Source organism: Momordica charantia, assembly GCF_013281855.1.
Source record: "Momordica charantia cultivar OHB3-1 chromosome 5 unlocalized genomic scaffold, Mcharantia_2.0 BLBB01000005.1, whole genome shotgun sequence".
NCBI classification, from domain to species: Eukaryota; Viridiplantae; Streptophyta; class Magnoliopsida; order Cucurbitales; family Cucurbitaceae; genus Momordica; species Momordica charantia.
Window position 1 is genome coordinate 9143456 of NW_028275163.1, and position 72089 is coordinate 9215544.

Consider the following 72089-nt stretch of genomic DNA (forward strand, 5'->3'; position numbering starts at 1 on the left):
GGGCCCGTCCCCAACCCTAATTACAATAATTGGGGGTGTTTCAATTCTTTTTAATAAGTGTAAAAAATTTGTCTTATTAAAAATTTAAGAGAAATTGCATTAGGTAGCTATATATTTAACAATATTTACAAAGATGTTAACCTGTTTTGTATTTTGCAAATATCACAAAATATTTGAATTTTTATTTTTGGAATGTTTATTATTCAAATTTAACCATTATAACATCTGATACACATATGATGTATGTACATTTAATATACATCTGATGTACCTCTTATTTCTGATAGATTATGATATACTTCTGATGTATGTATAAGATGTTAAAAGTTAGTGCATCTCTTGAGATTTTTTCTGATAATCTCTTCAACCTCTTTTGTATTTTACAAATATAGCAAAAATTTTAAATTTTTATTTTCGAAAATTTTATTATTCCAAATTTTCTAATTTCCTTCCCACTGCCGCTACAACCACCACGACGTCACCCTCTCAGGGCCGACTTAAGCTATAAGCGAGTAAGGCGATCACCTAAGGTCCCCAATTTTAGAAGAGTCTCATATTTTTCATATAAATATAATATATACTATATATACTATATTATTGTTATATAAGTATTATAGATTTTTAATTATAAATAAAATATATAATATATAATAATATACTTTTCATAAATTTTTTCTTATAATATTTTCAAACTAATAATAGTATATATAATAAGAAATCCATAATCAATTAGTTCATAAATTTTTCTCAAATTTAATTGGATACCATTGCAAATTTGTTAACTTTTAACGTTTTTTTTTTCCTTCACAATTCCTTTAAAATTTTCTTTAAAATCTCAATTATTAATATAATTTTCTTAAAACTTAAGTTTAGGAGACCTTCCATATTCCTGATTATTTTTATTTTTTTTAACAACTAAAATCTTTCAACTTTTCTAAAAAAACTTCATAAATATATTAGGTATTTTAGACTAATTTTAACTTTAACTCACTCACTCAGTCATTCTCAAGTCTCAACTTTTCATGTTTGACATTCTGTGTGGTCTCACAACTCCAAATATGATTATCAATTGTTAGAGTAGAGATCCTTATTTGCACAAATCAATTTAGTGGCGTCAAAATTCTAGGTTTTTTTTGTTCAAATTCTTTTACTTTTTTTTTTAATTATTTTATATTGTTGATTATTCAATACCTTAATATGTGAGATTTGTTTAGATTTACTTACTCATAATATCAATATTTCTACAAGAAAATATGAATCTGGATATGAAAATCTTAAGAATAAAATAAGAATAGAAAAATTGATTGTAATATATACGAAAGTTTTACTTAGAATATATGTATGATGCATTACGATTATAATATATATGATCCAGGAAGTTGGGAAAATATTGATTCTTAATTGATTTATTGGTAAAAAAATGTTCCATTGGAGAAAGTTATTTAATTTTTTCCAAAAGATGACACTCTAGACAATTTTATAATATTCATTATACTAAAAAATTATGTAAGAGTGAAAAACATGATAGAAAAATTGGCTAGTTTACTCAAGGATTTTGATAAAGTTTATTGTTTTGATGTAAGTTATTTGGTACTAAATTTAATACAGTTAAATTAACAAAAAAAAAACATTGGAATAAAACAATAATAAGAATTATTGCTTGTTAAAAATCTTGATATATTTCATATTTAAGGCCTTCCCATCAAAGTTTTGCCTAAGGTCTAGTATCATCCCGAGCCGCCCCAGCTCTATAGTGCCCTCCTACTCGTCCAATTTGACGCCCTCAATTCCAAGTTCCACGTCACCTTCAAAGTCCACCGACTTACTAAAACCTCTCAACACTGCCACCGACATATCCGAAATAATTTCATTCTCCTCATTACGAGACCTCTCTGTCTAAACGATATACACTGCCAGAGAATAAGATTTGCGAGACATTGCTATAGAGCTAAGAAGCAAATTTAGAGAATTAAGAACAACAAAATGAAATACAAGGAAGTGAGGAGAATTCCCTGTTAGAAGTTGAATAAAATAGGAACAAATGTTATACCTGAAATCGAAGAAGATTAATGCATGGGGGAAATGAAGCTTCCTCTTCTCGTCAATGGCTTCTCACGATCCTATAGTACTGATACGCGACAACTTAAGCATATGGACTACTCGAGCCTCTAACTACTTGAGATCTAATCGTATAGTTGGTTCAACCCGAAAGAAAAATGTTAGATGGATTACCTTGTGTAGACAAAATATTCACTATCCTCGAAGCCGAAAACACTCCACGAATTTAGTGACCAACCAAACAAGAATGCTCTGAGGGTGAAAATTTTAAGAAATATAAAAATAAGACTAAAATCTAAAAGAAAATAAAAGCAAAAGATCTTCCCTAATTCAAAAATTCAAAAAAATATGACTTGTCTAAAATGCTAAAGAATTAATTAAAATATACAATTAAATATAAAGCAAATAAAATAATGCCAAAATGTGTTTTAAAACAAGTAAAGGAAAAAATTCTATTCCTTATTTGCTTTAGAGTGGGCGGCAAGCAAGCTCTTGGCATTAAAGGGTGGAAGCGTGCATGGGCTCGCAGCATGGGCATGGCACGCGCAAGACGACTGCAGCGGGCATGGGCGTGGCACGCACAAGGCAACAAGTAGGGGCACTTGTATGGGCGTGCGCGTGAAGGTGGCAGACAACGTTGGGGGCGCTGTCGAAGGTAGGCACTGGGGTTGCCTTTTAAGGTTAGCAGCTGGGGGCGCACACGGTAGGGCACGCGCGACAGGGGCATGCACACATTAGGGCGCATGCGGGCGTAAGCGAGGCGAGGTGTGCGCGGGTGCTTCGTGGGAGGTTGGCACACATGGGCAGGGCGTGCGGTTGGAGAGGCGTGCAGTGCTGTAGGGCGTGCATGGGCACGATGACGCATCCGGTGTGAGGCACGCACGCGCGACGTGATGCGCGTGGGGTGTGTCGAAGAACTTGCAGTAGGCAAGTACTTGAGGTTGGGCTATTCACTTGGCATCTCTTCAATCTACCTTTTATTCCTGGCCCTTGAGGCTTATTCATAGACCTTCAAAATGGACAAAATTTGTTGATGGGTCCAATGAAGCCTTCTCCTTTTTGGGGTCTTTCCTCTAGTCTTCTTCTTTGTTTGTAGGTGGGTTCTTGGAGCTCTTAGTCTATTATGATCACATCAAGTACAACAACAGCTAGATTTTCTAGAATTTTCAGACATATATCAGTGGTATATCAGTACACAGATATCATAGTTATATCAATATTGTGATCAAAATATAAATCAATAAGGTAAATCACCACATACATATTGCATGTATATTAGAGGTATATCATAATTAAAGAATCATATCAAAAGTAAATATTAGACATATATTATTGATATATCAGGAAAATATTAGAACACAGATATCGTAGTTACATTAATATGGTAGATCAAATGTAAATCAATAAAGAGGTATATCCGAAGTATATCATAGGTACATTAGAATCATAAAATCATATCATAAGTATATCAATAACATATATCGTATATATTATTGGTATATCAGCAGAATAATAGCAACATGTCAAGCACGAAGAGGGAATTCCGAATTTTAAAATTATTGAATCACTTATATCCTAATCAACAAGGGGGAAACATATGATAGTATCAACAAATTGACAAATGTAAGATTAAATATTCAAGTGACGAAGTTGCAATGAGTGGAGTTGAGTAAGAAACTCCACTCCTCCTTCAGGTGAAGGATTTAAAAACTCTAGATTTGAATAGTAAATCTACTATTCAACTCTCGAAAATTACTATTGAACTCCATATTTTATTTTATTTTATCTCTCTTATCTTTCTTCAAGTGGGTCCTCATCAAATCATATATCTTTGCTCATATCTCTTTCCTTCCAATTTGTCCACACCTTCTCAAATTTGGTGAGTCCCATCATTTTTTTCATTTTTTTTTATAATTTTGGTGGTTTTTCCCATTTCTCACTCTTATATTTTTTTAACTACACTTCCTTACTCTCATCTCTATTATTCTAACTTCCAATTATTCAACTTTTTCTTACAATTTAATTATTTCAGTTTCATCTCTGCCCATACTCACAATTGAACAGATTGAAATTTTCTAAATTATAATGCAAATATATTGTTTTAATTCATAGATATATATCATTTTCAATTATAATAGATTATATGAATTATACTTCCACGTAATTTTTTTTAAGATATGTCTATGTAATAATCTCTTGATATAAAATAAATTTTAAAATGTCAAGCTTAAATAACTAAATTTAAACATTTGATGAAATTAAATTAATTAATCTTAATTCTTTAGTTAAAAACTATTATTATTCTCTCTTGTACATATTTAAACAACTTATAGTTTGTAAAAATATATAATTTTAAACGTGCGACCTTAAAATAAGAACAATAGTTTATTTTGAATTTATAAAGATAAAGATACTTAATTTCAAGAGAACAAATATTAAATTAAAAATATTTATTTATTTTTCAAATTAGTAATAATATTCAAAATAACAAAATAAATGGTATGTATTTTGAACTTACTAAAATAATATCTATATCAAAAAACCTATTTGATTTTTAAATTAGACACAGCCAACATAACAAATATAGATGTATGATATTCATTTTGTGTTTAGTCAATTAAAATAATCTAAATACTTATTACTTTATTTTTAATATAGTGAAAGAGCTAGAGAACATTTTCAATGTAATCAGATTAAAATAAAAAAAAGCATAAAAAAGTTAAAGTAATTTTATAATTATTGAAATAATCTATAATATATATAAAAGCTAGGATCCGGAGAAACTTTTTTTTTTACCATTTTTGCCTTTCATTTTTTACCCTTTTAAATATGAAGTTGGAGGCAAATTGGTCATTTTACATATAGCTTATTAAATTCATTATAATTATTTATCAAAAAATTTGATTGATCTAAATGCAGCTATTATTATTTCGTGATTAATTAAGGTGAGATTAAATGATAAAGGAATAAATAGTGGGTGGAAATGCGTAGATTAAGACTTGCTTCATATTCCAACATTCTTAAAAAAAATTGTGGACGTTTTAGATATTGAAGGGTTTAATAGAAGTTAACACAATTTTATGATTAAAACCGTTTAAAGAAATTCCAGATTTTGAAAATTAGATTGACTATGGAAAAATTAATAATAGTTGATTCAACTTACTACGGAAGTTTATAAAATCTCCATATTTAAAGAAGAATGAGAAGGAAAATTTAGCAACATCATCTCAAATTCGGAAATCTACGAAATTCCAAAAATGTTTGTATCATTATCATCATCATACTGTTTTATCAGAGAGTTGAAAGCATTCAACAAAACATAGAAAATAAAAGTGAATGTCCTTTGTCAATGAAACGTTCAATCTTGTGAAGATAAAAATCTCAAGTTTATTTTTGTCGATGAAGAGGTATTTTTTTTTTCAAAGTCATTTTACGACACTTTCATATGTTGTTTTAAATTTCAAAGTCATTTATTATTTCTTAATCATAATTTTCTACATTTTCTATAGTTGTAGGGAACAAAAATACAAGCAGTCATGTTTAATAATGTCATTGAAAAAATAGGAAAGAGTATGAAAAAAATAAATCATAGAGTATGAAAAAGAAATAATACTTCATTCAAAATGGAAATGTAAATAGTGTATAACAAATACACGGATGTTAATTATGAGATAGAATATAACTAATTCTATCTCCACCATCAGAGCTCGAAGAAATTGAAGAGTTTATTGGTTTACATATGTTGAAGTTCAATTTTATTGAATTTTCAACTATTCCATCACTTGTAGGAAATTTAACAGGTAGGTAATTTTTTTTTTGAAATAAACAGATGGGTAAATTATGATTTGTTTATTTTTCTTCAACTTTATAATTTGTTTACCTTAATCCTATTCCATGAATAGAATTTACCGGAATGATTTTTTCGACAAGATCCAAAGCAAAAAGCAAATAAAACAATGCAAAGCGAGATATTTTTCTCATAGATAAGAGGTAATATAAATATTGTTAAATTAGTTTTTATATCAATTTTAATTATTTACATTTTTTTCTAATATATATTTATACAATTGTTCATTTTATAGTTGTGCGACAATGAAGTTGACATTATGACGTGATTTAGCAGGAAATGAAGGTTCATAAGTGAAAGAAAACATTAAAAAGAATCCTACCATTATTGCAACCAATGTTAAAATTGAGGTTTACGAAGGTATGTACCATATTTAAATTTAGAAAAATGTGAATTATGAAAAGACAAATATAAAGTTACGTTACATTTTTGTTTTAATTTTTAAGAGAAGTTAGTTTGTCAATAACTGTGACCAATATTATTCTCATTGATCCAAACCTTTCGGATGCAAATGAGCTAGATGCTAGGTATATTAATTTATAATTTATATCAATTTTTTTCGTATTTAATTAGGCAATCAGATGCAACATGCCAATATATTATGCAAGAGAGAAAAAGTTCTTGATTATACAAAGATGGCCAACATGAATTCTTCAAGAAGAATGCAAGAAGCTAAAGTAGTTAGTATACAAAATTTAATTGAAGGAATTGTTAATGTTATGTACTGTTTGCTCATAGTATCTATTATCAATGTATCTAACAATGAAAATTCATGGTATGAAAATGCAAAATATGCTCGCAAAGAGTGTATCTCAAATGATAGTGATGTGACAACTTGTTGTAGCAATTGCAATAAAGATGTAACAATCATTAGAAAATACATGCTGAAAATCTTAGTTTCTGATGGAGAAATGGATGCATACGTAACTGCTTTTGAGGCAACATAAATGTTAATAGGATGTGACGTTTCTGAATATGCTACAGAAATTATATAGGTAAATATACATTCTAACTACAATTATATATTTGCTTATTATATTATGATATCGTTTATATATGATAATACTTATATTTATTTGTTCAATTGGATATGCAGACGAATAAGGAGCATTCAAAGATTTATCGAAAGTTGACACTCATTGAAGATAAAAAATACAAATTTCTCATCCGATTAGATCAAAGAAATGAAGTAGACAGAAAAAGTGGATATTTTATTGCCAATGATATCAAGAAAGTTGAAGATGAAGATTTCAATGTACAACTTGAAAAAGTTATATAAAGAAGAAAATTAGAGTAGATAAATAAGCTTTTAGAAGAGACACAATTGTTTTTAAAGTATTGTTTACTATTGTCAATTCATTATCTATGATTATCTTGTTATTCATTTATACATTTTCTTTTATCTTTTTAATTTTTTTTACCTTGTATGGCAACAATTTTTTTAAGCTTAAGATGATACATTTTTTTTTCATCCTTGAAAATGAAAAAACAATTTTCTAAAAAAAAAATGACAACAGAAACATTTTTCAAATAAAATAATATGTATCACCAAAAATTATAAAGAAAAACTTGGATATGAATAATAATTTACAAATAATATATATTCTTAGCAGAAAATACATCGAAATACTTTTAAAAGTATCATATTTTAATCTCTAATCATGTAGGTTCCAATTTTGTTTGTAAAATATATTTTTTCTTATCTAATTATCTATAGGTGCCAAATGTTTGGAAAGAAATAAAGATATCCTAAGATTATATATATATTTTTCTCATTTTTAAAAATGCAAAAAGAATCTTATTAATAAAAAAAATCTTCAATTGAAATGTTCAACTATTATATACTTTTGCAAGATTAATCAAATGCATATTCAAGCTATTGGAAAATAAAGCTATCAAAAGAAGGGTTGATGTTCTTCAAATTAGACATAAAATAAAATTTTTAAAAAATTGTTTAAGTTAAACAGTAAAAATCAAATGATGCTTCTCGTTAGATTAAAATGAGGATATTTTCAAAATGACAAAAAATAAGAATAAAACTAGATGCTGCTCTTTCTCCCCAACAAAAAAAAAAATTAAATAAAAAAACTTATAAAGAAATTCAAAATAATTTTGTGAACATTCAAAATTTATAATTTTTTTTGATAAAATTCAAATTTTCTGATTAAAACAAAATAAAATAAAAAACTAATTACAAAGTTATGAATATGACATAAGGAATAGTATTTATCATAATAAATTCATATTTTGTCTATCTATATTTCCTCATTTAAAACGTTAGTATAATTAATAAAACTATTAAATATTACATTTATGTGCGAATATGAAAGAAATCATGCACATGATATGCACATTCAAATTTTAATAAAACAAAATAAAACAAAAAACTAAAATCATGCTCATTTAATGAATTACTTATAAAACTTCATGTACCGTTACAATACAAAATTATGAGTTTGAATTGAAACAATATTAATAATATCTGTAGAACCATAAATTTTAGGCCAATCATAAACGGCCACGTCATTATCTATTTTATTTAGGGATTAATTATATATTAACCCTAAATTAAAATTAAACATAATTTGACAATTAAAATATGTAATTGGGTCATATGAGTATTGGGCTTGGAATCGATTTGGTTCACAAACTTGGCCAAAAGCCAAATTTACTAGGAATTAAAGTGGATTAATATTTAAATTTAAATAAATTCATTTAAAGAATTGGGCTTGGCTCAAAATTTTCCAAGCCCAATGGCCCACCAAAGTCTATGGAATCCTCTATAAATAGAGGGGATCTCATTCATTTTGAGGGAGGTTCAAAATTGAGAGAATTCACACCAAATTGAAGACTATTTGAAGACTTGAAGATTCGAAGACCAACTTGAAGACTTTGAATACTTGAAGACTTGAAAACTTTCGAAGAACATATAACTTTGATCCAAATTCAAGAACATATATCTTCACATCAAGTTCGAGAGAAAGAATCAGAGGATAAAGATTAGAGATTGAATCCACTATACAACACATACAAACAATATAAAAGTTCAACTCCATGAAACTTAATTTCTCCGGAAATCTCGTGTGAACAAATTGGCACGCCCAATGGGACCATCTCTACCTCTCATCTCTTTCCCAAGGCTCAAACTTCTCTCAAGAAAAAGAAAGAAGAAAGAATGACATCTAAGAAAACTTCTTCGAGCAACACCTCTTACACATGACCTATCACCCGTAGCCGTTCAAAAGAAATCCGGTTAGGAGAAGATCAAACACCTACAGCTGTTGCTAAGAAAATACTGCAGCAGATGAAAAAACCTACTCAATTTGGGGTCGTTATCAAGGAGAATCCTTTGTTCATCGAGTCTGCTCCTTCCTTTGTTCATTAATTTCTCAAAGTCTGCTCTTATTTTTTCTCCTAATGTCCACCTTGATAGGTAGCATTATCTTTAGACCATCCTTAATGTCAACTTGGTGAATCATTTTGGGAACTATCGTGGATTTCCGTCTCACTCCACTAGGAGGAAAGGTATGTACTGGAATTTTCTTAAAGACAAAATATGGCAAACAATGCAAGGCTAGAAATGCTCTTTCTTTTCTGTAAGAGGCAAAAAGGTTCTTATTAAGAGCGTTGGCCAGGCAATAATTCCTTCATATGCTATGAGCATTTTTCGCCTTCCTAAAGGCTTTTGTTCAGATATCGCTCAAATGTTTGCTCGTTTCTGGTGGGCACAACAAATGATTCCCAGAAACTTCACTGGATGAAATGAGAAAGAATGTGTTTTCCAAAAGAATATGGAGACCTAAATTTTCGGGATCTAGAAGGTTTTAACAAAGCTTTGGTGGCAAAACAGGTCTGGCGCGTGCTTTAAAATCCAAACCTTTTAGTCTCCCACGTCTTGAAAGCAAAGTACTTTAAAGACAGATCTCTTATCCATGCTACAAATACTCCCAATTCTTCTTATTTTTGGAGAGACTTTCTATGAGGGAGAGATCTACTTGTCAAAGGTTTGCGACTTTGTGTTGGGAATGGATCTTCTATAAATGTGTTCTTTGATCCTTGGATTCCAAGACCCCTTACTTTCAGACCACTCACAGTTAATAATGGAAGTTCTGATGTCTGGATGGCTTATTTCATCACTCAAATAGGAGAATGAGACATTCATTTGGTATCAAATTTATTTTGTGAAGAAGACAAAGATTTAATCGTATCTATGCCTATAAGTTCTTGTAATCTACGGGATTCCTGGCTTTGACACTATGATAAACAAAGAACTTATAGAGTAAAGAGCGGGTACAAGCTTTTCATGCATCTAAAATGTAATGAAGTGTCCACTAGCAACGTCTATCGAGGTGATCAATGGAAATCCATTTGGAACCTTACTGTCCCATCAAAAGTTAAGCTCTTCATATGGAAAACAGCACATGATCATATCCCTACATCTCAAAATCTACATATAAGGGGGATTGATGTGTTACCTGTTTGCACTCTTTATTCCATTAAGTGTGAGAGTACTACTCATGCCCTTTTCCTTTGCAAGCGCACACAGAATATATGACAGATCCTCTTCCCCTCTCTGTCTCGTTTCCCAGCAAATTTAAATATCAGGTTTATGGATTTTTGGCTTTTTCTCTCCGATCATCTTAATCCAAATGAAAAAAATTTGGTGGCAGTTACCTGTTGGGCTTTTGGAATGTTCGTAACTCTTTACTCCATGGAAATCAGACCTCCCCTCCTGAAATCAAGTGTGAATGGATAATTTCCTATCTTCACAATTATTTGCAAGCCCAAGCTGGTATCATCTCCTTACCTCGGGTGTCTTCTCAGCAAATTTCTCATCAATGGCGGTCTACATCAGGAACCTCTTTAAAATTAAACACTGATGCGACTTATAGGAGCGATTCAACTAGTCTGGTGTTTGTGATTTGAGATTGAAATGGAACTCTAATTGCAGCAAAAAAATTTGTATCCCTTACCCGTTGTCGCCTTTGATTGCTGAAATCAAAGGCATTTTGGAGGGTTTAAAATTTGCCGTTTCAACAAATTGCTCCCGAATTGAAGTAGAATCAGATTCTCTGATGGCTATACGCTTGATTTGGGAAGATCTACACACCTTGAGTGATGAATTGAGTTGGTTGATGGAGGTAAAATCTCTATCTCTCTCTTTCAATTTCATCTCCTTCAATCACGCCCCCTCGAAATTGTAATTTTTTGGCCCACTGTTTAGCAAAATGGGACATTTTTTCTCCAACAACCACATGTGTCTGGCAAAATTCATTTCCTAGCTGGCTTTTGGATGTTGTAAAAGGGGATTCCACTTCAATCGGTGTCCTTGTGGCTTAATTTAATACAACTATTTCTTTTTCAAAAAAAAAAAAAGAAACCTGATAAAAAAAACTGAAATGTTGTAGGTTAGAGTTTGTAGGTGAAATGCGTGTGTCATGGAAATTAACAAAAATATGTATTCCTTAATTACCGACATATTTTATTAGTGTGAGTTATTAATTTTAATTTTAATCTATTATTATTTTTTGAGATTTGACTTCTTAGATATGGAAAAAAATTTAGAAATATAGATTAAAAAAAATCATCCCATATTTTAATAATGTTATCCCATATTTTCATTAAAAAAAATTACCTCATATTTTAATAATGTTAGCCACTAATGTTTTGAAAATTTGACCTATTAGATATGGCAACAATATTAATTGTAGGTCTAAAAATTCGTCTTTTAAGAAATAATAAATTAGTCCATCTAAGATAACTATTTAAAACAATAATTTAGTTCTCTTAAAGGTAAATATTTAAAAATGGTCACAATTTTTTTGATCCATTTTATATATGTAATTTAATTTAAACTAAATAAACTTAAAATAATAAATATTTTTTCTGTTATATTAAAATATTATTTTTACTAAGTACTTAATTAATATAATGTATAAAATGAGGGTTTCACTTCTTTAAACAGAATATATATTTTGAAATTTTTGGGATGACGACACAATTTTTTTTAAAATTTTTTTCAGTACTTTGGATTTTGATTATTTGATATGGCAACACAAAGGTGAAATGTGTGTAATATGAAAATTAACAAAAATATGAATTCCTTAATTACCGCATATTTTGTTAATGTGAGTCATTAAATTAAATTAAATTAAATTTATATTTATTATTATTATTATTATTTTGAGATGTGACTTCTTCTATATGAAAAAATAAAGTATAGATTTAAAAAATTGTTTAAACCACTAACAATGTAGTGATTAGGGTTTACAATATTAGTATTTCTTAATTATCTCATATTTAAATTAAAAAATTAACCCATATTTTAATAATGTTAACTATTAATGGTTTGAAAATTTGACTATCAGATATAGAAACAATATTAATTATAGGTTTAAAAATTCGTTTTTGAAAAAATAATAAATTAGTCCTCCTAAGGTAACTATTTAAGACAATAAATTAGTTCTCTTAAAGGTACATATTTAAAAATGGTTACACTTTTTTGTGATCTATTTTATATACGTAATTTAATTTAAAATAAATAAACTTAAAATAATAAATATTTTTCTATTATATTAAAATATTCTTTTTTACTATGCACTTAATTAATATAATGCGTAAAAATGGGGTTTCACTTTTTTTTTAAAAGAAAAAGAATAAATATTTTGAAATTTTTGGGATGGACAAATTTTTTTTAAAAAAATTTTTTTAGTACTTTGGATTTTGATTTTTTGGGTAAAATACAGTTTTAGTCCTTGAGTTTGAGGATATGTTTCTATTTGGTTCCTAAGTTTCAAAAAGTGACAGTTTAGTCCCCAACCTTTCGGAAATAGTTATAAATCCCTGAACAAAGTTGATCGTTAGTTGACTAACGGAAAAATGACATAGCATTGTTAAGTTGACAATTTTTAAATGACGTGTCAATATTTATTTATTTTATATATACATATTTTTTCTTTTATCTTTCTCTCTTTTCCCTCCTCCTCCTTCTCCTCCTCCTTCTTTGGTGCTCCTCTCGTCTCCGTTCCAAATCTATTTTTTTCTCCACTGTTTCCATGGATATCTCCAAATCTCTCTATTTTCTCCAAATCTAACACACGTCTCCTCAAATCTTCATCCAAAATTTTCAATTGGCACTGGCATCCGTTTGGAATTGGACTCTTGTTTGACTGTTCAAGAAAAATTGAATTAAATAAAAGTAAATATCATGGGACGTCTTTTAGTTGTGAAAAAGTCTCTTCTCATTCAACTCAAAATTAAATTGTACAGGAGAAGTCTATTTAAATAATACAAGGGGAAGAATAATAAAATAACTCCCAGCTAACTAACTTGGCTAAATAAACACATTATCACCGACGCCTTAGAAAAAAAAATCACAGATAAGGGGGAGGATGCTGATCTCTCCTTTCACTTGCTTTGATGTGTCTAGAGTTGGTTTGAGAAAGAAAACAGACAGCCACTACACATGAAATTTTCAAGCTTTTAAATTTAATTAACTCAGTTTCATTTTAAAATGAATAAAACAGACCAAGAAAATTGATCTGTCAATGCCAATTGAGAGTGCCAAGATCCTGGTCAATGAACAGTCAAACAGAGTACAGTTCCAAACAGATGCCAGTGCCAATTAAAAATTTTGGATGAAGATTTGAGGAGATGGGTGTTAGATTTGGATAAAATAGAGAGATTTGGTGATATCCATGGAAAAAGTAGAGAAAAAAATAGATTTGGAACGGAGACGGGAGAGCACCAAAGAAGAAGGAGGAGGGAAGAGAGAGAAAAAGAAAAGAAAAACGAAAAAATGCCACCTAACTTTAAAATATATATAAAATAAATAAATATTACACCTCATTTAAAAATTGCCAACTTAACAATGTCATGTCACTTTTCCGTTGGTCAACTAATTGTCAACTTTGTTCATGGACCATTTAGAACTATCTCCTAAAGCCTGGGGACTAAACTGTCACTTTTTAAACTTAGGGACCAAATAAAAAATCTATCCTCAAACTCAGGGACTAAAAATGTATTTTATCCTTGATTTTTTGATATGACATCATAAAGGTGAAATGTGTGTGATATGGTAATTAACAAAAATATGTATTCCTTAATTAACACATATTTTTTTAATGTGAGCCACTAATTTTAATTTATTATTATTATTTTTTTAAGATTTGACTTCTTAAATATGGAAAAAAAATTAAGTATAGATTCAAAAAATTGTTTAAACCATTAAGAATGTGGTAATTAGGGTTTACAAAATTAGTATTTCTTAATTATCCCATATTTTCGTTAAAAAAAACCCATATTTTAATAACGTTAGCCATTAATGTTTCGAAAATTTCACATATTAGATATGGTAACAATATTAATTATAGGTTTAAAAATTCGTTTTTTATTAAATAATAAATTAGTCCTCCTAAGGTAACTATTTAAAACAATAAATTAGTTCTCTTAAAGGTAAATATTTAAAAATGGTTACAATTTTTTATGATCCATTTTATATATGTAATTTAATTTAAAATAAGTAAACTTAAAATAATAAATATGTTTTCTATTATGTTAAAATATTATTTTTTTTACCCGAGGGGACCTAATGGATGTACAAATCAAAAGCTCTAATGTCGCGAGATTAATCAGTCAAACTCATTAACCGAGTTAATCAACATTCGTTAACTATCGGTCACTACACTAAAGACCTGTAGCTGCACTCTTCTCACTGTAGAATATTTTCTTGTCCACGGAGCTGGGAACATAACTACAAAAGATAAAATTCACTCATTCCCGACTTTAGGGTAAGTAGATGAGTGTTCTCTTAAGTGCTGACTCTGAGACTTGAACAAGGGGCCCCACCCTTTCACTGGCCCGAGAGGGACTTCCGGTTATTGGTTGAACCATAATCGGGTTGTTTATTAGAGGATTAGCTGTACTTAAGATACAAGATTTAACACAGGGGTAAAACGGTAATTTGACCCAACTGTGGTTACAAACACTCGTGAAGGATTGACTTATCGTTAATGGTCAAAATTCATGGACGCAAAGTATTCTACAGTGAGAAGAGTGCAACTATGGGTCTTTAGTGGAGTGACCGATAGTTAACGAATGTTGATTAATATGGTTAATGAGTTTAATCAATTAATCTCGTATCGTTGAAGCTTCCAATCTGTAGGTCCATTAGGTCCCCTTGCTAGCTCATAAAGGATAGTTAAGAACAATTAGTCTTGAAAAGAATTTGAATTGTTCAAATTAATTATAAAGGGAATTAAAGTTAATTGTATGAGACGCAATTAATATAATGTATGTTGATACATTATAATATAAAGTTAATTTTGAATTGGATTCAAAATGATGAGAGATAGATATTAGAATTTGAGTCTAATATAGTTGATTAATTTAAGTTTAATTTAATTAAATATGATTAAATTAAATTAATTAAATTAATGGGATATATTAATTTAGTTAAATTAAATTAAATTAATAATTCTTTTTTGTAATTAATTAAATTAAATTAAATTAATTATTATTTTAATTAAAATTGTTTTAATTAAAATAAAAGGAAAAAAAAGAAAAGAAAAAAGGGGAAAGAAATGGGAGGAAAACCTCAAGGTGGGAAGTGGGAGAGTGGTGAGTGGGGAAGTTGTGACTTCCCCACCACTCTTTCTCCCTTATAAAAAGAGAGGTTCTCCCCTACCATTGGCCCGGTTCACAGTTGTATGAATTTTGAAAACTCTAACAAACAACCTCTCTCTAAATCTCTCGATCCCTTTCTCAATTTTAAGATTGTTCCCACAAACCGAGACGATAGCAATTAAGACTTTGTGGTAGCATTGGTGTCTACATTGAAGAGGTGTCTTCAAAGGTATGTATCACTAACTTTCCTTTATTCATGCTTATATGTCTTTTCTTTGTTGTAATTCTAAGACAAGATTGAAGCACATGCGTTCGCGCGCTTCCGTTGCGGGATCCGATCCCTTCACACGAAGGTACGACCATTAACAGCAAGTCAATCCTTCACGAGTGCTCGTAACTCCAGTTAGGTCAAATTACCATTTTACCCCTGAGTTACATCTTGCTCATTAAATACTAATGCTCATCGAATGAACAACCCGGTTATAGTCCGACCAATAACCGAAAGTCCCTTTCGGGCTAGCGAGAGGGTGGGGCCCCTTGTTCAAGTCTCGAAGTCAGCTTGTAAGGAAACACTCATCTACTTCCTTAAAGTTGGGAAGGAGTAAATTTCATCTTGTGTAGTTATGTTTCCAGCTCCCCACTCGGTCTCGTCACCAAAATGGTAGGATTATTGAGTCGGCAACCTGGACCATTCTCACCCATACAAATCAAAAGACGATCCCTTATAGGCAGGAGTCTATAACTCGTTCAGGATTAAGATCGAGTTACCTGGTCATCCTATGAGATAACAATCTATTGACTAACGGTGTTAGAGCCAATGATTAATTATTTCGCGATCCGGTCTTATACAAACTCATTGTATAGGACACCTCGCCTCACATGTCTCTACATGAACGACTTGGATAAAGTCGTTTGTAACTATTACAAAGCGGGCCGTATTCATATTGTTACCAGGATAAGGTACCCAGCCAGCTTATCCATGTACTATAGACCATTTAGGTTATTATTGGAACATTATCCACTTGTATATCGAATATATACTATATATCAAATATATACACTTTATATTAAATATATACTATATATCAAATATATACACTATATATTAAATATATACTGTATATCAAATATATACTGTTCCAGTTACATTAAATAACTTCAAATTTCTATGCAATGATAATTTCAAGATGTCTAAAACATGAGGGGGTACAAGCCTATTTATAGGCTAAAGCCCATGACCTTTTTAAGAAAAATAACAAAATTAAAAAGAAAAATAAAAATGATAAATTCCTAAAATTTGAGAAACTTGCTTAAAACTGATAAAAGTTACTAAAAATTAAAAAGAATTAATCAAAATCAAATCCTTCAAAATATCTCCAAACAAAAAAAGAAAAACAATTTCTAAATTGTTTTAGAGTGGGCGGCAAGACAAGTTGGGGGCACCCTAGGGGCTGGCAGTGGCGTGCGTGCAGGGAGGTTGGCCCTGAGGTGGGTGCGTGCATGGGCAGTAGGGGGTGTGGTGTGCAGGCGTGGGCGGTAGGGGGCGTGTGCAGGCGGTAGGCAGCGTGCGGCTAATGGGCGAGCGATAGGGCGTGCAACATAGGCATGGGCGCACGGGCAGGGGCATGTGGCATGAACGGCAGGGCGTGCTTGCGAGGTTAGCAAGGCGTATGTGTGGGCGCGTGCAGGGGCACTGGCGGCGTGGGCGTGCAGGCGGGGGCGCAGGCAGTGCGCGCATGGGCGCTGGTGGCAGGCGTGGGCGTGCGGGCGCACGGGCATGCGGGGCAGGCGAGGCGTGCTGTAAGGTTAGCGCAACAAGGATGCGCGCGGCAAGAGGCGCGTGGGAGGTTGACTCGGCAGAGGCGCGTGCGCGCGTTGGCATGCGTTCAGGTGGCTTCTTGATGGGCTTGTCCTTGATGTGTAGCCAGTCATTTGACTTCTCCTCCATTCCTCGCTTCCTCTTGACCCTAGTAGGTTCTTCATTGACCTTTAAAATGGTCAAAATTTGTTGTTGGGTCCAATGAAGTCTCCTTTGTTTTGTGGGTCTGTCTTCAAGCCTATCCTCCTTGTTGGTGCAGGTGGAGTCTTGGAGCTCAGGGTCCATTATGATCACATTATCTCCTCATTCTCTATTTGGATTCTTCCTCGAATCAAGTGGTTTACCTACATCCAAACGAAGCAAGTTAGTCCAATGATAAGCATCTATAGTAGGACTATTGCCTTGATGAAGTTGAAAAACTTCATTTTCTTCCATCTTCTCAATAATCTCCACTTGGTCTCCATGTTGGTTCTTCTCTTGTTGCTCGACGTCTTGAGGTGTTCGGGATCTTTGAGTGGGCGGCTCAAACGAACTTTCTTGTTATTATTCTTCTTCTTCTTCAATCCTCCTCTCCAAGGGTGGTAATCTCCTTGGCATGACCTCGGGTGTATCTCCTCAATTTCCTGTAAAAACTCAACACTAAGTACTAGGCAAAGTATTTCTTCTATCTTGAGTTAGGAGATCATTACCTTCATGTAGATATAGAAGAAGCAATTGTGTAGCACATAGATCTCGCTCTATTTCATCTCTTCTAGCCATGAGGGTCATTGCTTTCTCTTTATGTTTAGGGGCATTCTCCTCATTTTTATTTTGAAGTTCAACAACTTCTTTCTTTTCGGCCTCCAACCTTCTTTCTTCCAATTTTAATTGATCAATATGTACTTCTTTAGGAGAAAGGGTTACAAGTGTGATTTTCTTACTTGATGTTCAAAAGAATATTTATTAAGAAAACCATCAAAACTTACATTCTTGTCAAATTGTCACGATCTCCTTAGCAAGAAATCACTAGCATGCATAGGTACGACATCACAAGTTACCTCATCTTTGTACTTACCTATGTTGAATGGAATTTGAACTTGCTTTTGGACCTTCACATCCCCACTATCATTTAACCATTGTAGGCTATAAGGCCGTGAGTGGGGTATGGTGGCTAATTTCAACCTCTCCACTACATCTTTACTAGCAACATTAGTACAACTCCCACTATCAATGATAAGACTATATGGGGTGGAGTTCACTATGCACCTAGTATGAAATAAGTTCTCTCTTTGTGCCTTTAAGGATTCTTCCCTATATTGCACATTGAGGTTCCTCCTAGCCACTAAGGCAATGTCAGAGTACTAATTGCCTTTTCCGAAGGCGCTGGGATTCATCTTCTGGTTGCGTGCGTCTTGAGGCACATTATGTCGCCACTTTGGTATCTCTTTTGTCATTATGTTGCATGCGTCTTGAGGCATATTTTTTTTGGTAGTGCGGCGCATCGCTTCGCCTCCGTGATGATGAGAGTCCTCTAATCCACTGTCCTTGGGAGGTTGATGTCCATGACCTCGGGTTCGGTGACGCTTGAGTCATGTAGGATTTCAACCATCACAGACTGAGGTAGATTCGTCTCACAATACGACGCTAGGCGAGCTAAGGTGTTGGCGTTCGCATTTTTGGAGCCCGAAACCTCTTCGATAGTGCATATTTTAAAAGACTTCAAGAGTGATCACACCTTTTGGAGGTACGAGGCCATTCGATCGTCCTGAGCTTGAAACTCCTGGTTGACCTGGTTAACCACCAATTGCGAGTCGTTGATGACACGAATGTGGCGGGCCCCCATTGATTTTGCTAGTCACAACCTTGCGATAAACGCCTCATACTCGACCTCGTTATTCGAAGCCCAAAACCTGAAGCGTAGGGCGTACTCGTGCCTCCTCTCCTCAGGGCTAGTCAGTAAGATTCCTGCTCTGGAACCATGCTCGTTTGCGGATCAGTCGGTGTGGAGGGTCCAGCGACCCGGCACGCTCCCTCGATCATCTCGGGCCATTGCCATCCTAAATCATGCTCACATAAGTTCAAGGGAGAAAACTTCAAAAGATGGCAACATAAGATGATCTTCTACCTTACCACCCTAAATCTTGCTCACATCCTAAAGGAGGTATGCCCAACTACTTCGCTAGAAGCAATCACTCCTAAAACTGAAGCTGCCAACCAAGCATGGTTACATTCAGACTTCCTATGTCGCAACTACATTCTGAGTTGCCTAGATGACACCTTGTATAATGTCTACTGCAATGCCTTTGATACTTCAAGGCAGTTGTGGAAGGCATTAGACAAGAAGTATAAGCTGGAAGATGTTGGTACTAAGAAATTCCTTGTTGGAAAATTCTTAGATTATAAAATGGTTGATACCAAGTTGGCAGTCAACCAGTTAGAAGAATTGCAAATTAGCATTAGTGATTTTCAAAGTGAAGGATTGGTCATTAATGAACCATTCCAAGTTGTTGCTTTGATTGAGAAATTACCTCCTGCTTGGAGAGAATTCAAATGTTATCTCAAACACAAGCGAAAGAGTTTTCCATGAAGAATCTTATTGTGAAACTCCGCATTGAAGAGGACAATAGAAAGGGAAACAAAGAGCCACGTAAAGTTGAAGCCAGTGATTATATTGCTGAAGCTTCAAGACGTCATCCCAAGAAGAATCAATCCAAGACAAAGAATGTGAATCTTGGGCCAGAGAATGACGCTAACAAGCGCATTTGTGCAATCTGCTGGGTTTGTGAAAAGAGTGGCCATATAGCTGCAAATTATAGAAACAAGAAGGGACAAACCTCCAACAACCAGGCCAACACTATGGAAGATGACAATTTAATTGATGTCATCTCTGAGGTAAATATGGCCTCTAACACTAAAGGTTGGTGGATTGATACTGGTGCTACTAAGCACGTCTGTGAGGACAAATCACTATTCACCACTTATGAGAAGCTAGATGACAGTGATAAACTGTACATGAGAAACACTTCAACAGCCTCAGTGGAAGACAGAGGAAAAGTCCTACTGAAATGGATTTTTGGAAAGATACTTACCCTCATTGATGTGTGGCATGTGCCAGAGATTTGAAAGAATCTTGTGTCAGGAGCTCTACTTAACAAAAATGAGTTCAAGCTTGTGTTTGAGTCAGATAAGTTTATTCTGACTAAGGCGTATGTATGTGGGAAAAGGCTATCTGAATGACGACATGTTTAAATTGAATGTACTGGCACAAATGCCCAAGAATAATAATAATAATAACAACTCTTTTGTTTATATTGTTGAGTTGTGTGATGTATGACATTCTAGATTAGGGTATGTCAATTATCATTCTTTACAAAGAATGATAAGTTTAGGACTATTGCCTAACTTTAACATTGATAATAGATACAAATGTGAAGCTTATGTTGAATCAAAGTTTTCTAGAAAGTCATTTTCGTCTGCGGAAAGAGTAATGAGTTACTTGATTTAATCCACAGTGATGTATGTGAAGGGATGTGAATCCCGGAGCGGAAGCGGATCTTTGTTGCTGATTTTTGGGACACAAAACCGAAATAGAAAGAAGGAAAAAACAAGGGAAACCAAATACCTTTGAAGAACTTTTCTTCTACGGTTTCCCACGAACACCACCACTACGTCTTCCTCGCTATCCTCTTGGGTTTCGGGATCGTGCTTGTGGTAGCACCTTGATCGAAGAGAGGGAGAGATTGAGAGAGTTCTTGAGAGAATTGGTGGATTTTTTTTTCTTTGGTTCTGTTCTGTAACCAACTATTCTTCCCATTCCCCAACTCTTGAAGAAGAAGAAGAAGGGTGACGTGGGGTAACTCCCCACGTCACAAAACCTACCACTCCCCTGCAATTTTTCAGGGGAGTTAATATTAATAATAATATTAATATATATATATATATAAAATATATAATAATAATTAAAAAATATATATAAAAATATATATATAATAATTAATATATATTATATAATTAATTAATCAAATTAATTAATATAATTAATTATTAATCCAATTAATAATTAATAAATATATATATACATAAATAATTAACACTTAATTATTTATTATAAAATTAGAATCATATTCTAAAACATTTCTCTCGTATAACCTATAGTTTTAATGTACATCTTATGCACATTATTTTTAACCTATAGTTTTAATATGAATCATATTCATATTAATTTTATTTGAATCTCATTCAAATAATATCTCTCATAATATATATTTTTAATTTACAATTAACTATATATTATAATGTATCAATATATATATAATCCCTTAAGTAATTTGAACAATTCAAATTCTTCCAAAAATTTGATCCTCGTTTTACCCGTTATGAGCTAGCAAGGGGACCTAATGAACCTACAGATCCGAAGCTCCAACGATGCAAGATTAATCGGTCAAACTCATTGACCGAGTTAATCTAGATTCGTTAACTACGGGTCATTCCACTAAAGACCCGCAGTTGCACTCTTCTCACTGCAGAATGTTTTCGTGTCCATGGATATACGACCATTAATGACGAGTCAATCCTTCACGAGTGTTCGTAACTCAAGTTGGGTCAAATTACCATTTTACCCCTGAGTTAAATCTTACTCCTTAAACACCACTGCTCTTCTAATGAACAACCCGGTTATGGTCCAACCAATAACCGGAAGTCCCTCTCGGCCAATGAGAGGGTGGGGCCCTTTGTTCAAGTCCCGGAGTCAGCATTTAAGGGAACACTCACCTACTCCCTAAAGTCGTGGAGGAGTGAATTCCATCTTGTGAAGTTATGTTTCCAGCTCCCCACTCGGTCTAGTCCCTAAAATGGTAGAAATGTTGAGTTGGCGACTCGGGCCACTCTCACCCATACAGATCAAAGGACGAGCCCTCACGGGCAGGAGTCCATAACTCACTCTGGATTGAGAATGAGTTGCCTGGTCATCCTAAGAAATAGCAATCTATTAGTTAACGGTGTTACATCAAAAGATTGTCTATTTCGCAGTCCGGTCTTATACAAACTCATTGTATAGGATACCCGTACTCGCATGTCTCCACACGAACGTCCTGGATCGAGTCGTTTGTAACCTTTACAGAGTGGGCCGTATCCATAGTGTTGCCAGGATAAGGTACCCAGCCTTATCCATATACTATAGACCTTTTAGGTTATTCACGGGACATTATCCATTCATATATCAGGGGTATATCAAATATATACCCCGTATATCAACTATATACCCAGTATATATACTGTCCCGATTACATCATAAATAACCTTGGATGTTTAGTTTATTAGATTTTGGACAATGCAAAGCTATGATTCAACAACAAAATTTATTGAATAAAACTTTATTAAATAGACATTTGTTTTTACAAAATACAAACTACGAGTTTAGGGCAACACACCCAACAAACTCCCACTTGAACTAAACTCGAGTGGGGTGTACATTATCATAAAGCAAAGGGAAAATACAATAAACTAGGGCATACACTATACCCAATTACATTTCTCCCACTTGCCCTAGACTAACTGTACAAAGCTCGTAAACCTAGACTTTCTAGATGGCCCTCAAACGCTTTAGCCGTGAGTGCCTTTGTAAAAGGATCAACAATATTGTGTTCTGTAGCGATCTTTGTGACAATCACATCTCCTCGCTGCACTATCTCCCGTATAAGGTGGTACTTCCTTTCGATGTGTTTGCCTCTCTTATGGCTTCGAGGTTCTTTAGAATTTGCCACAGCACCACTGTTATTACAATAAAGCGTGATGGGCAAGTTCATGTTTGGAACGACTTCCAAATCTGTCAAGAACTTTCTAAGCCAAACCGCCTCTTTTGCTGCTTCACAAGCCGCAACATATTCAGCCTCCATGGTGGAGTCTGCGATACATCCTTGTTTGATGCTTCGCCAAACTACCGTTCCTCCGTTAAGAGTAAATACTAACCCCGACGTGGATTTCCTTGAATCCTTGTCTGTTTGGAAGTCAGAGTCAGTGTATCTTGTAAGGATAAAATCCTTAGCGCCATACACGAGCTTGTAATCCCTCGTTCTCCGTAAATACTTGAGGATTCGTTTAACAGCAATCCAGTGATCATATCCTGGGTTGGATTGGTACCTGCTGACTATACCTACCGCATTGCAAATGTCAGGCCTAGTGCACAGCATAGCGTACATCAGGCTGCCCACTGCTGAAGCATAGGGTATACGTCTCATATCCTCAACTTTTTGAGGTGTCTTAGGACACTGTTACTTAGACAAATGAATTCCATGCCTGAAGGGTAATAAACCTTTCTTGGAATTCTGCATCGAATATCGAGCAAGATCTTGTCGATATAAGTTGCTTGAGACAGGGCTAACGTTCTGTTCTTGCGATCCCTTAGAATTTGGATGCCAAGAACATACTGAGCTTCTCCCAAATCCTTCATTTGGAACTCAGTCGCTAGCCACTTCTTTACGTCAGTAAGGTATCCTACATCATTCCCAATGAGTAGAATATCATCCACATACAACACTAAGAAGGCTACGGTGTTGTTGACGATCTTCTTGTATACACAAGGCTCATCAACGTTTTGGTCAAAACCATAAGATTGGATCGCAGTATCGAACCTTATGTTCAAGGATCGAGATGTTTGTTTTAGTCCATATATGGACCGTTTAAGTTTGCAAACCTTTTGCTCTTGACCTTGTTCTATGAACCCTTCGGGTTGAGACATATAAATAGTTTCTTCAAAATTGCCATTCAGAAAAGCAGTCTTGACGTCTATTTGCCATATCTCATAGTCATAATATGTGGCAATAGATAAAAGTATTCTAATAGACTTAATCATAGCTACAGGGGAGAAGGTTTCTTCCTAGTCCACTCCTTCCCTTTGTGTGTAGCCTTTTGCCACAAGTCTCGTCTTATAGGTCTGTACCTTTCTTCGGCGTCTCGTTTTCGCTTGTAGATCCATTTGCACCCTATAGGTTTTACCCCTTCAGGTTGATCTACAAGTTCCCAAACAGAATTGAAGTACATCGACTCCATTTCCAGGTCCATTGCTTTGACCCATTTGTCTTTGTCAATATTTTCCATTGCCTTCTTATAGGTCAATGGATCCTGGACTCCATCATCAGGTATGACAACTTGAGTTTCAGTTAAACCCACGTAGCGGTCAGGTTGTGACATAATCCTCCCACTACGTCGAGGCACCCTCAACACTTGAGGTGGATGTGACTGACGCGATGTGCTGGCTTCATCAACAACTCTTGTTGTAGTGCCTGTTTGATCAACAACTCTTGTTGACGTGTTTGTAGCCTCTTCGGAAATCTCGTTAATTACTACCTTACTTCGTGGTTTATGATCTCGAACATGACCTTCTTCTAAGAAAGTAGCATTTGTCGATACAAACACTCTGTTTTCTTTATGATCGAAGAAGAGACCACCTCTCGTCTCTTTAAGGTAACCTACGAATAGACATACTTTTGAACGAGGTTCCAGTTTCTTCGAGTTAGTCATGAGCACGTGTGTCGGGCATCCTCAAATGCGAAAGTGATGTAAACTAGGTTTACGACCCTTCCATAGCTCAAAGGGTGTTTCAGAAACACTCTTTGATGGAACTATGTTCAAAATATAAACTGCAGTCTCCATTGCATAACCCCAAAATGAGTTAGGCAACTGAGCATAGCTCATCATTAATCGAACCATGTCCAACAGGGTTCTGTTTCTCCTTTCTGATACACCGTTTTGTTGAGGTGTACCAGGGGCTGAGAGTTGAGACGTGATTCCATGTTCTAACATATAGTTCTGGAATCTCAAGTCCATATACTCTCCACCCCGATTTGATCGAAGTGTTTTAATGGTTTTACCTAATTGATTTTCAACTTCAGTCTTGTACTCCTTGAACTTTTCAAGGGCTTAAGACTTATGTTGCATTAGGTATAAATAACCATACCTTGAATAATCATCGATAAAAGAGATGAAGTATTCATACCCTCCTCGAGCTCTAATATTTATCGGACCACAAAGGTCTGAATGTATAAGTTCTAAGGACTCTTTGGCTTTATAACCTTTTCCAGTAAAAGGTCTTTTAGTCATTTTGCCTTCAAGACAAGACTCACATGGTGGTAAAGAATCGTATTCTAACTCACTTAGAATGTCATTCTTAACCAACCTCCTAATCCTATTGAGATTAATGTGACCTAATCTTAAGTGCCAAAGATAGGTATCTTCCTTTTGAGAAATTTTTTGCCTTTTATTTTGAGTTCTAGCATTTTTAAACAACTCGGTATTTAAAACTGCTTTAATTATGGTTGGTCTTAGCACATACAAGTTGTTTTCAAGCAAAGCAGAACAAATATTAACACCTTTTCTCGAAATGAACGCTTCATTCATATGAAAAGAAATTGAATACATATGTTCTAACAAACAAGAAATTGAAATTAAGTTCCTTTTAATTTTAGGAACAACGTACACATTATCTAATAATATATACATATTCTTGTTTGTAAACAACTTGAGCTCCCCTACCGCCACAGCTGAGACGATCTCTCCCGTTCCGACCTTGAGAGTTATCTCTCCAGCGTCAAGCTGCCTCTAGGAACTAATTCCCTGAAATGAAGAACAAAAGTGATTAGTGGCTCCTGAATCCAGTATCCAGGCGGAGTCATCATTCTCCACTAAACATGTTTCCAATACAAGTAAATCATATTTACCTTCGTTGGCTTTCTTCTTTTCGGCCAAGTACTTTGGGCAGTTGCGCTTCCAATGCCTGTCCATATTGCAGTGGAAACACTTTCCTTTCTCTGCAACCTTGACCTTGCCTTTCTGGGCAGCAGCAGTTGAGTCAGGTTTAGACCGCTTACCAGCAGCCTTCTTCTTCTTAAAAGTCTTACTTCCAGAAGAAGAGGGCGCAGATCTGGTTCCAGAGGACGATCATCTATTGAACCTCTTTGAGGTGACAACATTTGCCTCCCCTTCTTGTCCCTTACATTTCATAAGAGACTGGTAGGTCTGCAGCTCGTTTAGGAGCGTGGTAAAAGTGTACTCCAGCTTATTCATAACCGCATTGCTGCGGAATGGTAGGAAACTCTTCGGAAGAGATTCCAGAATGAAGCTGACCTGACTCTGCTCGTCTATGACGGCCTCGTTCGACTCAGCCACGTTGAAGTGGACCATCAGGTTGAGAACTTGTTCTCGTACTGAGGAGCCCTCCTTCATGCGGGAGTTGTAAATGAACTTAAGGGCTTCATGTCGAGCCTGTGAGAACGGTTGTCCAAACATGCTCTGCAGCGAGTCCATGATCTCCTTAGCGGTGATCGTGTCCTCGTGCTTCTTGGCAAGCACATCAGATATGCTCGCCAAGATGTAGACCTTGGCCTTGTCATTGGCCTTGATCCACCTTTCATAGGCGTTGCGCACCGCCACAGTGGCGTTAGGCGCAGGAGCTTGAGGACAATCCTCTTGCAAGACGAACCTAAGATCATCTATCATGAGAATATTGTTTAGGTTTGACTTCCATTGTTTGTAATTTTCGCCGTTAAGTCTTTGCGCGGCTAAGAGTGCAATAATAGAAGTAGACATGCTAAAAGTAAAAACAAATCTATATTAGTTTCATGCATTAGGCTTTTAAACCCAATCAAAATTTTAGCAAAAGTAATTAAGCACCCTAACAAAATTGTTTTGCAACGACGCTTCAGTGATTTAGAGCAACAACGACCATATGGCGGACAGGTACTCCTTCACTGAATTGAGACATTCTCAACTAAATTTTACACCAGAATAACTCTTATTCCTATAAATTTTAGTCATCGTTTATTTGGTCAAGAAATTGCTAACTAACTTAACAACTCCTCGTAAGTGTGACCAAACATTTTCAGACCTCAGAGGTCCACCCCAATATTCCTGCCGTAGGGAAGGAAAATATCGGAGCAAAACCTAAGAGACTCCTATCCATTTCTGGAGTTTGCCTTGGTTTTGATTTCCATACAATGAACCCTCCGTAGGGATGGTCGCTCCAGGACGACACGCAAGTCATGTATGAAACCTCACGGTGCAAACCAATGGCGGAGACCGTAGGATGTGTTGTCACACGTCCTTCTCCCACTTACTATGAACAGTATCTCCATTCACCTCGATATTGAACCATGCAAACACCTTCCGTAGGGAGGCCGCGCCCAGGGCGACACGAGGCCGAGCATGGAACTCACAGCGTGAATTTAAAAGAGAACGTGAGAGAGAGAGTAAAGTATGTTATATATACTTTGTATATCAAATATATACGTTGTATATTACATATTTTCTTTTGCTCCCACTTAGTATTCTAAGACTAGGGTATATTACTTAGATAAATCCCGGCTAAGTGAAATTAACTAAGTGAATTTTTAGTCGGCCCTATATAACTATTATATCAGAAGTTGTACAATAATGTTTTAGTTCGTTAAACACTTTGATAAACCAACGACATTATTGCTTGTATATAAAATATTGACTAATTCAACCCCTATGTTGGTTCCCAGGTAGAGGTGTTCCCTTACGGTCAGCGTAAATACCTCAACCTAGACAGAACCTTCCTTAGACAATGTTCCCTTATAGACAACATTTTATATTTAGTCTTTTATTATTTCATTTTAAACCTAGTTAAAACAAAATAAAAGACTACCCCATAATCACATTTGAAGATATAACCTAAGGTCTAATTAATTTTAAACCCCTTTAAAATTAATTAACTTAGATCTTATGTTTGCATGCAACTCTTTATTATAGATTTTAATTTCTATCTACCACATTTTATAACTCTTATAAAATTTAAGAAATTAAAACTATAAACATGCTTTGAAAGCATACATTAATATAACAATTATATTATCCAAAATAATGTCATGCTCAATGCAACTTTATTTTCATCTAATTAATACAACACTTATATTAATTATGAAAATAAAACATGCATTCATACATTATAACATTTATAACTATATGATGCATGACCATACATACATACTATATATCAAACGTACATATTATGCATGTAACCTATGGTGAGATTTTAAAACTATATGGCATACAATATGCTATATGATTTTAATTAAAATATACATTCATAATGCATAAAATAATTAAATAGCAAAGTTGGAACGATTTTTGGCACCCTAAGAAAACGAAATAATACAAAATAAAAAAACCGACTGCATCCGCCCTCGAACCGCGAAATGCTACACTCTTCGCGGGTGTGTTGCCCTAAAATAATTAAATAGCAAAGTTGGAACGGTTTTTGTATACTGTTGGGTGTGTTGCCCTAAACTCGTAGTTTGTATTTTGTAAAAACAAATGTCTATTTAATAAAGTTTTATTCAATAAATTTGTTGTTGAATCATAGCTTTGCATTGTCCAAAATCCAATAAACTAAACATCCAAGGTTATTTATGATGTAATCGGGACAGTATATATATACTGGGTATATAGTTGTTATACGGGGTATATATTTCATATACCCCTGATATATGAATGGATAATGTCCCGTGAATAACCTAAAGGGTCTATAGTATATGGATAAGGCTGGGTACCTTATCCTGGCAACACTATGGATACGGCCCACTCTGTAAAGGTTACAGACGACTTGATCCAGGTCGTTCGTGTGGAGACATGCGAGTAGGGGTATCCTATACAATGAGTTTGTATAAGACCGGACCACGAAATAGGCAATCTTTAGATGTAACACCGTTAACTAATAGGTTGCTATTTCTTAGGATGACCAGGCAACTCATTCTCAATCTTGAGTGAGTTATGGACTCCTACCCGTGAGGGCTCGTCCTTTGATTTGTATAGGTGAGAGTGGCCCGAGTCGCCGACTCAACATTCCTATCATTTTAGGGACGAGACCAAGTGGGGAGCTGGGAACATAACTTCACAAGATGGAATTCACTCCTCCCCAACTTTAGGGGAGTAGATGAGTATTCCCTTAAATGCTGACTCCGGGACTTGAACAAGGGGCCCCACCCTCTCATTGGACGAGAGGGACTTCCGGTTATTGGTTGGACCATAACCGAGTTGTTCATTAGAGGAGCAGTGGTGTTTAAGGAGTAAGATGTAACTCAGGGGTAAAACGGTAATTTGACCCAACTTGAGTTACGAATACTCGTGAAGGATTGACTCGTCATTAATGGTTGTATATCCATGGACACGAAAACATTCTGCAGTGAGAAGAGTACAACTGCGGGTCTTTAGTGGAATGACCCGTAGTTAACGAATCTAGATTAACTCGGTCAATGAGTTTGACCGATTAATCTTGCATCGTTGGAGCTTCGGATCTGTAGGTCCATTAGGTCCCCTTGCTAGCTCATAACGGGTAAAACGAGGATCAAGTTTTTGGAAAAATTTGAATTGTTCAAATTACTTAAGGGGTTATATGTATATTGATACATTATAATATATAGTTAATTATAAATTAAAACTATATATTGAGAGAAATTATTTAAATGAGATTCAAATAAAATTAATATGAATAAGATTCATATTAAAACTATAGGTTAAAAATAATGTGCATAAGATGTACATTAGAACTATAGGTTATACGAGAGAACTGTTATAGAATATGATTCTATTTTTGTGATAAATAATTAAGTGTTAATTATTTATTTGATTTATATATATATATTAATTATTAATTGGATTAATAATTATTTATTAATTAATAGGATTAATTAATAAATTAATTTTTATATTTTAATTATTATATATATATTAATTATTTATATATAAATATATATATATATATATTATTAATATTATTAATATTAATAATATTAAACTCCCCTGCAAAATTGCAGGGGAATGAGAGGTTTTGTGACGTGGGGAGTTACCCCACGTCACCCTTCTTCTTCTTCTTCAAGAGTTGGGGAATGTGAAGAATGGTAGGTTATAGAACAGAACCAAGAAAAAAAAAACCCACCAATTCTCTCAAGAACTCTTTCAATCTCTCCCTCTCTTCGATCAAGGTGCTACCACAAGCACGATCTCGAGACCCAAGAGGATAGCGAGGAAGACGTAGTGGTGGTGTTCGTGGGAAACCGTAGAAGAAAAGTTCTTCAAAGGTATTTGGTTTTCCTGTTTTTTTTCTTCTTTCTATTTTGGTTTTGTGTCCCAAAAATCAGCAACGAAGATCTGCTTCCGCTCCGGGATTCACATCCCTTCATATACATCGAGGGAAATGGGGCTAAAACGTATGAAATGAAGTATCTGGTGGTAACCTAACCTGGTTGACTGGAGATCCCAAGATCTAGATTCAATAGACAAACTGGCTGGATAATTCATAGTTGACACACTAAGAAACTTATAGTTTCTTCCCGTTTCTATAATGTTATGTGTGTAATCTGTTGATATTAAGGTCATATTGATATATTGATTACGAGAAAAGTAGTGGCAGAATACTCTTAATCAATAGCACCTATGTGAGATTTGGGTCGGTTCTATGAGAACTTTTCAAATAGCTTATGTTCTCTAAAGTTCTCATGAATTCAGGATCTTGTCCATGACCAAAATGGACACAACCGTATAGAACTCAAAGATAGAAAATAAGATATGTTTGATATTTGTTGTCTCAATTTATAATGAGAAGAATAGTTCCGAGCTAGTTTTCACTATTTCTTTGGTAAATTCGATAGATATTCACTAAGGAAGATTCAAGTCCAAAAGATTCCTCTCCTGATGCATAACTTATTTATTTGCTTTCAACGTCTTGGTCGTGTCTTGTCTGTCTCACTTTCTTTCATGTGGGGGATTGTTGGATTTAAAAGTGTGAAAGAAAGTGTAATTTAAAGAAACTTATTCACATATACGTTGTGAATATGTTTGTGGTTTTGTTTCTTTATTTTATTGCTTTCTTTAAATTTCTCAGTTATTTTCTGCTTATTCCTGTGGTAGAAGTAGGGGATTTTTTCCTAACAAGTGGTTTCAGAGCTTTAGGTTTGTAGTTTCTAGAATTTCTGAGTATGCTCTGTGGTTGCAGAATTGTCTGAACTTCCACATCAGAAAAGATTTCTTGAAACGAGCTACGGTTCTGTGAATAGTGTGGATTGTTCACTATTTGTAGATTTGCTAGGAGTGTGAAGCAGATGTGTCATTCTTTATGAGTCCAGTGAAGATTGACGTGGAGAAATTTGACGGAAGGATCAACTTTGACTTGTGGCAAGTGCAAGTCAAGGATGTGCTGATACAATCTGGGTTACACAAGGCGTTGAAGGGAAGACCGAGTGAAGGTGCTTCGGAAAAACTAAGCGGTGATGGTGGTCCAATGGAGTCCAGTGGTGGTTCCAGCAGAGGTTCTAAGAAGTCTAGCATGAGTGATGAAGATTGGGAGGAAATGGATTTGAGAGCTGCAAGCGCGATACAAACAAGTTTGGCTAAGAATATTCTTGCGAATGTGCATGGAATTTCGACAGCCAAAGAACTTTGGGAGAAGCTCGAAGCGTTGTATCAGGCAAAGGGCATCTCAAATCGGCTGTACCTGAAGGAGCAGTTTCACACGCTGCAAATGGAGGAAGGTATGAAAATTTCAGATCACCTGAGTAATCTCAATAGCATCATCTTTGAGCTAGAGGCGATCGAAGTGAAGATAGATGACGAAGATAAAGCACTCAGGCTCATCTTATCACTTCCACCTTCTTATGAACACATGAAGCCGATCTTGATGTATGGGAAGGATACTTTGAATTTTGCTGAGGTTACTAGTAAACTCTTGTTAGAGGAAAGAAGGTTGAAGAGTGAAGGGCGTATTTCACATGAAGATTCGGTACTGGTAGCTCGCAATTGGAAGAAAAAGAAAGACTCCGTACAAAAGAAAGCTTGTTGCTGGGGATGGGGACAGTCTGGACACATGAAGAAAGATTGTCCCAACAGAGCCGGTTCGTCAAAGGGCTTTGGGCGGGATGCTGACAATGTTTCTCTCATCAGGGGAGACGATGATCATATCCTTTGAAGAGAGAGAGAATTCATCCTCATGGTATGTCTCCTTTACCATGATAGAGGATGTGATGTTAACGGTTCCACAAGTTTACACATGGGCATTGACTTGCCGGTTATGCAAGGTGTGTGTGGTGGAAGTTATGTCGATGGCTGAAAAACTTCCAAGTGAGCCAAGTAGGTGGAAGTTGCACCATAAATCTCAGCAGGATTTATCGACATGTGACGAGGAAGAAAACTCTTGGAAGGCGACATTCCAAGTGATCTACTTTTATGGTGGAGTAGGCTATAGTTCTCTGAATTGAGAATTATGATTGTCGGTCAAGACAATGGGTGCAGTAGAAGCTGTGAACTTTTTTCAATATCTTGCCAAGGTGGAATTTGTTGGGTTTTGGCAAAATATTGGAATTAAAGTTGTCCCACATTGGAAGAATACAAGGATGGTCTCCATGTGCTAGAAGTTGTCTCACATCGGAAAAGTACAAGGAGGAGATGTGTTTCAACTACTATAAAAGGAGCTCATGGTCTTGGGTTTTAATCATCCCAATTGAAATACTTTAAGCCTGATATACTAGCTCTAGTTAACTGAGCGGTATTTGCTTTGAAAGAGTGTTTTGTGTAATTGGGGTCGGGGAGAGAACTCTGTGTGATTGTAATAATTTTTCACATAGTGGATTTTTCTTTGTGGGCCGTGGTTTTTTCTCCGGTTTGGAGTTTTTCCACATTAATTCTTGTGTTTCTTTATTTTATTGCTTTCTTTAAATTTCTCAGTTATTTTCTGCTTATTCCTGTGGTAGAAGTAGGGAATTTTTTCCCAACAGTATCCTGCTGAAACAATCGCTGTAGTTTGCTAGCAATTTGTGCAGAGCGAATAATTGTCTTCAGTTTACACATACAACGTATATTTACCCAACAACTCGTACCTAAGAAGATGGGAAACGCCACACGATGCTCAATCGAGGTAACAAAGGCATTGTACTCAGAACCAAGACCTTTCAAAATATATGATATATATGGTCATTGAGAGAAACGGGCTCACCAATTGAGGAGAGCTTGTCAGCGACCTCTTTGATCTTGGCCAAAAATTGTGGAACCGATAACCCATCCTTCATGATATTTTGGATTTGTAGCTTTAAGTCGAGAAGGCAAGATGCTGAGGTTGATTCGTAGACACGGCGCAAAGATTCCCCAAATATTATGAGCAGTGGAGAAGGATATAATTTCTCTAATTTTTTCTCATGTGAGAGAAGAATTTAACCAAGACATCACAATACGATTGTATTGCTGCCAAGTTGATAATTCTGGGTTTGATTGGTGGTGGAGATTATCAAGAACTTCAAGAGGCGAAGAAATGGTTCCATTTATAAAACCTCCTAAAACATATTCCATTTCTAGTTCGAAAAACATTGAAAACGAGAAATAGAAAACGGAAACAACAAATGAGAACGTTACCAAACAGACTCTGAATAACTTAGGGTTTCAAATTAAGCATTGGATTATCAGAAATGTATATTCAAATTATATTTAATGAGCAACAAACATAGTCATATGGGCCATAAGGGCTCCTGTTCTTTAATATTTTTGAGTAACATAGAAATACATTTTTATTTGGTTGTAAATATAAGATAAAGTACATGGAAAATGTCCAATTTCCATCCTTGCTCGTTATTAGCTAGTCACCACCAACGGCTGATATTGCCTCATCAGACGACCTACGAACAAGTTCTTTAGACCCTGCAAAATAATCCCACAGGAAAAAAAAATAATGGCGTTTAATGACAAAGCTTACCTGAAGAAGAGAGATCATATCAATGATAATTTTACAGGATTATGAGAAATCATAACATATAAGTTGTATGTGATTACGGTTTCTGAGGACTTATTTGATTTTCATTTTTCATTTTTTTATTCTTATCTCTCTTTTATGAAAAAGAAAAATAAGATTATGTTTAGTAACTATTTTTTGTATTTTGTTCTTTTTTTTATTATTGATAAATGAAACAAAAATTTTGTTTGGGTATCATTTCTTGTCCTTTATTATTGTTCTCAAATATTAAATTGAAAAAAAAAATTACATGAAAATTAATTAAAAAAATATGTTATATTTATTATACATTTTATAAGTAAAAGATGGATAAGATTATGTTTTCATTTATGTATTTGAAAAACTAAAAAGAGAATTGAAACACGAAATAGTTGTATAAAAAAAATTGTATACAGTTTTGGAACGTCCCTAGAGAAACGATAAATATGAATAGTTACCAAACCTATTAGGTTGCAAGAATAAAGTCGAACTGAGTAGTTTAGGGCTTTTTTTGGTAACGTTATCATTCTTTGATTCTTGTTTCTAATTTGAGTATTTACAACTATTTAAGTTTCATGTTTTTCATCTTTTAGAAAACGTTTCTAAAATCGTATAAAACTTTTAGAAAAAGAAAGGAAAAAAACAAGTTACTCGTTTTTTTTGTTATTATTATTATTATTTTCCTTTCTTGTTCTCATTTCCAACAAAATCAATTTTTTTTTTAAGTTTATCTTTTTTTTTTTCTATAAAAGCCATTAGATGGGCCAGTTGGCTTCATCGAAAAAAGAAAAAAAAAAATAAAAAATGAGAATGTTGTCAAACGAAACCGTAACTTATAATAACATATAATAAGAACGAATTTAGAAGGGAGCTTACTGAGTAAATTCAATGTTGATTCTTCCAGCGTCAGGGTTGGCAATAATAGAGAAAGCTTCCTGGGAGAGATCAATGGTGGATGTGCAAGCAGGAGATGGGCAGCGATCAACAACCTTCACAGTCACACTGTTGCCTGTGCATGCCTGAACTGAGTTTGTTGAGCTTGTGCATCTCACACTGTACATTCTCCCACACGCTGCCCCGTTGTTATATATCCCGTCCCCTGCTGCCGCTATCATCGTCCCTTGCTCCTCGAAACCGAAACATGCAGAAGCTATATTTGGACATACCACGAGTATTAAGCTTATGAGTTTAGGAGTAATTTAGTATGATATTTTCAATCGCAACCCATCGATTCAACTTTTTGAATCTAGGGATAATGGGAATATATGTTTTAATCAGTCTTTTCAGCATTTTTTTTCCAAATTAAACCAAGTAGTGTGTTTAAAAATTAAAGTTTCAAATCAGTCATTTATGTTTTAATATTTTAAAACTATACTTTTTATAGGTTGGCAAATATGGTTAAGGTATTGACTAATGATAAGCCCTCTATGACATGATATACTCAGTGAGCTGATTAACCGTAGAACCATTCAAAGAGAGTAAAAGTCTACCAAATTCTTAAAAATTTAGAGGAGGAATTATAAAGTTTCCAATATTATGTGATCTAAATTCCTCCCTCAAATTCTTGTGACTTTGAGAATGCGATCAAAGTCATGCACTGGCTAAATAATTAAGGAGAAGATTATAGACATATAGATGATGGAACAATTAACTCCATCGATAATGAGATCTTTTGAGTGAAACTAAAAACAAAGTTGTGAGGATTATGCCTACCGCCGACAGTATCATACCATTGTACATATACTTTGAGTATTTGGAGTACCGTTGTATTTAATATTATCAAGCATTATATCACGTAAGTTTATCATCGGTTAATTCTAACATGGATAAAAAAAATTCTAAATATAAGGGACTAAATTGAAACTTTGAAGAAAGTTTGTGTGATATACTCACGAACGTAAGGGGGAGTGTAGAAAGTTGCAGTGCCTGTTTCAGCATGAGCAGAATACGACACAAAGCTTAGCACCAAACTCACCACTACAGTAAACTTCATAATCACTGCTTCCATTATTTGATTTCTTCACTTTGTAAAATTAAAATTCTATTTGGTTATGGAGAGAACCCCAAAATGAGCTCCCTAATTTATAAAATTATGTAACACAAATTAAAGCCTTTGTTATTATTGCATTGCAGTCCTAACACGCTATGTTCTAAAGTAAACAAATTTAAATTTTCTCTCTCTTCCAAATTGGCACGCAACCGGAAAGAGACTGGAGAAGATGTGAGATTTTTTGTTTATTGGAAGCATTCAACGACCGCCAAGTCCGGTCGCCGGTCAGCCCAACTTGTTTGAATCTTCTTGGTGTGGCTTGGAATTTTTTGTTTAAGAGATTTCCATCCCTCATTAACTTCTTATTTTTATTTACGAAAGAGTTGAAAAAAAAAACTAATAGTATGTTTGACACGTTATCTTCTTTGTTTCGTGTTAGAAAACGAAACATAAGTGTGTTTGGCAATTACTTTTTTTAGTACAACAACATATTCAAATTCAATTGATTGAAAATATATATTTTTACCAATTGAGAACTATATTTAGGTTGAGTAGTAACTTTTTTTCCCCTCAAATATTATATTTTAAAAAAAAATGTTCACCTGAAAATTTGTTTTAAAAACTAAAGCATTGAAAATTTGTTATTATATGTATATATTTTGATAAATCATTAACAAAATGATAAAATAAAGCTTTTATTTGTGTGTTTATCAAATAAGTAAGTAAATAAATAAACCAGTAGGATACTTAGAGAGACCAAAAACGAGAGCCATCCGGTAATGTTCTCTTTTAACTCTTAGAAACATTATCATTTAGTATCCATTCAATCTTATTTTTCATTCCTTATTTCTAAGAAACGTTTCAAAAATTGTGTACAAATTTTAGAAAGAATACAATCAAATTTTGTGTTCATGTTATTTTTATTTTTTTTAAAACATAGATAAAATATTATTTCATCAATTTTGTCTTACATAATACATAATAAATATCAACAAAATAAATATAACATAAAATCTGGAATAATTTAATTTTCAAATAAAGTTTTTACCTGTTTTATTTGAAATGGTAGAGAAAAGAAAATAATAATAAAAATATCAAATATGTTTCTTTTTCATTTTCCAGTGACGAAAATAAGAAGAAATTATTATATGCAATATTTTTTTTGATTGAAAAAGTGAAAACGACCAACAATAACGTTATTGTCTTCGAAAGAAATGAACAAAAATGTTACCTTAAAAGAAGGGAAACAAGTCTTTCGGATTTGGCACTGTAATCTTGAATACGTGTGCAAAATAATTTATAACTTTCGTTGAAATTTCTTCTCACCAATTTAAATGAGTAAGTTTATTTACAATATGGTAGAACTTTCATGTGTCCAATCATCACAAAAATTGCTTCACGGAACGTCCAAAAGATTGAGCGGGATGCGTTTTCTTGACTTCTACAATTTTGACGTCATTTTTAGATTTTTCTTATAGTCATATAATTTTTAAATATCAAACATAGTTATTTAACATATTGGAATTATATATTCTATAATTCTTCTCCCTTGTTTTTCTTAATATAACCTCATATTTAAATTAATTTTTAAGGTATCACTTGGATGGAGATTTAGAAAAATCAATTATACTGAAATATATATTTTTTTTAAATTACTCATTCTTCCATCACTCCCAAACACACATTAATAGAAACACAACTATATATCTCTTATAGAATAAGACATTTTGGTTGGAAGCAAAAATAAGTCGCGAGAGTTTATTCCAAAACTAGACAATATCACATCATTTGTATAAATATAGAGGTTTTGTTGTCCACAGGTGGTATCAGGCTCATGCCCTAGGTTTAGTTGTGTCACTGGAATCCTCTATGGGTTATAAAAGTTGAAGGACGGACAAAATTGATAAAAACCGATCAAAACGGTTGGTCATTGGCGGAAAATTGACTCAATTGACCTGAAAAAGTTTCCATTTTGCTCAAATGACCTAAATTATAAAAATTGACTCAACTGACCAAATTTTAACTTTTCTGACATTTCAGAGAGTTGTAATTACGAATATACCCCCAAATGAATTGAACTACAACAAATCTGCCGGTGAATCACGTATGTTGGTGTAATTAAAACCATGGGCGAGTCCCTCTTCTTGTCCCTTTGAATCCACAAGTACCGGCGGAGGACCAAGAAATTACCCGACCCCGTCCACTTGATTCATGGCCATGAATTTATTAAAGTACCACCAACTTAATAATTCCCCACCAAATTTTTGTACTATCATTTATTATATACCCACACGTTCTCACCGAGTGCAGAGAATAAAAGTATGTTTCAGTCCGTATTGTCCAGAAGCACATCTTTCACGTGGTTTTGAAGAACTTTCATACATTTTCCAACATTTTTCATATCTTGAATCCATTAAAAGAAGTCAATTTTTCATCTCTGACACCTTGAACGAGGTTAGTTTTTTATTGGTTCATAATATTGTTTTCGATTCGTCTAGAATATGATGTATTTAGTTGGAGTAAATGAAATTTCTGAATTTTTCAGTATTTTTGTGGGTAAAAGAAGTTACGTAAGTCAATGATTCATGGCCGTGTTTATTCGTTTAATGGTCATGGTCAATGGTTTTATGATTAACGGTCGTGGTTTTAGGTCGATTGCATATACATAACCTTGATCAGCTGACGACCATGGTCCATTTTGTCGATTCGTGACCGGGGTGTTTATGACCACGGGCGTGGTTGTGTGATTAATGGCCGTGGTAACATGTTACCTCGGCCGTGGTTCTTAATTGTTTGATTCATGGCCATGGTTGCAAATTTCCTCGGCCGTGGTTGTGTGATTAATGGCCTTGGTAGCATGTTCCTTCGCCGTGGTCCTTTATTATTTGATTCACGGTCGTGGTTGCAAATTCCCTCGGCCGTGGTGCTTATCGTCTGTTTCATGGCCGTTGTGACATGTTCCCGGGGTCGTGGTCCTCTAATGTTCGATTATGTGCCCCCACTCGTGTTTGTGCTTTATATTATGGTCGTGTCTGAAACTAACACGATCGTGGTAACTTTGATTACTTATTACTTGTGTGTTATTATTATTCTCCATGTAGGATGCATCGACTATTTGTGATATATGGTGGCAAGTGGAACGAGGCTGGTACGGTGTACGAAGGTGGCGTCATGGGTGAGCTAGATGTTGATGAAACAATAACATATGCCAACCTAGTAAGTGTCTTGCACATGATTACTAGAATTGATCCTGACCAATTTGATCTTATTGTACAGTGCGTATATAGATTTTATTTTCGGTATGAAGTCTCGAACTATCTAATATTTGATGACAGCAGTTTGAGATTCTATTTGAATGGCCCTCCTGATCCGTCACAAGTACCCTTGTACGTAACCGTCGTACCTAAAACATCATATGGTAGTAGGAGCAGGAGAGGAAATAATTTTTTCGAAACCCAAACATCGTCTTCATTCCATACTACCAAAAGCAGAATGATCCATGTTTTGGCCGTTCTATTTCTATTGACTCTCCTCTGGATGATGTCGGTCTTCCCTCATTTGTCCCACAGATTACACCATTAGCCGATAACGTTATCCCATGTAACCTAGACGACGACGAATCTCCATATTATGGTCAACTGTACGAGAACGAGGTTGAGTACGAATTTCAGAGTGATGATGAGTATGATTATGACGAATATCGTACCGAAGATGGGGTTGAGGACGATGGTGGGAATGGATATGACAATGGGGAGGAGGATGAATATCATACTGAGGATGTGCTTGACGAACATTATGAGAATGAAGGTCAACATGTTCATGAGTCGCATACAGTGAGTGGGAATGCACCTTATCAAACAGTTGAAGAAGTTGTTTCACGTCCGATGCAGAATATCATAACTGGCAATGGGTCCGACTTCATAGGTGAAATTGATGTTAAGGGTATTTTCCGTTCGAAGGAAGAACTACGCTTCAATCTGTCTGTGCTAGCTATGAAGTTGAATTTCGAATTTAAAGTTAAAAAATCGACGAAGACATTGTTCACTGTTGGATGTACCGAGCAAGGTTGCAAATGGGGTTTGCGTGCAAAGAGTATCCAAGGTGGTGACTCATTCATCATTTCGAAGTTTAATGATGTTCACAAGTGCAAACGTGAAGTACTGAACCATGACCACAGGCAAGCTCGGAGTTGGGTGGTTGGTCAGTTAGTGAAGTCCAATCTGGAGGATGTCAGCCGCCAGTACATACCTAAAGACATTATTAACGACATGAGAAAGAACTATGGGGTGAACATTAGATATGAAAAGGAATGGCGGACGAAAAATGTTGCCTTGAATCTGCTAATGGGGTCACCTAAGCATTCATATAATTTGTTACGCAAATATGGTGAAGCATTGAAGGCTGTTAATGCAGGCACTGTTTTTGGAGTGGAACTGGAGGAAGATAAATATTTTAAGTACGCGTTCATGGCCCTAGGTTGCTGTATTAGAGGGTTCTTCAGTTGTATCCGCCCAGTGTTGGTCATAGATGGTGCACATCTCAAGGGTAAATATAGAGATGTTATTCTTATTGCTTCTTCTGTTGATGACAACAATCAAATATATCCTTTTGCCTTTGGACTTGTCGATCAAGAGAGTGATCAATCATGGACTTGGTTTCTGACATGGTCAAGACGTGTATTGGAGAAGTCGATGGGTTATTATTCGTATCTGATCGACATGTGTACATTACAAAATCTGTTAGGTAGGTCTTTCCACAAGCTCATGGAATATGCATGCAACACTTGTCTACGAACCTGAAGGACAAGTTCAAGGATGATGCCATGCAAGAAATGTTCATATTAGCGGCAAAGGCTTGCCGGAAATCAGAGTTCAGATACTATTTCTCCCAACTAGCAGGATTTCCAGAGATCCAGCGATACTTAGAAGGAATTGGTTTTGAAAAATGGACTCGTGCATTTCAACTGGGTTTGAGGTATGACCAAATGACATCTAATATTGAGGAGTCTATGAATGCAGTCCTTGTCCATGCACGTTCTCTGCCAGTCACTGCACTTCTGGAACATGCTCGTGCACTTTTACAACGCTGGTTTTACGAGAGGCGAACATACGCATCCAGTCGCGAAACCATTCTCACTGACTACGGTGAGAATAAGATGCGTATTGTAGAGAACCTCTCTCGTACTCACTCCATCACACCCATTGACCATCACGAGTTGGAGGTTAGCGATGGACTAAAAAGGGTGCGTGAGAATTTAAATGCAAGGACCTGTGGATGTAAAGAGTTTGACTACTTTCAGCTTCCTTGCTCCCACGCTATTGCAGCGGCCACCTATCGGAACGTGAACAAGTACACACTATGCTCACCTGCATATACTCTTCAAACTCTCATTAACGCATATGCCGAACCTGTTTACCCTCTCGGCGATGAGGAGGATTGGATATTACCTGATGACTTCGTCGACCGTATAGTGGAGCCCCCAAGATATGTTCCGCGCGTTGGTCGACGTCAAACTGTACTAATTTCATCTGCTGGGGAGACCCGCCAAGTCCACAAATGCGGTCGGTGTGGCAACATGGGTCATAATAGAAAAACATGCCGCCAACCACTTAGAACTATAGATTGAGACATGTAAAACATTAATTGAACTAGTAACCTATTTTGGCAAATGTTGTACTCTTATCTATTATTCGACAGAACCAATTGATATATTTTTCATTACTCAGCAGACTAAATCGGTTGAAATTGTTGGAACCAAACGAATGTTGTGCTCTTTTCTGGAAAATTTAACGGCCGTGAGTTTATCGATCACGGCCGTGGTTGTGGTTTAGATAAACGGCCTTTAATTTCAAAACCACGACCATGAATTCTCAACACTACGACCTTTAATTTCGAAACCACGTACATGAATTCTCAACACCACGGCCTTTAATTTCGAAACCACGACCTTCAATTTCTGAACCACGTACATGAATTCTCAACACCACGACCTTCAATTTCTGAACCACGGCCATGAATTCTCAACACTACGACCTTTAATTTCGAAACCACGACGTTCAATTTCTGAACCACGTACATGAATTCTCAACACCACGACCTTTAATTTCTGAACCACGGCCATGAATTCTCAACACTACGGCCTTTAATTTCGAAACCACGGCCTTCAATTTCTGAACCACGTACATGAATTCTCAACACCACGGCCTTTAATTTCGAAACCACGGCCATGAATTCTCAACACTACGGCCTTTAATTTTGAAACCACGACCTTCAATTTCTTAACCACGTACATGAATTCTCAACACCACGGCCTTTAATTTATGAACCACGACCTTTAATTTTGAAGCCACGGCCATGAATTGATATATTTTGGCCATGAAGTATCTCAACCACGGCCTTCAATTCTATCCAACACGGTCGTGAATTTCTTCATCACGGCCTTGAATTATTGACACCATGTCTGTGAATTATGAATATTTCGGCCGTGGTTCCTGCATTGTTTTGAATAACTTCTTACTCAAGTTGTTTGTCATCACCCGTGCCTGCTTTTATCTTAACAGTTCCAAATGCAGTATATGAACAACATTCATATATTTAAAAAATGCATTAAACTGTATATGATTCAAAGAATAAAAACATTCAAATATACAAAAATAGTATTTAACTATTACAAATGTACTATTCATACGATACATTTGTTCGCCCAAAGCTGAACGACAAATTACCGCCTAAAGAATGACATCCTAGACTGTGTTAAGGCATCTAAGCTAGAGGCAGTTGCATCATACTCAAAAAATTTAACACAAAATATACCACAGTCACCGTCGCCTTCCTGTTGGGATGCTGATACGACTCTATGGATTCGCCATGGTGTGAGTGGTATATTCGACTTGTTTAGCTGAACTCCGGCCCTGCAGATCAGTGCTGGGATAATAGTTATCATCGGCTTCAGGGCCTCTTCCAACTTAGGAAGTGGTGTTAAGGACATAAAGGAGTCTCACACGATGACCTCACCCTCGTCGAAGTCGATGCATATCATTACCCAGTGCATTCCACCGATATTGTACGGTAGATAAATGGCATCGACATCCATCCAGCGTTGCTCGTAGTCCGAGTGAGTGCCATCGATGTAGTTGAGTAGAGTCTTCGCTTTTCCCTCCCAATCATAGTCTGTTGCAACCCTCGAAGCAATGGCGCTATGAGATTGCATGCAGGCATAGACACCATTCGTACGTCTGAGGAAGTTCTATAACGAGAACGACAATTGAATAAAAGGCGAATATATATATTGAGGTTTCTGGTTTTTAAAGCTTACCGCAAGTACTTGGTCTCCGGTGGTGAACTTGCGACGACATAAGTCTGGTCGCAGTTTGAGCTTCTTACGCACGAACATGACCAACGAATCGACTACCTGTAAAGACGAACAACAACGTAATGAAGGTACGAACATTAATATACCCAAATTCAAGCATGGAAAGCAGTTGTACCTCACACAAACACCATTTGTTTGGTGTTAGAATATCCCGAAACCATTGCTTGTCTCGTTGTGCGTAGCATGTCTTCCGTGTTGCTCGCGGATTACTGGCATCATCCAACCACTTTTGAAATTTGGAGTCTTGTTCCTTCAGGATCTCGGCGACGGGATTGTAAACCATGACCTTCTTTCGTTTACCTCCAACCTTAACTTCGAAGGACCCACGAAACTTCCATGATGTTTTCCTCTTCCATTCCCCCCGACGAGGTAGAGGGGGATCAAATGGCTGTGATAGAACGCGCACGTCATCTGTATGACCGTGTGCCACGTCGGATGAGGTCTCTTGGGGTTGTGACTGAACGTCGAGGAGCTCATCCGATTCGGTGTCCGAAAACTCATCGAAGACTTGGTCCTGTAAAACAATATAGTCACTAAGTCAAACTGTAGTTACTAAGTGAAATACAAAGGAACGCTGAAATTCGTACTTACCTCGGGTGTCTGTGGGACTGGTACCTCCTGCGAATGTTTAATAGCTGGCTGCGCCACACAAGGTACTTCCTCGAGTGTCGGTGGGACTGTTTCTGAAACGTTGAAATGTTTCGTTTCCACCATTTCCCTTTCTTTCGAAGTCCCAACAACGTCATGAGACACTTCTGTAGCCTCCAGTGCATTCCCCATGTCTCCAACCTCACCTCCTCGGTCGGTAGGCTCCGCTTCCATTGCTTCGTTGTCTTGGTCGGCCCCATTTCGATCGTCACGCTGTTCGTCCTTATCCTTTGTCGGACTCTTGCTACCACCAACCGGTCCTGCAGAATCTCCATCAGCGGTGTCATCTCCATGTCCAGTATTGTTCTTTCGAAGAACGAAAGTATCCACTGCTATTCCCTGTATGCAAGCATAATGTCAGATCACATACCATATAGATGGACTAGAAAGCATTAATGGAGTACGCACCTTGACTAGCCGACGCAAGAACTTCCGAATGCTCTTCAAATCACCTTCCATGCCAGCGACGCGATCGTCCATAGAAGTGACTACCTGTTACACATTCGCAAGTCGCTTATCCATGGTCGCCACCTGTTCAGTCAAGCTCCTCAAACCAGACTTGCATTTGCAGCGATGCTTCTTGTCACTCTTCGTCTTCCTCTTACCTTTCACATCTGTATCCATAGTCGGGACATCAGGATCGGCATGGGTGGCGTCGTGCTGCGCGTCACGACCTTCCATTTCAGACTGTACTTGCTCGCTTGCCTGTTCCTCGTCACCTAAGTCGTCACTGGATGGTGGCTCAAATTCCCTTTCCATGAACCTCTCCTCCGCTTCCGTTGCGATAAGTCTGATAGCCACTTTAGCTTGTACACAAAACATACTCGTAAGAGCACGTTATATGAAAATAAATATCATATATATGTAATAGTAAATGATCTCACCGATGTGGACTAGAAATATCTCCTTCTCCATGACAACCCACGCAGGTGAATATCCACACTTCCACTTAAGTATGCGTGGGACACCATCCGGTTTTATAGGATGCGCAACCCGACTGGTCAAACACGATATTGTTTCGTATCCCCAAACCTGTATCAACACGACGTATGACAACATCACATAAAATGAATAGGATATAATATAAATTAAAACTAAAACAATCACTGTAAATACCTGGAATGCCCAGGGGAAACCGTACAGACTATACGTCTTCCTCAGCCCCCCATCTCTCCCCTTCTTCGTCAGGGCACGCTTCAAACTTTCTATAGTCTTCTCAAAAGACATCTCAGCCCAGCCATAATTACAGCAAACCTCTAGGTCATCCACGACTCCTAAGAGGCTATTATCCAACTTCAACGTCCTATCCCTTCCAAACAAGACAAGCTCAACAAATAATAACATTGATATCTTGACTGCATCAATGTCATCCTCGAATTGCATCACCATATACCTCGCCTCAAACTCACTTAATAAGATATCAACTTTGTCATCAAAGTACAACTTCCTAAGCCTCTTCGGAGAAGTGTCCTTACGAATCGGCCATCTACTATATTTCAGGCCCGTTATCAGACAAAATTCACTAAATCCAAAAGATACTCTATTACCAAGCACGTCCATAGTAATTACGTCTACTCTACTATTCTCCAACTCCCTAAGCAACATGTTATGTATAAGTGGCCCATTAAGTACGAGCTCTACGTCTAGCAAATGGTCGAAAATGGTCTTCCTAAACATACTAAGTTGCCTAGGGGTTAGTTTACTCTTAATAGCCTTTACCGTGCTCCCTATGTGGGATAGGCAGGTAAAATTGGTTGAACGATAGCTAGAGGGAGGAATCTTAGGTACCATCTCCATTTTATAAACCTGAAATACAAATACATTATTCAGCAAGCCAGAACTCAAACAAAGAAAGGAACAGATGAAAGGAATGGATGAAAACTCAAACATAGAAAGAAACAGATGAAAGCCCAAAAACAACATAATTTGTCCAAATTCATGGGCTTAACATGGCCTAGGTAGTGCAAATTCAAGAAGGATATTGATTCTGTCAAATTTCAAGGTCACGACCATGGCCGTGGTACGATCGTGAATTTAGACAGAACCAATGTCGTGGTACTCTTTTTCATGGCCGTGGTCAAGCAATCATTTTAACCACGGCCAAAAACCACGCCCATGAAATTTGCGTTGAACCACGGCCGTTAACGCGCCCATTAAACTTTCCTTCTTCCACTCTAGAAAACCCACACAACCATAACAAACGCAGCAGAAAACGTTTAGCCCACACAAACCCACGCAAACACAACCGAAAATAGAAACCCCGAAGCCCTAAATCAAAATTTCAACCACAAACGCAAATCATAAACAAAAAACACCGATTTCGAGCCCTACAAGTACCGAAAATACTAAATAGGCTGCCATGAAAGGAATTAATGGACAAATAACGAAAAAAATCGCAAATATAAGTAAAAAAAGACTTATTTTCTTGCCATAAAAGAGACGCAAATACAAAATAAAATGTTCTAACCTCGAAGTTTCGGATATGGGAAGCGATTCGGAGCACGATATTGACTAGTAGAGAGTGAAACAGAGGAAATTGAGGGAGTGTAAATCGAATGGGCGAAAACGAAAACGGAAGAACAGAAAAGAAGATGGAATGAGAGATACGAACAGTTTGAATTTGAACTGAGGGGTATAATGGTCATTAAATTAACGGCCGTGGTACTATTTTTCATGGTCGTGGTCAAGCAAACAATTTAACCACGGTCCAACCTAGCCCATTAGTTGTCTTTCATGAACATCACGGTCGTGGTACTAGTTTTCACGGCCGTGGTCAAACATTCATTTTAACCACGGTCCAAACTAGCCCATTAGTTGCCTTTCATTAACACCACGGCCGGGGTCCTATAGTTCACGCCCGTGGTGAAGCAAAAAATTCGTGTTACTTTTCTACTAACCAAGGTCAAACTAACAATAACCACGGTCGAACCTACCCATTAATTTCCTTTTGTGTTAATTCGTTTGCGACTTCACTTGCATTCCAGATTGAGGCTAAAATAGTAATTTAATCCTTCAATATTCTATTCAAAATATTAAATTGGGTCAGTTGAGTCAAATTTTTTAATTGAGGTCAGTTGAGCAAACAACAAACTTTTTTAGGTTATCCATGCCAATTTCCCGTCATTGGCGGTTAGTGGTGTTGGAAATTGAATTGAATTCGACTGTAGACAGTGAAAGCTTGCACAATTAATCTGAAAATCTTGATGATATTTTTAATTAAAAAAATATTCTCAAAACAAAAGGGATTAAAATCCTTACTTTTAGGATGACAAAGGGCAACATGATTGAATAGACTTTTCACACCTAAATGAAAGCTAAACTAATCGGCTTGGGACCTATGAACTGGGGTGTTCACGGTTCGGTTTGGAAGTCAAATCGAAACCGAAATCGATTTTTAAAAAATGAATAAGTGAAAACCACACGGAACCGAAGTGAGTATATAAACCGCATGAAACCGAACCGCAAATCGATGATTTAATCAGTTCGGTTTGCGGTTTCACATACATGTGGCATAAATAGAAAAAGTACTTGGGCAACTATTCACAGTGACGAAGCTCAGTGGTCATTTTTTCAGCGGCATACAACTGCTGTTGAAGGAGAAAATGTTTTCACGGGTCATTTGACTAGCAGTATGCGGTAGCATCATCGACGAGGAGAAGAAGCCTAAGTGACTTGGCCCGAGCCTAAGTGAAAGTGAATGGTGAGCTCAAAATCAAACTATACCTTGCCAAAAGGCATAATATCTTGGGAGTGCTATTTTTGAATCTTAATTTCATAAATGTCTTTGGTTTTCAAATTTTACACTTTTAGATATTTGCAAGTAGGATTTTTTGTTAATATCGATTCTACCCTTATTTATTACATTTTCTTTTATTATAATTTTTAAATTTAAAAGATTTGAATCCTTAATTTGTAATTATATTACTTTAATTATTGTGGGCTCAATTCAATTTGTCAACACTAATTCCTCAATTCACTCGTTTAAAAAAGATTTTTGCTAATAATACATAGATGTCCGCATGATGTTTTCCTCTCAGCAATTAACAACTTCCAATTTTATTAAAACAAGTTTTAATTTTTTCCTACTGTTCTATTTTCACCACTGCGAATATCTAACTTTTGTTTCCTCTTAATACGTCTGCTGCCGTCTCCGTGCTTTGTTTCCAGTCGTCGGCTGCCATCTCCAATCGCTGTATTTGTTCCCCGCCGTCGTCGTCTCAGACCTTCACGGCTTCTGTCAACGAGGTATTGATTCCTTCTTCGCCGATGATTCAGACCTTCATTTTCCGTCGTCGAATAAAGTTTCCGTCGACGTCTTTGCACGTTTCTGACGCTGAGCAGTGCGTTCCTCGTCTCCAGTCCCCTTCCGTTTATACCAATCGTAAGGTAATAGTCTTCCCGTTAAGATTGGTATATATGAGTATATATTGTATATATGTGTATATATCTTATAGTTATATATACATAAGATATGGTACTAATCTTTAGCTCGCATTGTCAAGTAGTTTTGTAGAAAGGGTCTAGAAAATTGAATTTCTAAACGTCTCATAGTCTTAGTCTTCCTGTTAATATTTGTATATATGGGGATATACTGTATATATGTGTATATATCTTATATATGTATATATCTTATAGTTATATACACATAAGATATTGGTACCCGAGACCTTACCAATAAGAAATTACACAAACCATGAGACGTTTAGAACTTGAGATTAGTACATTGATAATTTTCAAGACCCTTTCTACAGAACTACTTGACTATACCAGCCAAAGATTGGTACCATATCTTATGTACTAATAACTATAAAATATATACACATATATAATATATACCCATATATACAAAGCTGAACGAGAAGACTATTACCTTACTATTGGTGTAAACGGAAGGGGACCGTAGACGAGGAATCCACTGCTCGACGCCGGAAAGGAGAAGCCATACAACAAGAAGATGTCGCCCGAAACATTGTTCGTCGACGAAAAATGAAGGTCTGAAACATACGGAGACGGAAAATTGGATATAACTGAAGCAGACATACAAAGACGAAAAATGAGACGGGGAACGTACAATGACAACGACGAGAAACGGAAAATGAAGCAGACGAATGGATACCTACCGATATAGCGACCAGAACAAACACGGCTGCGTCAGACGACGTCCGACGAACGGTTACAAATCTCGGAGACGGCAGCAGACGGAGGAAGCGGAAGGGTAACTGCTTCCGAAGTTGGGGGATATTTTTGGAAGTTTTCAAATTTGGGGAATTTTGGGATTTTTTTTGGATGTTTTGGGTGTTGGCTTTTTGGCCCTTAATCTCAAATTAATTAATTAATCAATGTTTTGATGATAATAAAATTAATTTTTATTTATTGATAATTTTAGTTTTTTAAAATGTCCACAACGTAGAGTTCGTTACAATGATTCCAATAAGTTAGATCATCCAAATCGAAGCTCAAACGAAGAAGTTACGATTGAAACAAGAAAAGAAAATACCCGAGAAATGACGTGGATAGTTCGTAAGCTTGACAAATGACAAACTTGTTTTGTTAATATATAGAAAAGGAAAAGAAAAGAAATGGTTAAAAAAAAGTTTTGAAAATTTTTACCGTTTCTCACGTGTATATATTATTTTATTATTTTTATTATTATTATTATTATTATTATTATTATATATTTCAAAACTTGTCACGTAATTTTATATATATATATATATATATATATATATATCATTATACATCATATATATATATATATTTTTAATTTTTTTTATTATTATATATATAATTCTTAATTCATTTTTTTTCAAATTTATCTGAACCCTTCTTTTTTAATAATTAAAATCTAATGGTCCAAAATTAAACTTAATTTTTTTTTACCATTTTCTTCGCTCTATTTAAATTCAACTCCTCATTCAAAATTAAACAACAATTCTCTTATTCTCAATCCTCCATAACTTCAAAATTCTCATTTGCTAATCTCTCCAAGTTCTCAATTTTTCTTTCCATATTATTTGTGACAGAAATTTATTGTTGTGAGGATTGAAATTTTTGTGAGCTCAAATTTGTATATTTACTCTATTTGAGAGTTTGTAAGTGTGTTTAGAAATTTCCAATTCATTGTAACGGTGTGATCCTCACCGTGGAGAGGATCGTCTTTGCTCTTGTGAAAAGCAGTGTACCGATTTGACTCTTACCGTAGAAAGAGTCAAAATTTCAATTTACAACCCAAGAGGTGAAGTGGAGTAGGACAGTTGTGCCGAAACACTATAAAAATTTCCGGTGTCAAATTTCTATTACTCTCTCTCTTATTTATTTTTGCAATTAATCTTAGAATTTTATTGTTTGCTTTAAATTTCTCTTGTTTGCCTTAGAATTTATTTTATCTTACTTTGTTAAAATTGTATATCTTTGTTTAAATTGAGCCCATTTATTAAAAAGTTTATATTTTGTTAATTAAACCCTATTCACCCCCCTCTAGGGTTGACATAGATCCAACATTGGGGTTTTAATTACTTTTGGAAAGTATCATTAAGCAAAAATTATGGGATCCAAATTATAACCTCCCAATAAATCAATTTTGCATTTTAAAAAGAATTTAAAATTAATTTGTAGATACGAGAGGATATTTAACTAATTTATGTGATGATACCCTCTTAAATAAGGTTGTTTCATGACAAATGTGTAAATTTATATCTTCCATCCTTTTATGTAATTAGGATCTCTTTAAATAGTCCATCAATGTACTAATCCCTTGCCAAAATCGTCATGGCCCACACTTTTCTCTCTCACTTCACACCTTGGAATGCACCCAGTCACTTCACACATATAGATTTTAAGGACGTCGTGGCATAACCATCGCTTTTTGACCCGAGTGGATCTTTCAAGATCAAGATCAAGGGAAAGCGCAGTGCGCCTAGTGCAAATGGCTCCTCTATGAGATCTTTTCAACTATCCTTCATCTACAAAGAATGGACGTCTAGCACAAACTTGGGAGGAAATTAAGAAAGTTTACCTATACGTATGTCACAAAGTAACCTTTAGGTTTGACAAGTCTCCTTATAAATTTATAAACTTTTCACTAAAACCCTACTCTTTAAATCTCTAAATTAATAATATAAATTAAAATTATTTTAAATTTAGGTTAAAATACTATTTTGATCGTCCCTGTACTTCTAACTTTTGTTCATTTTGGTCCCCATACTTTTATAATTTTTGTTTTGGTCCCTGTACTTTTAAAAAGTGATTATTTTAGTCTCTATTTTCAAAATTTTAACACGAATTCTACGCATAATGAATATCCTTTAATATAAATACATTGTTACATTTGAAGAAATATGTTGAGTGTAGTGTTGTGTCGAAATTGTAATTAAAAAAATTAGATTAAAAATAAAATGAAGGAACAAAAATGGTCACTTTTTAAAAGTAAAAGGACGCCAAAACGGACATTTTAAGTGTACAGGGACTAAAATGAACCAAAATAAAAGTATATGAGCCGAAATGAATCGTTAGAAAGTATATGGACATGAATATTTTAAAAATATAGAAACCAAAATGAACTAAAGCTTTAAGTACAACAGCCAAAATAGTATTTTAGCCTTAAATTTGTATCATTGCCTAGTGGCCTCTCATCTCATGGGTTTGGGTTGTTCATGGACTTTTCCATGGATCCCAACACTAAATTATGCTTCATTGCAATTCCAAAACCCAATTCAAGAAAAATGGTCAAAATTTTTCAAAATTGCATGTTATGGCCAAATTTAGTTTCTTGAAATTTGGGGAGGTATATAATTCCTTTTTTATCCCTCTACATATTTCATGTCCATATTATCTTTACTATCTCTCCCCATTTTAGATGGCGTTCCACATTCCCTAAAATCTCTCCCTATTATCTACATAATTCCTAAAGTCTTTCCACAAAATTAAACCACCAAATTTACCTATATTGAAACCACCTTAACTACAAAACTTATATAATTCCTAAAATATTTCCACAAAATTTAAAGCACCAAATCTACCTATATCATTCAAACTAGTTTAAAATATTTTAATTTCTTTTTAACAAACATAACTAATTTTGAAGTTTCCACTTTCTCTTTAATATTCTTACCCAAGGTGTCATTAATTCCCACCCATTTTCTTTTTACATTTTTTTAGAAATTAAATCAATCAACACGGGAACAATATGCGATCATTCTTAGCCACGGTTTTACATGATGTAAGTTGGGAGGAGCACAACAATTATCAAGGGTTCAATAGTGGGCACGTTTTAATTCCATTTGATTCCACCCTACAACAATCTGTGGATGTATATCTCTAGAGATCTTCATTTTCCAGAAGGGAAAAAATTACACGACTTTCACTTTCAGAAATGGTGCTGATAAGTCGATAATTATGAGGCTGTTAGTAGATAGGGACGTGGCATGGGCCATATCCCTGCTGTCGGATGTCAGGTGCATCGACTACTACATAGTTGTAGATACTGACCCCGTATATAACACCATCTACGGGGTTGGTGAAAGTTCATACGCCGTTCAGAATACAGTTTACCTTAGGGGAAGAAATTTACTTTCATGGACGTATTGTGCAACAATGAATTTAATATATAGGATCCTATAGAGTTTGGTTTAATATAACAGAGCAACAATGAATTTAATATAAAATTCTCAGCAGTCCCTCAAAGTTTGGTTTCAAAAGGATTTCCATGTCATTGTCCATGTTATATACGATGAAAAAGATCCAGAAAAATATCCATATTCGATGGAGAAGATCCATGCCAATGTTTCAATTTGAAACTTCTTTACACAATATATGCAGTAAATAAATACAAAGAGTCCCCTCACCAAAACACCAAGTACATATAGCATGGATGAATGGATGACAAAAAATAAATAGTATAAATATGATGGATGAAACCATAAACAAAAATAGCAAATATAAGATTATATTTCAAAATAGAATTAAACAGTCCTTACATAGTATAAATATATAGCTACTACATGGTAAAAAAAAGTATAAGAGAATTTGTCCCTACACCGTATAACTACATAGTTACCCCATTTTCAGAAAGGGGGAGTAAGCAATTTCTTATTATCAAATGGGCTACTATTGCTGTAGCAGATTTCACTAACAAAAAAAGACACTGAATGCTAGTGATAATATTTAGATAACAATCCAAGAAGTTGTTGAAGTTTCTTTCAATCAAATTAACATAAAAATAAAAACTCTGCCCATGTTAATATTGTCATTTCTGCTGTGGGGAGAAAAAAGAAGTTGAAATTTATTTGGATAAGAAGATAGGTCCAAACCTTCTAAACAATTGAAAATTTAGGGATTTTAAAGGTTGTTATGGTGGATTTTAGAGGCGTTTTAACCTAGTTTTCAGATCCGGTTTTGTAGCTCCAAATTCATACTTTCCTAATTATTTTGCATAAAAAAGTGTTTTGAATGGGAAAATTGGGTAGATGAGATTTGGGTTAGTAATTGGTTGAATTTTAAATCCTTGGATAGGATTTAAGAATTGATTTTGGATATTGGTTGTTTCTAGGCCTCTAAGTTGACAACTACCAAGGAAGAAGTTAATTAGATTCGTAGCATTTCTGGAAGAGGTAAGTAATTTGTCATATCCCTTCAAAAAGTATTGTAAGTAATTTGTCATATCTCTTCGAAAAAGTGTTGTAAGTTATTTACCGTATCCCTTCGAGAAGTGTTGTAAGTGATTTGTCGTATTTCAAAAACTAAAATGTAATTTGGATTTGATAGGAAGATTTGAAATTGATATCTTGCATATGAAATTGAAGTTTTATTATGGATTTGAAAACTAATTTGGCAATTGAAATTATGTTTATTTGCAAAATATTTGAAGTATTCTTAAATGATTTGATAAAGTTTTGTTTAGATTTATTTAAAGGTTTGAAATTGATATTTTGTTTATTTGTGAAATATTTGAAAGTCATCCTCCTATTTAGTTAAGTTAGTTTAGAAAAATTCTGTAAAGAAATTGCTTCCGCGGAATAATTTTAGTTTTTAAGATTTTTTGAAAGTTACGTTTCGGCATTTTGTCAGAATGACCGTATTAGAAAATATGGGTGGTTACAAGTTAATTTTGATGTAATTAAAACTTCAAATCTCGTCAATAAGAGTATATACTACAAATATTGAATCACTTACCTAAAAATAACCAAGCCCCAAGTTGGCATACGTAGCTGTTCTGTTTCTTATGAATTAAAGGAAGTAATTGATGTGATGAGGGTCTCCAAAAGAATAATGGTAACAAAATGTGTTTATATTTCTACCGGAAGAAATATACACTTGCTCTTTCTTTATCCAAATACCAGAAGAAAGGAAAGTTGCCTTTAACATAATTGGATGGACTCGTTTGGGAATTAATCACCCACATACAAATTGGTTAGTATTTTCACAATTTACTATTATGTACAGTATAAATATAGACATTACATGATAGCCAATTTACCATCAGAGATAATATAGGCATGATTTTGAAGAAACCTCTTACCCTGGCTTACAGTTTTATGCATACAATCGTGCGAAAATATAGGAGTTTTTCTATATAAAATTATCAAGAACCAAAAAATATACAACTTACCTCACCAATAAAACATCGCGTACAATGAACAAGAACTCCTATATCAATCGAAGATTGACGAAATCATGCAGGAATATTTTAGAGATAGAAGCAAAGTTCAAAAGTTGGTCCAATTGTTTGATCCTTTTATTCGAGCATTAGATGGTCTCGTTGGAGAATGTGTATCCATGAGGTTGAGACACCAAAGCATCTATAAATATAGCCTTCAAAATCATGCTTATAATATAGCTTCCATTCTCAGTGATTTTTTAAACCTAAGCGACCATATCTAATCTTAACAATAATTTATTATTTATTATTACAATATAAACTATCTAAACTATATTTTGCAATCAAATCCACCAACCGACTATATCTACGTGCCCTACAAAATCAGTTGTGTCCAACTAAATTCTTTCAAAATCGGGAGTTGGTAACGGTCTATTATTTAAACTTCATTTATTCAAACAACGTCAAAAAATATGGTGGAAGAAGAATGAGAATTCTCGAATCAATCGATAAAATGGAGTACATATCCTTGTAGATAGCCGTTCGAATGGAGTTTGAGGTTTGAATTCGAATGGGTCTTGAACTCTCTAAGCTTTATGGAATCAGATTCTTGGAAAAACAAATGGTAAACGATAACGATCAATCCACGTCGCTGTCGGCCATCAGAACGTCCCAGCCGACACCACCGCCGCAATCTACGTCGCGGCCGGCTGCCGAACAATGTTGGATGGAGGCTTTCGAATGGAGCAACAGTGAGATTTGTTTAAATGAGCAATAGTGGGTTTTGGTCGCGGTGGCATTTGAGCAATACTCGATTTTACGAGAGCATGTACTCCAAGGGTTTAGGCGTGCAACAGTGAGATTTGTTTAAATGAAGGTTTAAATAAGGTTTTTTTTTTTTTTTTTATTACATGTGCTACAAAGGTTTAAACAAATTGTTTAAATGAATTCCATATTCTCAAATTGGTAAAATGTTTGATTTTACGTGTAAATTTATTTTATTTATTTTTAGGCAACAATGGAGTTAAAAGGTAAAATTGTGAAGGAGTCCGTTCAGCTGCTTTTCCCTTCATAGTGGATCCTTTTTCATCTTCTCTATGCAACTACCCTACTCATTTCTCACCTCCCGAAATTGATTTTATATTTTTTTAGTCATTTTACATTTTGATTCAATTTTAAAAATTTTTTATTTTAAAATATGCATTTAACAAATTTTATATTACAAATTTCAAAATTTCAAAATCCAGATGTTATTTAAAATTTTTGAAATTTAAAATTTTTTTAGTCGGTATTTGATTCTTTTGGCATTTCTCAAATCAAATTATTTAATAGAGCTATTTCTCTAGTTTCCCATTTCTTAAAATCTAATTTTAGCCTAAAGTTGATCCAAGAATCCAACTAGGCTTCTGAAGCCCAACAAACCCATTTTATAAAAAATTAATAATAATTTATTATTAATTAACAATTCAATTAAATAATCAATATTATTTAATTTTCTACCAATGAAGTATTTGTTGTGGAAGTTAATGACCAAGTACAACTTTGAGCTCCAATGATAAAGAATTGATAGTTAAACTATTTAACTAATCAACTCTATTGGAAAAAAAGTATGTTTATGCAAGGATATGCACAACAGTGTGTTTCAGATTGCAGCTCGAACTCGGCCTCCGGACTGATCTGAGTACTTGGGTGGACCTGCACAAAAAGGTGAGCACTCCGACGATCAAGTCAGTATAGGTCGGATTCCCAGTTTAGTTCGAGGTCAGAAATCATCGTACCTGATCGGAGTGAGGTCCTCTACTTATGGGTGGTAGTCCCGCTAATCTCGCGACGGTTACACCCGGTAATCTCGGGACCGACGGTTACACCCGATAATCACGCCGTTGACAGTAGCTCACATCGGCCCCCACCGAGCATTCCGGTAGATCGGACCTCGGCCAGGTTCACCTCGGCCCTCATACTTAGCATCTGTCAACGCTAGTGGTGGTGATCTCGACGGTCCGAGCTGGGCATGACTCACGAGTCATCTTGGAGCACCAATAGGGGTCCTCCACGTGTCCAGGGTATTCTCTTCCCCAAACATTGGCCCCCTCTCTGTCTGGTCCGATCTCGACCTGGCAGAGAAATTCATTCGACTTGCTTTGGACGCGTGGCGACTTCCTATTCGTGGGAAAATATAACCGTTGCGGTGGATTTATCGTCGGATTATTCAAATATTCCGACGCTTCGGATCTTCGGGGGGATCCTGGCCGCTCGTGGATTACACGTGTACGGTGGGGAAATTTTTCCGACGAGCTATAAATACCCCCAATCCTTCAGGTCATACCTTACGTTTCCTGAATTCTTGGAGTTCGATCTGAAGGCAGCTCGAACCCTTGGTAGGTCGGTCTCTTCCCTCACTTTCTCTTTCGAGCATAGTTGTCATGTCGTCCTCTTTTAGCAGCGACTTAGGATCCGATGAGGATTTAGCTCGTAGGTTAGAGTCCGAGCTCGAGGAGATAGAAAACTTTAGGTTCTCCGATGACGGGGAGGATAGTGATGCCTCCACCTCGGGTCAGGGTTTGGAATACCCTTCTAGGATACCTGAGCACTACCTCGGATCCCTTCGTAGGGGGTTCGCTATCCCTGAGAACATCCTCCTTAGGATTCCGGAGGAGGGGGAGAGAGCTGACAATCCTCCAGAGGGATGGGTCACTCTCTACTTCAAAATGTTTGATTACGGCCTCAGACTTCCCCTTCACCCTTTTGTCCAAGAATTTCTCTTCCGAACTGGGTTGGCTCCGGCTCAAGTGGCCCCCAATGGGTGGGGTGTCATTTTCGCTTTGGCCATCCTTTTTTGGCTACGAGCTCGGGATAGTGAAGAGGCCGAGCTGTTGGACGTAGACCAGCTCCTCGCGTGCTTCGAAGCGAAAAGGATAGCTAAGAAGCCTGGTCGGTTCTATATGTGCGCAAGGAAAGGAGCAGGCGGTATAGTTAAGGGGCCGACCTCCATCAAAGGATGGGTGAGGAAGTGGTTCTACGCTTCCGGGGAATGGCTTGCAAAGGACGAGTCGGGTCGTTCCTTCTTTGACGTTCCCACTAGGTTTGGGAACCTAGGTACGAAATAGCTCTTACTTTTTGTGATAACTTTTCATTCTTGTTATTCAGGTCTGACTCGGATTTTGTCTTTGTGCAGTTTCAATCCGACCAGTCCCCGAGCTTACGCAAGCCTCCTTCGACACGTTGAAATATTATAAGGAGCATTTTCCGAGGGGTAGGAAGGTCGGAACCTTGGTGACCGACAAGCTGCTGCTTGAGTCCGGGCTGCTAGATTACAACCCTGCAGTTCGTCCCATTGAATCCTCAAGGCCAAACTCCAAACTTGGTATGCCGAGCTTGCTCCCCCCCTTTTTCCTCTAACTTTGTCTTGATTCCTGTTTTTGTTTTGCAGCCATGGTTTGCGGATTTGCAAGCAACGTGAAGCGCAAGTCCAAGGGCCGAGCCCATGCTCTTGAGGCCGCCCAGAGTTCGAAACCTGCCACTTCTGCTGTGGTAGGGCCAGCCTCGGAAGATCCAGACCCAGTGATCGAGCTGGAGTCTTCTGGGGGTCCTTCGAGGGAGAAGCGCCCCAGGGATCAGACCGAGGCGGTGGACGTCTCGCCCTTGGGCGAAGAGGTGAGGGAGGAAGTCCCTCTGAAGCGAATGAGGAAGAAGAAGAAGACCACCTCCCCCTTGGAGGTCGGAGCTCGTGGGGTCCTGCCTACGAGCTTCGCAGATCGGGTGGACGATCCTGAGGCCAGGATGGGCGGGACGTCCGACGTGACAGCACGGTTCAGAGTCGAGCCATCAAGTTCTGGGGTGAGGGACCAGGTGTCCCGCATCTCGGCTGCAAGTTTGGACCGCTGCCTCAGAAGAGCGTCCAAATTTGTAAGCGACCCGGGGTCCGTCCTGCAGAGGACCATCGACTACGCCGCTGAGGTAAAATTGGTGTCTTCATTTTTGCTCAATTTACCTAACAGGTAGCTCGGTCTAACTTTCTTCTTTGTACCTTTTCTCAGGCGTTTGTTGCTTCCATTCAATCGGCTCTGGCCGTGAAGGCCGAGCTGGATGGGAGGGAAGCTCTGGCAGCGAGGGAGAAAGAGGAGTTCTCTGCTGCCTTGGAGGCTGCTTCTTCCACCATGAAGGATGAGCTGCTGAAAGCTCACTCTGAGGTGGAAATTTTGAAGGCCGAGGTGGAGGCCAAGGCCGAGCTGCTGAAGAAGGAAGAGGACAGACGCAAGGTCCAGCTCCGAGCTGCCCATGCCATCACCAAGGGCTTGGAGAAGGAGAAGTTCCTACTCCTCAAGGAGAAGGACGGCATGCTCCAGGCGCTTGAAGCGAAGGAGGAGGAGCTGAAGCATGTGACTGCCGAGCTGGAGACGGTGAAGGAGCGTCTCAACAATGGAGTCCTATTGGAGGAATCGTTTAGGCAACATCCTGACTTCGATGGATTTGCCAAAGACTTCTCTGACGCGGGCTTCAAGTTTGTCATGAAGGGCATTGCTTCCGACATGCCTGACCTTCAGATCGATCTCGGTGGTCTGAAGAAGAGGTATGCTGAGCAGTGGGCGTCTGGGCCTAGCGGCACCCCTGGCCCCCAAGCGTTGGTGGATAAGTACGTCAGAGATCTGGACTCTGACTATTCCGACCTCGAAGAGGATCAGGTCGGCACCACTCAAGAGGGCGCTCCTCAAGCAGGCTCTTAGGCGATCACCTTTCATAAGGCCTTTCTCTGTCTTTCTTCTCTTCTTTTGTAAGTGTTAGGGAAGAGCTGCAAAGTCTATAAGCCTTGGCTCTGCTTTTCATTCAATAAAGAGGCTTCTCGTTTGTTTTTACTTTGTTGCCTTCCTTTCTTTGCTTTTTCTTTAGGCTAAAGCCAATGTCACCTCGCACCTCGTACTTTTGAGGTCGCGCCTTCAAAAATACTTAAATTTATGAATTCGAATCTCTGTCTAGTATTCAATGCATTGCACCAACTCTGGATTTTTTAATATCGCACCCTTAACTTAAAAAACGTTAAAAGGCTAAAATCCTAAGTCCGTAGCTGTTCTTCATATCGCACCTCGTACCCTCAAGTTCGGAGGCTTGATCATTTTGAACTTTTCACATTGCCCATTTACCTTGAAGGTTTGAATTTTAAGTTCGTCAATGGTTTTGGCATCGCACCTCGTACCCTTAGGTTTTGGAGGATTGGATTTTAACCGACTGTTGGAATGTGATCGTGTGGGAGTCCGTGGCCCCCATTTAATTTCTGGTCGAACTCGGAATCATGAAATTAAATCATCACATTTATTCCGATCGTAATTCTTTTTGAAACAGTTTTTACAGATCCATTGAAAACCCTTTTGGCATTTCAAGGATAATAACACTTCAGGTGCTCCGCGTTTCACGGGTGCTCTAGGACGTCTCCTTTCAGATCGGCCAATATGTACGTCCCAGGTCGGATTACTCCCTTGACCTCAAACGGCCCCTCCCAGGTCGGGTCAAGGGCACCCACATGGGTTTGGACCCTTCTTAAGACCAGATGTCCGACTTGGAAGGTCCGAGGTCGAACGCGGGCGTTGTAGTGTCTGGCCATTCTGCCCTGATATTCCGCCAGGCGTAGCTGGGCCATTGCTCTTCTTTCTTCCAACAAGTCGAGGTTGAGGAGCAGCTCTTCCTCATTTGCTGCAGGCTCGTAACGCTCTACTCTGTCAGATGGCATGCCGATCTCAACCGGGACTACAGCTTCGGAGTCGAAGGCCAGGGAGAACGGGGTCTCACCCGTCGATTCTCTTTGGGTGGTCCGGTACGACCATAGAACCTCTGGTAGTTCCTCGGCCCACCTGCCTTTCTTGGAGTCCAGTCTAAGTTTGATGCCTCGCTTGATGATCTTGTTGACTGCCTCCACCTGCCCATTTGCTTACGGATGTGCGGGGGACGAGCTAAGGTGACTTATGCCAAGTTCGCTGCAAAAGCTTTTGAACTTCGCGTTGTCAAACTGCTTCCCATTATCTGTCACAATGGCCTTCGGTATACCAAAGCAACATACGATATTTGTCCATACAAAGGACGTGACTCTGGATTCCGTTATGTGGGAGAGTGCCTCGGCCTCGGCCCACTTTGTGAAATAGTCCACAGCAACCACAGCGAACTTGGTCTGGCCTTTGCCCAAAGGGAAAGGACCAATGATATCTACCCCCCACTGCGCGAATGGCCACGGGGCCGAGATGGGGGTGAGCAGCTCGGAAGGTTGGTGGATTATGTTTCCGTAGCGTTGGCAATTGTCGCAAGTTCTAACGAACTTCTTGGCGTCCTGGTTGAGGGTCGGCCAATAGTATCCTTGTCGGATCACTTTGGCTGACAGCGACCGGGCGCCTGAGTGATTGCCGCACACTCCTTCGTGGATTTCCCTGAGGACGTATAGGCCCTCTTCAGGGGTTAGGCATTTCAATAGAGGCAGGGAAAAGCCGCGTCGGTACAACGCTCCACCTCGGACCACGAACCGAGCTGCTTGCCTAGCCAACCTTCTGCGCTCCTTGGGGTCTTGTGGTGAATTGCCCCCAATAAAGTCCACAATCGGGTCCATCCATGAGGACTCTGGAGCGCCGATCTCCATCAGATCTGGCTCTGAGATCGAGGGATTATCTAAGATCTCGACGGGGACCGACCTGGCCAGGTCGGTCTCGTACGCTGATGCTAACTTGGCCAAGGCGTCGGCATTAGAATTTTCTGCTCGGGGAACCCGGCTTACCTCGTAAGTTCGAAATTGGGCGAGGTACGATCTGACTTTGCCCAAATACTTCTCCATTCGGGGTTCCCTGGCTTGGTACTCTTCCGTGATCTGGCTCACAACCAGCTGGGAGTCGCTGAAGATCTTAACACAAGAGGCCCCCAATGCTCTAGCAATTCATAGGCCGGCAACAAATGCTTCGTACTCAGCCTCGTTATTGGAAGTTCGGAAGCCGAACCTCAAGGCATACTCAAATCGCTCGCCTCCTGGTCCGAGCAAGAGCACCCCGGCCCTGCACCCCTTCCCGTTGGAGGATCCGTCGACATAGATTGTCCACGGTAGGTCGGACTCGCTCAGCTCGGAAGGTGGTGTGAGCTCGGCTATGAAATCCGCCGCTGCTTGTCCTTTCAACGCAGTTCTGGGTTCGAACTGGATGTCGTACTCACTTAGCTCCATTGCCCACTTCATCAGGCGTCCAGAAGCTTCTGGCTTACGAAAGATGTTTTTTAGGGGCAAGTTAGTGAGCACCACCACAGTATGGGCTTGGAAGTATGGTCTAAGCCGTCGGGCCGAGGTGACTAAAGCAAGAGCCAACTTTTCCATTTGAGGGTATCTGGTCTCGGCTTCGGTCATAGCCTTGCTTGTGTAGTAGACCGGGTTTTGCCACGCTTCCTCTTGCCTGATTAGGGCCGAGCTGACGGCACTGTCAGACACTGCTAAGTACAACTGGAGCTTGTCCCCTGGCAGGGGTTTGGCGAGCAAAGGTGCCGAGCAGAGGTAACTTTTCAACTGCTGAAATGCTTGCTCGCACTCCGTTGTCCATTCAAACGACCCTTTCTTTCGTAGGACTTTGAAGAAAGGAAGACACTTATCTGTCGATCTTGAAACAAACCGGTTCAGGGCCGCAATCCTGCCATTGAGGCACTGAAGCTGTTTCAGCGTCTTAGGTGCCTCCATCTCGAGCACGGCTTTAATCTTTTCGGGGTTGGCCTCGATCCCCCGGCTGTTCACCATGAAGCCAAGGAATTTTCCCGAAGAGACTCCAAAGGCACATTTAGTTGGGTTGAGCTTCATTTGATATGTCCTTAGAACCTCGAAGGCTTCGGTCAGATCGGAGAGATGCGACTTAGACTGCTTGCTCTTGACAAGCATGTCGTCCACATACACTTCCATATTCCGGCCGATCTGCTTGACGAACATTTTGTTCACCATTCTCTGGTAGGTCGCTTCTGCGTTCTTTAAACCGAAGGGCATGACCTTGTAACAGTACAGACCTTGGTCCGTTATGAATGCGGTATGATCTTGATCCGGGACATGCATCTTGATTTGGTTGTACCCAGAGTAGGCATCCATGAAAGTGAGCAGTTCGTGCCCGGCCGTGGCGTCCACGAGCTGATCAATCCTCGACAGTGGGAAGCAATCTTTCGGGCATGTCTTATTTAAGTTCGTAAAGTCTACGCACATTCTCCACTTTCCGTTAGATTTTTTAACTAATACAACATTGGAGAGCCACTCGGGATACGAAATTTCTCTTATGTATTCAGCTTTCAAAAGTTTGCTAACTTTCTCAACAATTACATCACTCCTCTCCTTGTTTATAGGTCTTCTTTTTTGTTTTACAGGTCGGAATGATGGATCTATGCTGAGGCGATGCGTCATAATCTTTGGGTCAATGCCAGGCATGTCCTCATGGGACTACGCAAAGACGTCCGAGTTGGATCTGAGGAAGTGGATTAGCTCCTCTCTGTCGGTGGCCCCCAGCTTGGTTCCTATGCTTACTTGCTTCTCGGGACTAAGCAGAGGAACAAGCTCGAGCTCCTCAGTGGGTGCGGCAAACTCCCTCCTCGGCAGGTTGGCCTTGAACTCGAGCGTCCCATCCCTACTGGCGAGAGTTTCAAGGGCGCAGACCGATGAGCCTTTCAGTGCGGAGGCATAGCACTCCCTCGAAGCGGTCTGTTCTCCTCGGACCGTGCCCACGCCATTGGGGGTGGAATACTTCAAAACTTGATGAAGTGTCGAGGGAATGGCCCGAAATGAGTGGATGATGGGTCTCCCAAAGATGGCGTTATAGGCCGATCTACCGTCAATTACCACGAACTCGGCCATTTGGGTGACCTGAGTTTGGTCTTGCCCAAGCGTGACCGGCAAGTCGATGTAACCCTCTGGGATGACCGATTCTCTAGAGAACCCAACCAGCGGTGTCGGGCTTTTCTTCAATTGTGACCTCGTCCATCCCAGGGCGAGGTAGGTCGGTAAGGACAGGATGTTAGCAAATGCGCCTCCGTCTACCAGCACCCTCCTGACCACCACATGATCAATCAAGGGAGCGATCACAAGTGCATCATTGTGGGGCAGGTGGACCTCCTCCAAGTCTGCACCGTCGAAAGTGATTGGGCAGGTCGGCCTCTGCTCCCTGATGATGCACACCTCGCGCCTGGCTGCACGAGCTAACTCCTTTCTTTTACGTCCGGATTGACCCCCGCTTGGCCCTCCGAAAATGGTATTGATGACCGCAGGTCGGCCAGTGCGCCGGGGCGGCGTCCTCGAACGCTTCCGCTCTTCCTTTTTCTCTGCCGAGCTGGTCCTGGGCTTTCCCACAAATTTCTTGAAGTAGCCATCTTGAATTAGATCCTCAATTTGGCGCTTCAACTCCCAGCAGTCCGACGTGTTATGGCCGTGCTCCCGATGGAAGCGGCAATACTTGTCCTTGCTGCGCCTCTCTGGGGCTCCCCGAAGCTTCTCAGGACGTTTGAGTAGTTTTTCCATTCCAGACTCCTCGATGTTCGTTAGGATCTCGGAAATTGGAATCGTGGTCTGGGTGAAGCGTTCGTAAAGCCGGCTCCTGGTAGGTCCGTTCTCCGCCCTTCGATACTCAACTCGGCCGCTGGAAAAGGATCCCTTGTCCTTGGACTTGAGATCTGCCTTTTCTATATCTTTTCCACTTCTTCCCCGGCCGATCTTTCGTTCTGGTCGGCCGGTTTTGGTTCGAAGAAGCTCCTGTCCATCGATGACTTTCTTCGCCTTCTGAAGCACCTCGGCGAAGGTGGCCGGGGCCTCCTCTTCAAGTTTCACCGTGAGGGCTTCATCGGCTAGACCGGTGAGAAAATAGCACATGGCCGAGTCATCGGAGCAGTGTGTGACCTTCAATTGCTCTTCCTGGAATCTGGTGACATATTCTCGCAGCGTCTCGCCCTCCTTCTGTCTGATGGTGGCGAGATGGGTCGCTGTCTTTTTGTCATAATGCCGAGAAGAGAACTGGGCGAGGAACTCCCTTCTCAGCTGAGAGTAGGTCGAGATCGACCTGGCTGGCAGTCTCCGATACCACAATCGCGCGCTGCCAGTAAGCGCGATCTGAAAGGCGCGGCATTTGATTGCGTCTGATGCCGCTTGGAAATCCATGAGGCTTTCAAAGACCTCAACATAATCCTTGGGGTCCTTCGACCCATCATAAGGTTTCACGGTAGGAGCTTTGAATTTCGGAGGGATCGGTGCTTCCAAAACGTCCGAGGTGAAAGGCGATTCTCCCAAGTTGCCATCGTTCAGTGGACCTTCTTTCTGCTCACATTTGGCCTTTAAGGACTCCACCTGAGCGTCGAGCTGGCCCCTCAGCTGGTCGAACTCCTCCCTTGTAATCACTCCTGCAGGAGTTGCTGGGTTGCGAGAGGATTCAGCCTGCTGGTTGGAGCTCCTGTGTGAGCGGGATGGTGACTGTCCTTTTTGGAGAGATGAACCTCTCTTTTTGTTGAGGTGTTCACGGAGGTCTCCTCTCTGGCGAGTGTGTCCCTCGCTCTCGTTGTCTTCTGGATGTTCCTCCTCGACTGGCCCGAGGTGGGAACCCCTTTGCTCGCGTATGCCAGCGCGCGTCACCCGGTTCTCAGATCGGGACCCCGCGCCTGCAGCTAATATCATTTCGTTATATATTTCCTCCATGGACCACATTTTTGTGCGCATTGCCTCCATTTCTCTCTGGAGTGCGTCCAAGTTCTCACTTGTCGGGGTCGGGGCTGGACCCCGGGCGCCCTTCTTAGAGATTCCACCTCGGCCACGGGTGGCCTTGGATGTCCTTGGGGGGTGCGCAGGTGGTAGAACAGGCGCGGTGATTCGTGCCGACCTGCGGAAAGGTTCTGTTGCTAGGCCGTCGTGACCTTGCCCCTCTACCACTGCTGCTCCGACCTCCCTCTTGTGGGCATCGCTGGCAGCTAGGGTCCTTCGATCTGCCGTATTGGTCGAGTTTGCGGGTTGAACCATTTTTGCTTGCGTGTTGGTTTAAAAGAATTGGGATGACTTAGATTGTCGTCCCCACAGACGGCGCCAAATGTTTATGCAAGGATATGCACAACAGTGTGTTTCAGATTGCAGCTCAAACTCGGCCTCCGGACCGATCTGAGTACTTGGGCGGACCTGCACAAAAAGGTGAGCACTCCGACGATCAAGTCAGTATAGGTCGGATTCCCAGTTTAGTTCGAGGTCAGAAATCATCGTACCTGATCGTGGAGTGAGGTCCTCTACTTATGGGTGGTAGTCCCGCTAATCTCGCGACGGTTACACCCGGTAATCTCGGGACCGTCGGTTACACCCGGTAATCTCGGGACCGACGGTTACACCCGATAATCACGCCATTGACAGTAGCTCACATCGGCCCCCACCGAGCATCCCGGTAGATCGGACCTCGGCCAGGTTCACCTCGGCCCTCATACTTAGCATCTGTCAACGCTAGTGGTGGTGATCTCGGCGGTCCGAGCTGGGCATGACTCACGAGTCATCTTGGAGCACCAATAGGGGTCCTCCACGTGTCCAAGGTATTCTCTTCCCCAAACAAAGTATAACCTACCATGTGGCAAGATCAATTACGGCTGAACTCTTAAACCTATCTACGGCCGAGCTCCTAAGAGCAACTATAGCCGAGCTCTTAAGCTCATCTACCGGTCATGATCTAACTTCATCTACGACCGAGCTCCTAAGCTCCTTGACCGTAGAGCTCCTATGCTCCTCTACTACCCAATTTCTAAACTCCTCTAGTCGAGGTCATCCATCGTCAAGCTCTGTAATTAGTTTTTAACACAAATTATGTAACACAAGGCTTAACACAAGGTTTTTGTTTTTCTCTCAAATGTTATATTTAAAAAAACATGTTCACATGAAAATTAGTTTTTAAAAATAAAGCATTGAAATTTTATATGATATGATATTTTGATATTTATTATGCCTTTTATCATTGAAAATTGATAAAATAAAGTGTTTACTTGTATTTACGAAAAACCGGCAACAATAACCAAATAAGTAAATAAATAAACAAATTACAGGAAAGTCAGAGATAGAAAACAAGAACCATTGGGCAACGTTGCCATTATTTTTTATAAATTTATCATTCGGTAACAATTCCTATTTTTAATTTCTCAGTTCTAATAAATATTTTAAAAATTCTATAAAAATTTTGGAAACAACACAACCAAATTTATTATATTCTTGTTTTTTTTTTCAAAACATAGATAATAACATATTTTATCATTTTTGTCTTATATGATACATAATAAATATCAACAAAATAAATATAATATAAAATCTTGAATATTTAATTTAAAAAATAATTTTTTTATTTTTTAAATTTAAAATTGTAGAGAACCAAAAAAATAAAAAATAAAAATTATGCTTTTGTTTTATTTTTGAATGATCAAAAAACAAGAAGCAGTTATCTTATACTGTTATATTTTTCTTGATTGAGAGAGTGAAACCGAGAAACAAGTAACGTTTTTGACGTTGAAAGAAATGCACAAAAATATTATATTTTATTTTTCAGTACAACAAAAATGTTATTTAAAAAGATAGAAGGGAAGCAAGTCTTTTGGAGGAACTATAATCTTGAACATGTGTGCAAAATAATTAAAAACTTTCGTTTTAAGAAATTTATTTTCATCAATTTAAAAGAGTAAACTTGTTTACAATATGGTAGAACTTTCATGTGTTCAATCACAAAAATTGCCTCACGGAACTTCAAAAAGATTGAGTGGGATGCGTCTTGTTGACTTCTGCAATTTTGACGTCATTTTTAGATTTTTCTTATAGTCATAAAATTTTTAAATATCAAACGTCGAAATTGAGTACAAGTTTAGTTCTTTCCTTGGATACGTTTTAGTACAACACATGTGTGAATCGGAAATCGAACTTACAACTTCTTTGCTGGCTTTGGTAATAAGTTCCTTGCTTCATTTTATCTCATTTTGATATTATTTCGGAGAAATTTTTAGATTTTCATCAAAGATTTTTAACTTAAAAAAATCAAAATGAACTTCCCGAGAATGAAACCTCGAAATATTCAGAAGGTCGATATTCTTAAATTTTTAAAGGGTAAAGATCAGTACCTCAAGAGGTCAATATTTGAATTTTTAATATGTTACGAATGGTGTATTTTCAGTCGTATTCTCATTTATCCTCGGATTGATTTGAAAACATAATTGAAATACCAATCCAATATTGTTTTCATTCTTGTCGTAACAGAATTTATCTTTAATTACCAAATAAATATCTGTTCTTCGAAAAGAAATACTTTTGAAATTTTCTTGTGATAAAAGGATTTTTAAAAATTAAGTTGAGTTATTAAATTTTTATAAAAGACAATTTATCAAAGGAAAAATGTTTAAATTTTTTTAAAAAGTTTCTAAAAGTGAAAGAAATCAAATATTTTTCTGTAATATTTTCTAAAAAAAAAAATCATATAACGGAAATTGAAGATTCAAGAGGTCGATTTTCTAATATCCTTGAGGTGATAATTTATTTTGTGAGGTCATTTTTCATGAAAATAATACGAGAAAATAAATTATCGTTCGTGTTGTGGTGTGTTTATACCTCCCCATATACAAAAGACCCCTAAATCAAAACTTTTTTTTTATATCAACTTATCCATGCATTTGATTGGCTAGTCACACCAGGTAGTGACTCCATTTTTCTTCTCTCGAGAAAAAAGTCAACCGCTCCACGGCACAAACCCATATCGACAATGATGATCACATGACCTATTTTGTTGTATAAACTTTTGATGCTCATAAAATGAAATATGTTTCCTAGTTTTGAGATGTGAGAAAATTCCATAATGAGATGAGACATAGTGTGTTCTTGATATCCGCTCATAAATGAAGTAAATCATGTGGGAGTGAGAGACGAAAGTTACTTATTTAATTAACTTATTATTAATTAAAATTAAATTTGAACTTGAAAATGGAACAGTTTTTGAAACTTCTTCCCTTTCCATCTCTCTCCATCCAAAAGATAATTGGACAATCGTTAATAAAGACAATTCCAGAGAGAAAGAACTAAGGAGAAAAGTAGTTGCAAAAGAAAAATAGAAAACGAATGTTCAATATTCTAAACATCACTATTGAAGGATTTAGGCTGCAAATTTGTGGAGATTCTCCATCTGTGATTATTCTCCGACCATATCTCGTTTTTCATGAATTCTGCTACGCTACAAAAGGTTACTATATTGACAATTGCAATAATGATCCAAATAAATAAGAAATTTTTAAAAATAGTCAAATAATATTGTACAAATGGTCAACTGACATTTTGTTTTAAAATCCTAAATATTATTTTAAACAAATATATGCCTATAACAAATATGCTTAGGGATTTATTTGATAGAACAACTTAAAAAAAACTGACCTTAATTGTAGGAATCAACTCTAAATAATGCATAATGAAGAATCAAATTTAAACTATTAAAATCTAATTTAAAAATTGATGCTCGATATTTTGAAATTAAGTTTTTGAAAATAGGTAAATAAAAATTATTCAAAATGTGACTAACTTTTAAAATTGGTAAGTTTCTAAGTTAAGATCTAAAATCTAAATTTTAAAATTTTTACGTGGGGTAAATATGTTTATTGGGTTCATGACTTTATGAAGTCAAATCAAATCAAACCTACCTTGCCTTGTCACATGAGATGGAGCGTCTCTTCCCATTCTTCCCATTCTTTTGTAGTTTGTCAAGTTCCTCTTTGACATGTTCAAAGTTGCCCTCGTTATACAATACTGTTGTTTTGCCGTCTTGCCTTCCATTCCAGCGATCAAGTCATCTTATTGTCTGCTTGGGGAAGAAATATCTCTTCGCCACGTGGAGGACAGAGATTCACCGTCCACAGAAGAATTAGAGGGGTAAGCTTACGAAGCTTCATCTGAATCCTTTCGAGATGAGACATTCACCACTTCCTATTAAAGAATTCACCCGACATTTCCAGGAATGTGCCGAGGTCGACCTGCTCGAACCCGACAAATCCGACCAAGGTAACTGCCTGTCGTGACCCCTGTCGGAACATAAACCTATAAATAGAGGGTCTCATTTCACCATCAGGTATGAAATTTCTCCTCGAACTTAATATTGAGTCCAAGTTGCTTACTGACTTGAGCGGTGGAGATTTTGCCCTCTTGTGCAGGTCTTCCCTTCGCGTTTCGGGTCGGAGCAAGGACCGAGTTCGAGCCAAATAAGCGTTGTGCAAACCCTTGCATAAACATTTGGCGTCGTCTGTGGGGAAGGATAGGACAAGTCGTCCCAATAACTAAAATATCTTCTCCGAGATGGTTCATCCAGCAGATTCTGTAAATACTGCAGAACAGCGGGCCCAGCATACGAACAATGATACTTAACGTGAAGTTGACGCCAAGATGACTGAAGAACGGACTAGGGCAGGGCAAGAGGTGGAGCCACCTTGGAGGTCTACCTGCAATGCTAATACTGTCCTGCCACCGGCACACCCGAGGCCCGGCAAGACCAACCGAGGTTGAGGTGGGACCTCAAGAAAGACCTCTCGAAGGGCCACGCCAGCCGTGGACCCTGAAGTTCTTGCAACCCTCCAGCTGGAGTTAGATGACATGCGCAGTCGAGTGCGCACCATGGAGATGTATAATGAGATGACGCAGACAAACCGAACTGGATCTCACTCAAAGGCTCTAGGCGGAGATGATCTACCGGAGGGAGGGGAAGATCAACATCCACCCCTCCATCACGACTATCACGAGCCCATCGCTGATAGTGTGGGAGTTGACTATAGCCTGAGAGATCATGATCTCAAGAAGCACATCATCGACAAGAAGAGGAAGGCCTCACGAAGCCCAGGGATCTCCCCATCATGCTCCCGAAAATACTCAAACTTCGATTTCAAAGCCCAATCGAAGTATACTCCACTGACGCTGAAGGCCGTTATAATGAGGAAGGAGTTCGACCTGATGAAAAACAAGTTTGACGAACAGGTCGAGGCACTTAGGGCAAAGTGCGAAAGGAAAGAAAGTCATTTTGATAATGGCGAGATGGGCGAATCGCCGTTCACCTCGGACATTTTGGAGGCCCCCATTCTTCTAAAGTTCAAGACGCCTGCCATGAAGCCCTATGACGGGTCTAAAGATCCAAAGGACTATGTGGAAGTCTTTTTGAAGGTCTCATGGACTTTCAAATGGCTCAGATGCCATAAAGTGCCGAGCCTTTCAGATCGCTCTCACGGGGAGTACTCGGCTCTGATACAGAAGGCTGCTGGTAAGGTCGATCTCGACCTATAGCCAGTTGAGGAAAGAGTTCATTAGTCAGTTCTCTTATCGGCACTATGACAAGAAGATAGCCACTCACCTCGCCACCATCCGACAGAAAGAGGGCGAGACTTGAGAGAGTATATGACCCGTTTCTAAGAGGAACAACTTAAGGTCGCGTATTGCTCTGACGATTTGGCCATGTGCTACTTCCTTACCAGCCTGGCCGACGAGACTCTGACGGTCAAACTAGGCGAGTAAGCGCCATCAACCTTCACTGAAGTCTTGCAGAAGGCCAAGAAGGTTATAGACGGACAAGAACTACTCATAACCAAACAAGGTCGGATAGACAAGAGCTCTGACCAGAAGAAGACAGGTGGCCAAGAAAAGGGGAAGTCTGAACTTAAGTCCAAGGACAAAGGATCGTTTTCCCAAGGTCGATCTAACTATAGGAGATCCGACTTGGACTCCAACTAGTGGGGGCCCTATGAGAGGTACACCCCAACCACCATTCCGATCTTCGAGATTCTCACCAATATCGAGGAGAACGATTTGGAAAAGCTCCTCAAGCGACCTGATAAGCTTAGAGGAGACCTGGAAAAGCACAACAAAGACAGGTATTGTCGTTTTTATCGCGATCATGGCCATGATACCTCGAGTTGCTGGGCGTTGAAGCGCCAAATTGAGGACTTGATTCAAGATGGCTACTTCAAGAAGTACGTTGGTAAGCCGGGCTCGAGCTCGACAAAGAAAAAAGAGGAGAGGAAGCGTTCAAGGATGCCACCTCGGAGGGATGACCGACCTGCGGTCATCAATATCATATTTGGCGGCCCTAGTGGGGGCCAGTCCGTAAACAAGTGGAAGGAGCTTGCTAGGGAGGCTCGTCGAGAAGTCTGCACCATTCAAGAGCAGAAGCCGACCTGTCTTATCTCCTTCTCCGACTCCGATCTGAAAGGGGTACACTTGCCCCACAATGATGCCCTGGTGATCTCACCACTCATAGATCATGTCCAGGTCAGAAGGGTGTTGGTAGATGGGGGCCAATATTCTATCTCTCACCACTTACCTAGCACAAGGATGGACTAGGACATAGCTAAAGAATAGTCTGACACTTTAGTTGGATTCGCAGGAGAATTAGTCACTACGGAGGGTTGCA

At 37.7% G+C, this 72089-nt stretch overlaps 2 protein-coding genes and 1 pseudogene across 2 annotated transcripts; 1 reads left to right on the top strand and 2 right to left on the bottom strand.

Moving 5' to 3' along the window:
• Positions 1–22876: 22876 nt before the first annotated feature.
• Positions 22877–26821, bottom strand: LOC148211253 (secreted RxLR effector protein 161 pseudogene; annotated as a pseudogene).
• A 6960-nt stretch (positions 26822–33781) lies between these two features.
• Positions 33782–36170, bottom strand: LOC111025139 (EG45-like domain containing protein). The gene is made up of 3 exons (XM_088123679.1): positions 35983–36170; positions 34966–35239; positions 33782–34019 (listed from the first exon to the last, which is right to left on the bottom strand). The coding sequence occupies exons 1-3, from the start codon at positions 36095–36097 to the stop codon at positions 34013–34015; spliced, it is 396 nt and encodes a 131-aa protein (XP_087979805.1). The 5' UTR covers positions 36098–36170; the 3' UTR covers positions 33782–34012.
• A 2715-nt stretch (positions 36171–38885) lies between these two features.
• LOC148211254 (uncharacterized) lies at positions 38886–41705 on the top strand. Its single transcript, XM_088124345.1, has 4 exons — positions 38886–39085; positions 39181–39295; positions 39649–40755; positions 40881–41705. Exons 1-4 carry the CDS (start codon positions 38886–38888, stop codon positions 41703–41705), a joined length of 2247 nt encoding a protein of 748 aa, XP_087980471.1.
• The last annotated feature ends 30384 nt before the right edge of the window (positions 41706–72089 follow it).

What these genes read in the sequence shown, in the direction of transcription:
- LOC148211254 (XM_088124345.1), top strand. Translation starts at nt 38,886, where the DNA reads ATGGTTGCAAATTTCCTCGGCCGTGGTTGTGTGATTAATGGCCTTGGT. An exon ending in GATTATGTGCCCCCACTCGT is followed by an intron (nt 39,086 to 39,180) that starts GTTTGTGCTTTA and finishes TTCTCCATGTAG; the next exon opens with GATGCATCGACTATTTGTGA. An exon ending in TTCTGACATGGTCAAGACGT is followed by an intron (nt 40,756 to 40,880) that starts GTATTGGAGAAG and finishes ACGAACCTGAAG; the next exon opens with GACAAGTTCAAGGATGATGC.
- LOC111025139 (XM_088123679.1), bottom strand. Translation starts at nt 36,097, where the DNA reads ATGGAAGCAGTGATTATGAAGTTTACTGTAGTGGTGAGTTTGGTGCTA. An exon ending in CTACACTCCCCCTTACGTTC is followed by an intron (nt 35,240 to 35,982) that starts GTGAGTATATCA and finishes GTCCAAATATAG; the next exon opens with CTTCTGCATGTTTCGGTTTC.